Source organism: Castanea sativa, chromosome 4 (assembly GCF_040712315.1).
Source record: "Castanea sativa cultivar Marrone di Chiusa Pesio chromosome 4, ASM4071231v1".
Taxonomy (NCBI): domain Eukaryota; kingdom Viridiplantae; phylum Streptophyta; class Magnoliopsida; order Fagales; family Fagaceae; genus Castanea; species Castanea sativa.
This window is the reverse complement of record NC_134016.1, coordinates 40777848-40849936: the sequence shown is the minus strand read 5'-3', so window position 1 is coordinate 40849936 and position 72089 is coordinate 40777848. Positions and strand designations below refer to the sequence as shown.

At 35.3% G+C, this 72089-nt stretch overlaps 2 protein-coding genes and 3 long non-coding RNA genes across 7 annotated transcripts; 4 read left to right on the top strand and 1 right to left on the bottom strand.

The window, feature by feature from the left end:
• The first annotated feature begins 16635 nt into the window (after positions 1-16635).
• On the top strand, positions 16636-37421 carry LOC142631116 (uncharacterized). Of its 2 annotated transcripts, none has more exons than XR_012843518.1 (2): positions 16636-17221; positions 37044-37421. It is a non-coding gene; the product is annotated as an uncharacterized LOC142631116 (long non-coding RNA). The 2 variants fall into 2 exon arrangements; XR_012843519.1 differs by lacking the exon at positions 37044-37421 and adding an exon at positions 17680-18618.
• Positions 37422-46743: 9322 nt separating this feature from the next.
• Positions 46744-48727, top strand: LOC142630475 (uncharacterized). Its single transcript, XR_012843322.1, has 2 exons — positions 46744-47376; positions 48425-48727. It is a non-coding gene; the product is annotated as an uncharacterized LOC142630475 (long non-coding RNA).
• An 8270-nt stretch (positions 48728-56997) lies between these two features.
• LOC142631798 (uncharacterized) lies at positions 56998-58666 on the top strand. The gene is made up of 2 exons (XR_012843663.1): positions 56998-57064; positions 57182-58666. It is a non-coding gene; the product is annotated as an uncharacterized LOC142631798 (long non-coding RNA).
• Positions 58667-60837: 2171 nt separating this feature from the next.
• On the bottom strand, positions 60838-64243 carry LOC142630769 (uncharacterized protein At5g50100, chloroplastic). 2 transcript variants are annotated; one of them, XM_075804813.1, is made up of 8 exons: positions 63943-64243; positions 63423-63562; positions 63190-63297; positions 62774-62830; positions 62021-62086; positions 61824-61884; positions 61345-61388; positions 60838-61258 (listed from the first exon to the last, which is right to left on the bottom strand). In XM_075804813.1, the coding sequence occupies exons 1-8, from the start codon at positions 64100-64102 to the stop codon at positions 61220-61222; spliced, it is 675 nt and encodes a 224-aa protein (XP_075660928.1). In that variant the 5' UTR covers positions 64103-64243; the 3' UTR covers positions 60838-61219. The 2 variants fall into 2 exon arrangements, with proteins under 2 accessions (XP_075660928.1, XP_075660929.1); XM_075804814.1 differs by lacking the exon at positions 61345-61388 and having other exon boundaries at positions 61134-61258; positions 63943-64150.
• Positions 64244-67748: 3505 nt separating this feature from the next.
• Positions 67749-71279, top strand: LOC142632151 (succinate dehydrogenase subunit 7A, mitochondrial-like). Its single transcript, XM_075806566.1, has 4 exons — positions 67749-67908; positions 68006-68074; positions 68361-68463; positions 71143-71279. Exons 1-4 carry the CDS (start codon positions 67852-67854, stop codon positions 71223-71225), a joined length of 312 nt encoding a protein of 103 aa, XP_075662681.1. The 5' UTR covers positions 67749-67851; the 3' UTR covers positions 71226-71279.
• Positions 71280-72089: the final 810 nt, after the last annotated feature.

The following is a 72089-nucleotide window of genomic DNA, read 5'->3' as shown; positions in this document are numbered from 1 at the left end:
TATATAATTTATTTTTTATTTTAATGCTATGAAATGTGTGTGTATATATATATATATGTAGTTAATTGAGATTATGAAAAAACCCATTTATAATAATATGTCCGGGTCAAATTCTAAACAAACTTGTATTGAAGTAGATTTTGCAATTGAGTAAATTAAATGAAAAAAATGAATTAAAGTAACATTTTATGTTAGGACATATGTGAATCATATTATGAACACATGTCAATATAGAATTGGCTAATCCTTTGACAAAACGTACTTTACTTGTAATTGGGTAGATCTAGGATGTGTTTAATGCTTCAAGGAACAAGGTTTCAAGTCCAAGTGTTAAACCATGCAAGTCTGTCCAAGAATCAAATGAAGAAGTTCTGGATTTTAAAGCTCGACAGCTAGTATCTATCGAAGTTTAAAAGGCTGTTTAAGCCTGATGCTCAACAGCTGCTCGATAAATAGGATATCTATCGAGATTTAAGAAAATCAATTTTTCAAATCTAATTTCACTCCAATCCGTGTATAGATGTTTGGGCTTTCTTTTTTCACAATCCTATACATATATAAGAATTGTTTTAAGGGCCGTCATAGCTAATGCACTTCAATGCAAAAGTTTTTCACAAGCACATTATGAACCGGAGACATATGCCCTAATTCATCTTTCTCTTGAAGAATTGTTGTGTTTGTACGCCGTAGGGTTTTGTAACCAAGGAGCTTCGTGATGCTCAGTTTAATTAAAAAAAAAAATCATATGTAAATTAAATGCCTTAGATAAAAAAAATCATATATAAATTAAAAAATATATTTTGATGTTAAATTTAGATTATAAAAAATGAAAAATTATTTTAATTAGAATTGAATGTAAAAAAAGGGGGTTTATTTATGAAATACTCTACTAATTAAGTAGTGAGAAACTTGAGACTCTAAATTAATTATCCTAATACATAATATACATAGTGTGTTTGAATAAAATATATTGTACATCATTAGGTAACTACCACAACATGTGTGTATTTGTCTATATATATATATATATATATATATATATATATATATATATATATATAACATATTATAAACTCAAATAAATATATATAATTGTCTTTTTTTTAGAAGAGTATATAAAATTGTCTAATTTGCTATATATATGTAACAAAATATAAAAGAAAGAATTTAGCATCTCTCGTCAAACTTATGCTCGACGTGATTCTTCAAATAACAAAATTTATCTATTATCATTTCCACATGGAACTTCTTAGCAATTTCATCTTTCAAATCTTTGAAGAAAAATGTACAATAAATCCATTGAAACCAAGGAAGTCAATATCGTACCGGAGGCCATACCGGTTTGGCCACCGGTACGATATATTTCGGATACCGGTCAATACCGGTGTACCGTTTCGGGTTTACCGCAATTATATATATATATATATATATATATATATATATATATATATATATATATATATATATACACACACACCAAAATCTCTAGAACCAAGTTTATAAGCATATAATATTTCACTTATATTATAGTAAATATAAAAGTTTATCATAAAACATTACCTCAATTCAGAACAAATTATTCATAGTTTTAGACTTTAGTATCAATTAAAAGGAAAAAAAAAAAAAAAAACACAATATAAAAAATAGGCCGGTACGCCCGATATTTTTTCCAGTACAAAATAGAAGTGTACCTGTACTGGTACACTAGCTAGTACTAGTACGGTATCGACCACCCTGATTGAAACCCAATCTTTCTTTCTTAAAACAAATCAAATTCTCTTCCCAAAAAAAAAACTGACAGTGATCAAATTTAGAAAAATATGTAACTTTGAGGGGAAATTTGGGATGTTGAGAAAAATATCAATTTTTTTATAAAAAAATAATTGTAAAAATAGAAGAGAGAAATAAAGAAATAAAGTTTGAAGATTAAGATCACGAAACTACAAAAAGGAACTCAATAGTTTTTGGATAATTATACAATGGACTTTCAAAATTTAACACACACAGACACAATGCACTTTTGTTTTCTTAGAAAAATTAAAAAAGAAGGGAACTTGACAGCTTTGGATTTATTAGCCTTTCCTAAATCTTTTTTTGTTTTGTTTTTTTGTTTTGGGCACTCTTGAGAAACTGATATATTGGAATCGTAAAGCTAGCGTGAGATTTCAAAGGGAAGAGGCATAAAAACTAATAAGAATTGGGCATGTAAAATCTTTTTTTCTTTTTTTGGGGGGGGGGAATCATTATATCTACGTGAGCTCAACTTATTTTTATATAACATATATGTATACACGTACCAAAGACATGCACTCATAGAAAATAACATTTATATATTTACCTAAAGGCTCTATTCATTATTATCATTGAATTTGTTGCTCCTTACTTATGAATTAGAATACAACTTTGTGAAAAAAAAAAAAAAAAAAAAGGAAAAGGAAAAGAAAAGAAAAGAAATACATACCTGTGTAGCTAGAGGAAGAGACATTTCCTTGGGGATTTGGGAATTCACAATCTGGTGTGATTTTTATTCCAAGAAGAAGAAGATATATTATAGAAGAGGCGGATATACTATAGAAGGAGAAGATAAGGATAAAAAAAATAAAAAAAATAAAAAACCTATTACATATAAAACACTATATATGTAATTACATTTTTTTTTTCCTGACAAAATTATATTTGTGGTAGTAGTGCTACTTCATTATCTCTAAAAAAATTTCAAATCCACAATTAAGCTTTTTTTTTTTTATCTAAAAAATTAATAAAATAATAGAGAAAAAGTTGATAAGAATAACTATATATATATATACATTTTTTTTTAGAAAGTTGATAGGAATAATTAGGTTGTGTTGTTTCTTGTTTCTGTCTAAAAAAATTACTACAATTTTTTAGTTGATAGAATTTAACTTAAACTCAAACTTATGTCTTCCCTCTCATGTATGTTGCACGTTTAATTTTCAAAAAAATTTTAATGTAGTTTTTTTAGGGGTTTCTTTTAATGTAGTTTAGGTCCTTTAGGATAGTTAAAAAGCTATCCCATTACAAATGAACTATATATATACACACACACACACACACACACACACGTGAAAAGAGGGGAAAAAATTTATATTTAGAATTTGGATTGTAATCAAATTAAGATTTTTATCAACTTAGAAATTATAGGTGAAGAAAAATTATATATATACTTTAAAAAAAATCTAAAAATCTAAAAAAATTTCTGCAATTTAGTGAAGCTACTTGGCACAACCACAGCTTCTAAGCCCAACTTTTATTATATAGTATATTTTTTTTATATACTATATAATAAACGTTGGGCTTAAACACTGTGGTTGTGTCAAGTGGCTTCACCAAATTGTAGAATTTTTTTTTTATAGATTTAAAAAATATATATATATATATATAATTTTTAGTGTATGATTATGTATGACAATGACTTTGGCATATAGTCGTTTATTTATTTTGTTATTAGTATCAATTAATGTTCTTTTTATATATATGTGTGTGTGTGTGTGTGTGTGTGTGTGTGTGTGTGTGTGTATACACACACACACATATATAGGAGAAGACAGATGAGATAAGAGAATACATTCACATGTGTGTGTGTTTCTCAAAAAAATAAATAAATAATATTTCTTTAGATTAATTTGTTTGGTCGAGGAACAACTAGATATGTTCTGTTCATTCAGCATATAAGTTCTTACTTTACCCGACACAAGCTGGGAGCCATGTTTCAAAGTGGATGTGGATTTGGAAAGTCCCGTGTCCTAAGAAAATTCTGTTTTTCTTATGGAAAGCACAACATGACCTGTTGCCTGCTCGTAAGTTTCTATCATTGCACCAAAATGGAATTAGTCCCAACTGTCCTAGATGCAATCAAACTGTGACATATATGCATATTCTTCGTGATTGTCACTGGGCAAATCAAGTCTAGTGTTAGTGTATAGCTTAGACTAGTTTAGCCCATTGGGCTTAGCCCAGTATATTGTACTTGTAGTTCACTCATATTACTTGTACTGCACACATACCTAGCCTATATAAGGCTCTCTATTGTACATTGTTATACACACATCTATATACAGACTATTCAATCTTTTTCTGTCACTTTATATTATTAACATGGTATCAGAGCCATTCTTCTGACTTTCTGGTTCTTGTGGACATCTCCGACGTTCTTCCGCTGCCCTCGCCTTCATCCAGTGGTCACTGTTAGAAGCGAGTCATCGCTGTCACGCCCAAAGCCCCTAGAACACTCGGTTTTCATCGGTTTTGTTGATCAAACTGCCAAATTCAAGGCATAGATTGACAGATCTTCTGATCCCGAGCAAAACCCAACAAAGTGTCGCCAGAAACCACCTCCCACACGCGCTGGCTAAAGTTTCCGCCTCACGAGCACGCGCTCCACGCGCCGCCACGCTCCATCATCTCTCTCATGAGCCTCACGCGCCAAGACAGTGCCGTCACGAGCCGCACACGCCTGCTCCGTTTCACGAACTGCCACGTTAGCCCTAGGGTGATGTCACACTGCCACGTCAGCACACGTCTGTTGACTTTGACCAGACCGTCGACCATTGACTTTGACCAAAGTCAAAAAATTTCAACCAGACCTATCTTGCTTAGTTTTTCGCGTAGATTCTAATTTTGGGCTCCGTTTTTGCATTTGAGGTCTCTAAATCCCATTTTTTGGCCATTTTCCTCATTATGGCTCAACAAAATGATCGAGATATCATACGTCCTATCACTATTATGTTGGATGGTCCCACTAGCTATCATGCATGGTCTCAGAATATAACTGTCTTCCTCAAGGGTCGTAAACTGTGGAGATATGTGACTGGTTCAATCCCTAAGCCAGTACCAAACCCTAAGTCCAAAGCCATAGCTGCTGAAGATGCCTCCAAGACTGCTGTTGCAACGGATGATTATGAAGAACGCCTAGAGGAATGGGAGAGTATTTAGAGTAAGATCTTGTCTTGGTTTATCAATACCTCTATTCCCTCCATTCATAATCTTCTTCCTCATCTTGAGACTGTTGATTTTGCTTGGAAATTTTTGGCCGATCGCTATAATTGTACTAATGATTCAAGCTTGGAGTTCTACATTGAATCAAAGCTTTATCAAATGTGCCAAGAGATAGGTCAGTCTATTTCTGATTATTATTCTCAGACTTCTACTATGTGGGAACAACTTTCTGCTGTAGATCCTCCACTAGTGTGTTCTAAGGACATTGAGCTCTTTGTCAAATATCGGGATCGCCGTAAATTTATGCACTTCATGATGGGATTACGTGAGGATTTTGAGCCTACTAGGGCTTCTTTGCTTAGCCGGTCTCCTACTCCTTCTCTTGATGCTGCAGTCAAGGAGCTCATTTCTGAGGAGAACCGTCGGCCTACTCATCACATGTCATCATCTGATCATGTATTGGCTACACCATCTCCACAACCTCCCATTGCTACATTCACTGCTCCTCCACGAATAAACTCCGGGTATCTCACCTCTTAGTCTTCCAAAGGTACTCGCTGCGAGTTTTGCCGTGTCAAAGGCCATGACATCTCAGTTTGTCGCAAACTATAGAAATTTGTGCAAGAGCAGAATAAAGCTTATCTTCCTCGGGCAGCTGATGTATGTCCTTCAGATCCATTAGTTCCTACAGGTCCATCTTTAGCTTCCTCACTTACTACGATTGATATTGAGGCAGTTGTTCAACAGGTTTTATCCTGCACTTCCACTGCTCTTTCTGTCACCTCAGGTAAATAACCTTGGTTTTTTTATACTGCATGTTGTAACCATATGACTCTTGATGAATCCCAATTTTCTGATAAGACGCCCTTAGCACATCCAATCACCATTTACACTACTGATGGAACTCCTATGCCTATTAGTCATAAAGGAACAATCTCTTCTCCCTATTTATCCCTTAATGACACTTTTCATATCCCAAAGTTATCCCTCAATTTACTTTCTGTTGGTCAAATTTGTGAATTAGGCGTAGATCTTCTATTTACTAATCATGGTGTGGATGTGCAAGATCCCCGAACGGGTCAAGTACTTGGGACAGGCCGTAAGGTTGGTCGCATGGTTGAGGTTCATGACTTGAAGATTCCTTCACAAGTTGTTTCTGCGGCTGCTACCACTGCCACCCTCTCACCTGATCTATGGCATGCTCGTCTTGGTCATCCATCCTTATCTCGTCTTCAGTTGTTAGCTTCTCAAGGTCATTTAGGTTCAGTTCAGTTTCAAAAATTTAATTGTACTTCTTGTCATTTTGGCAAACAAACAAAATTGCCCTTTAATAATAGTGACTCCTTTTCTTCTGCACCTTTTGATCTTATCCATTCTGATATTTGCGGTCCTGCACCTATTCCCACTAAGGGGGGATCAAAATATTTTGTCATATCTGTGAATGATTTTTCTCGATATACTTGGATTTATCTGCTTCACCATAGGTCTGAACTTGTGTCTATTTACCAAACATTTCATAAAATGATTGAAACACATTTCAATCACACCGTCAAAGTCTTTCGATCAGATAATGCTCAAGAATATCATGCTAAATCTTTCCTATCCTTTTTAGACAGTCATGGTACCCTTCATCAACAATCTTGTCCTTACACCTCTCAACAAAATGGTCGTGCAGAATGAAAACATTGTCACATTCTTGATGTTGTCTGCACCCTTCTCATTTCTGCCTCTCTTCCTGAGCGCTTTTGGGCTGAGGCCGCACTCACTACTGTGTACACCATTAATCGTATTCCTTCACCAACTACACACAACAAATCATCATTCGAGCTTCTCTATGGTCAAACTCCTGACTACTCCTCTCTTCGGGTTTTTAGTTGTGCTTGCTTTGTCTCTCTTCCTCCTCATGAACGAACAAAGCTCCAACCTCGTGCTCGTCTCTGTTGTTTCCTTGGTTATGGTGTATCTCAAAAGGGGTTTCGCTGCTATGATCCTATTTCTCATCACCTTCGTGTCTCCTGTCATGTTGAGTTTTGGGAACATCGTCCTTTCACGAGTCTTCAGCAGTTTCTTGTATCCTCTTCCTCAAAGTCTCCCATTTTTACCGATCTTTTCCTCTCTCTCTATCCTGAACTTGTGGAGGATTCTTTGACATCGGCTACCTCTCCAGACTACTCAGCTCCGGTTCTGTCCCCGGCATATGACCTGCCTGTCTTGGATCCTGTGGCACCACCCTCTCCTGAGTCTCCTGTTGGTCCTGAACTTCGTCGTTCCACCCGAGTAAGCATTCCTCCTCCTTATCTCACTGATTATCACTACTCTTTTGCTCTTTCCACTCTCTATGAATCTCACACCTATCGTGAGGCCCATACTGACCCTCTTTGGCAGCAAGCTATGAACGAAGAACTAGATGCCCTTCGTAAGAATCACACTTGGGTTATGGTTGATTTGCCTCCTGGCCAGTTTGTAGTAGGTTGTAGGTGGGTTTACAAGATCAAGACCAAGGCTGATGGATCTGTTGAATGATACAAGGCTTGCCTCGTTGCCAAGGGCTTTACTCAGGAGTATGGCATTGACTATGAGAAAACATTTGCTCCTGTTGCTCACCTTACATCTGTCAGATGTCTTATTGTTGTGGCTGCTGTTCGTCGTTGGCCTTTTTTTCAAATGGATGTGAAGAATGCTTTCCTCAATGGAGACCTCCAAGAAGAAGTGTACTTGCAACCACTCCCTGGCTATCCACACTCAGGCAGTCAAGTTTGTCGCCTTCGCCGTGCTCTTTATGGCCTCAAGCAAGCTCCTCGAGCTTGGTTTGAAAATTTTAGCTCAATTGTTGCTCAGCAGGGTTTCACTTCGAGTCCTCATGACACTGCTCTCTTTGTCCGAAAATCCTCTGCTGGTATCACTCTTATTCTTTTTTATGTTGATGATATGATTATTACTGGAGATGATTCTGCAGGTATCCGCTCTCTTCAGCACTTCCTTAGTCAGCATTTTGAGATGAAAGACCTAGGCACTCTCAGTTATTTCCTTGGGCTTGAGGTTACCTCCTCCTCTGATGGATACTATCTTTCCCAAGCTAAATATGCTTCTGATCTGCTCTCCAAAGCCGATATCATTGACAACAAGACTGTTTCCACTCCCTTGGAATACAATGCAAAGCTCACACCCTTGGATGGTGAACCTATATCTGATGCTACTCGCTATCGTCAGTTGGTTGGTAGTCTGATCTATCTCACTGTTACTCGTTCGGATATCTCACATGCCGTGGGTATGGTTAGTAAGTTCATGGATGCCCCTCGTTTTGTCCACTATGCTGCAGTTCTTCAGATTCTCCGATATGTCAAGGGCACAATTTATTATGGTCTCCACTACTCCTCTCGGTCTTCTCTAGAGCTTCATGCTTATTCAGATGCCAACTGGACAGGTGATCCGACTGATCGATGCTCTATCACAGGTTTCTATTTCTTGTTAGGTACTTCTCTTGTCTCGTGGCGTAGCAAGAAGTAGGATGTGGTTTCCCGTTCCTGTACTGAGGTTGAGTACCGTGCCCTTGCTGACACCACCTGTGAGCTTGTCTGGCTTCGCTAGATTTTGGCTGACATGGATGCACCACGACCCACTGCCACTCCTCTTTATTGTGACAATCGTAGTGCTATCTACATTGATCATAATGATGTCTTCCATGAACGCACCAAGCACATTGAGATCTATTGCCACATCACTCGCCAGCATCTCAAGAAAGGAAATCTCAAGTTGTTCTCCATCTCCTCTACTGACCAGCCTACTGATATCTTCACCAAGACTCATCTGCCAAGTCGTCTTCGAGATCTTATATCCAAACTCCAGTTGGCTTCCTCCTTGCCACCTCGAGTTTGAGGGGGGTGTTAGTGTATAACTTAGACTAGTTTAGCCCATTGGGCTTAGCCCAGTATACTGTACTTGTAGTTCACTCATATTACTTGTACTGCACACATACCTAGCCTATATAAGACTCTCTCTTGTACATTGTTATACACACATCTATATACAAACTATTCAATCTTTTTCTCTCACTTTATATTATTAACATCTAGAACCAATTACCAGGTTTACTACCATTGAACTTCTTCCAAGATCTTCTCCAAATATGGTTAATTATCAAATAATTCCACTTCAAAGAATTTTGTAGTTGAACTTAATTTAGTTTAGCATCTTCTTTTTGTTATGGCTCTTTGGCAAATTTGGTTAGCTAGAAATGAAAGAATTTTTAAAACATCATCAATTACACAATCTCAACTCATTCACAAATCTATGCACCTAGCTTTTGAATTTTACTGCACCGCATACCCTACTACATCTGCGAGTAATAAAATAACAAAAACTATTATATGGAATCCTCTGATAGATCCTTTTGTATCTTTAAACATAGATGGTAGTTCTTTTGGCAATCCTGGCAGGGCTGGAGCCTGGAGGTGGGGGTTTATCCGTTCCCACACTCACTAATGGATAAAAGGTTTCTTTTTAAATCTAGGTATTACAACAAATAATGTAGTTGAGTTGGAAGCAATTAGATATGGTTTAATGTTACCCTGGAATTTGAGCTTTAATTTTTTTTTTTTGAATCTTGATTCTACTTTAGTTATACAATGGCTAACAAAAGATGGTCAATATACACCAAATTTGGTTCTTTTAATTGATGATTGCAAGAACCTTTTTGTACAATAGATTTAACCCTAAATCTACTGCTACATCAAGTAGTATTTATTGGCATAACTACACGTAGCTCTGAATCCACAGACTCTTCTATTTTGGACTGCTGCAAACAAATCTCCTGTTTGTGACTTTGAGATCTCCACTCAAAGGTTTTAGATCAGCAACTGTAGTTAACTGATCTCACACAAATTTACCTGTTTGTGACTCTAACATATCCATTTGAAGATTTTGACCCGCAATTGTAGTAGACTGGAATGCTCTATGGCTTCATACAAATCTACACTATGGCAGCAGCAGCACAATGTCGATCTTTCTCTATGTGCTCTTGAAATCTCATGGGTTGAAATCCACATACTCTTCTATTTTGGACTGCTGCAAACAAATCTCCTGTTTGTGACTTTGAGATCTCCACTCAAAGGTTTTAGATCAACAACTGTAGTTAATTATCTCACACAAATTTACCTGTTTGTGACTCTAACATATCCATTTGAAGATTTTGGCCCACAACTGTAGTAGACTGGAATGCTCTATGGCTTCATACAGATCTACACTATGGCAGCAGCAGCACAATGTCGATCTTTCTCTATGTGCTCTTGAAATCTCACGGGTTGAATAGATGGAGGCTCAAATCTACTTTGAAAGTCTCTAGTATAGTGAGATGGGAAAATTTTGGTTATACAAACCCTAATCGCACATACAGTGATTTCTCTCTCTAAAAATCCTCTCTAGGGATAGCTTATGATATCCTTTAAATAGCATAACAAACGGATCATGAATCAGGCTTGAAACGAGCAAGTTATGGGCTTTTTCACGTTTCAAATTTTTGCTGATCTGCAACTCTTGATCGGTCAAGCCAGGCGTTGAGCTAGTGTTGAAGTGACAAAACTGTTGTTTTCTTGCTCTAAACTTGATTCTTTCTTAATTTGAACTTGGGTCTTGGTCTTGGACTATAAAATACACCTTTAGCACACTCAAGACTCACCAAAAAGACTATAAATAGATTACATTTGATCACAATTTGCCAACCTAAAATATAGACTCTATTATATTATCCACCTCAACAAGGTACTATCATATAAATTTATCATATTATCCACCTCAAAAATTTGATGAGAAGCACAGAGTTGGAGTTGCAGACCATTGCCAATTTTGAGGTTGATCATGAAAGGTTAGTCTACTCATTTCAGTTTCTTCTCTTCTTTTTTTTTTTTTTTTTTTGGGTAAACAAAAAATGGGTAGAAGAGGGGGACCAATGTGGCTTCCCTATTTAGGCGTGACCATAGTAGCACTTTACCTGCTTCCGAGCAAGATCCCATACTCCTGATCTATTTGAGGAACTCGCTTATTTTTTAAGTTGACTGTTTGGGATGGAAATGAGATATAAGGAGCACTAGCATATAGTTAGTTACTTGAGGCTTGAACCCAAGTCCTGAGACTTATTAGCCCGGTATCTTACCAACCGAGCCAACAAGAAGATGAAATGAGTAGACTATTATCTATTAATTGTTGGATGCTGAATATGCTTATAACAGTGGGCAGGTTGCCTCGCCTTTTGTCTGAATTGTTTTTTTTTATAAATAATTTAGCTTTATGTTTTTTTAAATATAATAAATCAACTTGTAATTTTTGTGCATTAAAATAAATTTTTTGTTAAATGCTGCTTTGAAGATTGAAAAACTATATATATATAAATATATATATATATATATATATTAATTATTATCTATTAATTGTTGGATGCTAAATATGCTTTAGAATAATGGATAGATTGCCTCACCTTTTTGAAAATTTCTTTTATATTAATATAATAAAAGATATTTTGTGTGCTTTCAGCAAAAGATAATTTTCTTTTTTTTGCATTTTACTATTTGTCTAGATTTTTTTTATATATAAATAATTTAGCTATAAGATTTTTTTATAATAAATCAAATTTTAATTTTATTTTGCATTAAAATAAATGTTTTGTTAAATGCTGGCAAAAATGGGCTTTTATCCTTTTCTCCCAAAAGATGTAGAAAAATGCCCATGTTCTGAAACCATTTAATAAAATGCCCCTGTTTTGAAACTCAATTTTTAGAAAATTGAGTTTCAATGAAAAACTCGATTTGGCGAAAATCAAGTTACTTGAAAAAAAATTACATGGAACTCGAGTTCCATGTAGTTTTTTTTTTTTTTTTGAAGTTTGATTGCCTATAACTCGATTTTCTAAAAATCGAGCTTTTCATTGAAACTCGATTTTTAGAAAATCGAGTTTAAAACAGGGACATTTTCCCAAATAGTTTCAGAACAGGGGTATTTTGCTACATGTTTTGCGCAAAAGGGGTATATCCTTATTTTGGTCGCTAAATGCTGCTTTGAAGATTGAATAACCATTGAAGACATAAGAATTTGAGCAAATGTTGAAGATCTATGAAGAAGGAACCTTTGTATACACGGGACCGCTTGTCAAACATAAGTGCAGGAATATGGTGATCAAAATGTCACTCAGGTATTGGTCCATTGGAAGATTTCCCTTGATGAAGATGATAACTGCTTGTGGGCAAGGTGTTTTGAAGTGGAGGGAAATGATAGGAACCTCAAATTATGTCATATGCCTTGTAATCTCTTCATAGTTGTTGTAATCCCTTTAGTTAGTTAGTTAATTAGTTGAGATTAGAATTAGTTAGTTGAGATTTAAGCACATGTAGCTCATTTAATGCATGGCTTAATTCATAGAGCGCATGTTGAATTAACTAATCAATTATCTTAAGCCATGTGGGTCGATGAGATTAGAGCTAGTCTTCTATAAATACATAATTGTAATTTAATATTATATATCATTGAAGAATAAATCAATTGCTTAGCGCATTAGTGCATCTCTTTCTTAGGGCCAATTTGGATTGAGGGAGAAAGTAAGGGGAGTAGAGTGTTGACTAAAAATAGGCTAATTTTATACTAAGTCTACTCTACTTTACTCCCCCTTCCTCCTCCTTAATCCAAACGAACCATAAATCTGTCTCTTTCTCTACGAAGGATGACTAACTTGAATTAAATCAATTCCCCTACAATTTCTACTCATCCCCATTAGGAACCATCGAGTTCCTAACATATTGTGAGAAGGAGAAGTAATCTTGGAGTCCCACATTGCCTAGGGAAGTACATAAAAATGTGCTTATAAGGAGTAATCTCCTTCAATGTGCAGAGACATGGGAAAAAGAGTAAAAATGTAAAATTAATTATCACCTAAATAAAGGTAAATATTAGTTGAAATAATACAGTTGAACCCATGAATAGTATTGCATTTTAAAACTTTCACAATGGCAAAATAGTATGAGAGCGAGTATGACCTTTTTTTTTTTTTTTTAATACCATTCAAAGGGAGATAGTGAACATAGAGTCACAAAAAGGCTGGATTGTACCAGCAGTGGTCCATTGTCATTTGAGTTGTCAATTTAGCTACAGACCATACGGGTTTTACAATCAAGTGGGGCACTAAAAACAGATTGCAGATAAGACCCTAAAAAAAGCACAAAAACCCCCCTTACAAAATTTTGTAAGCCGGGAATATTAAATTTGTTAGCCTCTTATAAATCCGTATAAAAATGACAGTCAAAGTCATAAGAGTTCTGACAGCAAAGCCCTAAAATCCTCTTACAAAAATTTTTAAATATTAAATTTGTAAGCCTATTATAAAAATCTCTGATAAATCCTCTTACAAAAATTTTGTAAGCTAGGAATATTAAATTTGTAAGCCTCTTATAAAAATCTCTAATAAATCCTCTTACAAAAATGACAGTCAAAGTCACTTATAAAAATTTGTAAGCCTCTTATAAATCCTCTGATAAAAATCACCTAGCCTCTTATAAAAATCTCTTATAAATCCTCTTATGCCTCTTATTCACCTAGTTCTCGGTATAAAAGCTAATCAGATTGTAAGCATTCACAATGGGTCAGGGATATGCCAAATGTAACCAAAATTTAGCATTCAGGCCCAATTTGTCTCAACAGCCGAAAGGCTAAACATGGGAAAATGTAAATTTTTTTGGCATAGTGCTACAATACCATCGTAAATGCATGATGGTACTGTAGCACTATGCCAAAACAAAATAATAATATTACAATCACCTGAAGCTCTCACTAACACACTTCTCTCTCTGTCTTGTACTCATTCCTCTCTCTTCTTCATCTTCTCTATTTTCTCTCCCTTTCTCCCTCTTCTATTTTCTCTCTGTCCTTCTATGTCTATTGGGCCAAAATGGGCTTTTACCCCTTTCTCACAAACTTTCCAACAAAATGCCCTCCGTCTGAAACTATTTAGGGAAATGCCCTTGTTTTGAAACTCAATTTTCCAAAAATCGAGTTCCAAATGTAAAACTCAATTTTTGGACAATTGAGTTATAGCGAAGTTAGACTTAGAACAAAAAAATTTCTGGAACTTGAGTTCCACAAAAAAAAATTTAAGGAACTCGAGTTCCATGAATTCGAGTTCCAGAAAAATATATATATATATATATTTTTTTTTTTTTTAATTTTCAGTTATGTATAACAAGATTGTCCAAAAATCGAGTTTCAAAATAGGAGCATTTTCTTAATAGTTTCAAACATGGGACATTTTGCTGGAAAGTTTTGGCAAAAGGGGCAAATGCTCATTTTGGCCATGTCTGTTGACGTGGCGTGGTAAATCTTGCCGGCTATAAAGTCCAAGATTTACTGGTGTGGTGGCATGGGTTTGCTTGTCGGTGTGGTGGCATGGTTGTTGTCGAGATCGGCGTCATGGGTTTATTGCCATGGGTAATGGGTTTATTGATTGGTGTGGTGGCGTGGTTGTCAGCGAGATCAGAGTGATGGGTTTTTAGATCGGCGTGGTGGCATGGTGTTGGCGAGATTGGTGGTGGTTATTTTTTTGTGGTTCTTGCGGTGGGTTTCTCTTGGTGGTTGTTGGCGTGGGTTTCTCTTCTTGATTCTTGCAGTGGTTGCTTTTTTGTAGTTTTTTTTTTTTTTGGGGAAACTTTTGTGGTTGTTGGTAGTGGGTTTGGTGGGTTTTTTAATGGGTTTTGGTGGTTGGAATGGTGGTGGGTACTGTGATTATGGTGGTGGTTGCTAGCCGATGCCATGGTGGGTTTGTGTGGTGGTGGTTGGGTTTTTTCGCTTGGTGCTGTGGCTAGGTTTGCTTGGTGCCGTGGCTGGGTTTGCTTGGTGATGGTGGTAGCTGGGCAAGGTTTGCTTGGTGATGGTGATAGCTGAGTTTTCCTGTGGTGGCCTAATTTTTTTTAATTATTTTTTTTAAGAGGATGAGAGATAGAGAGGAAAAGAGGAAAAGAGAGAAATAGGTGGTGAAATTAAAAAAATGGGATGTTGGGTGTATTGTAAAATGGTATAGTATAATTGATAAATTAGCTTTTTGAGATGGTAACATAAAATAGGATAGCATTTCCCATTGTGAATACTGTAAGCGGGGAGTTGTATTGTGAGATTGTAAATAGTTTCTCATTGATTCCCTAGAAAGGTTCCCTCAAAGAACACCAATGGATGGGAAACCAAAGTTGGAGTCGCACACCATAAGAATGGATGGTAGCACAGAAAGGTTAGTCTACTGAAGTTTGCCTAGAAGTTAGAACAGTGGCCTATGTGGCCTTACCTTTTGAATTATTATTATTATTAATATATGAAAAGATATTTCGTGTGCTTTTAGCAAAAGATAAATGTTTTTTTTTTCATTTTACTATTTGTTTAATTTTTTTATATATAAATAATTTAGCTTTAGTATGCATTTAGAATGAGCTAAATTTTTAAGCTTATTTACACTTTCATCTTATTTTTGCTACTATTTATAAATCTCACTGCACTTTTTGGTACTATTCATAAGTCTCACTGTACTATGTAGCTAACTTTTACTTCTATCTACAGTACTTTCAACAAAAAAGTTTTCAATTTGAGCTAAATAAGCTGTCCCCAAACGGACACTTAAGTTTTTATTTTTTTAATAATAAATCAACTTTATTTTTTTGTCCATTAAAATAATTTTTTCATATACAAAATAAAAATTCTACTTTAACCTAATTTCAGTATATATGTATGTAAAATTTCTCTCTAAAAACTTAAACATCAACCCTCTCTCTCACACTATAAGGGTCCGTTTGGTTGTAGGAGTGGAAAAGTGGGAGGATAGAAAAAATTTCATTTTCTCTCATTTTTGTTTGGTTGAGAGTGGAAAAGTAGAATTATGTAAAAAATGAGTTTGAATAAATTTACTCATATACCCTTGTTAAAGAATGATGCTTAATTAAGACAAAAAAGTGACAAATAACCATACCAAAAAAAAGAGCAATCATCCAAATTTATAAAAAAGTAAAAACAATATCCCAAAAAGAGAAAAGGCAATGTTACTGCCAAGAAAAAAAAATGAGGCACCAGGCCCTTGAAAATCAAAAGAATAGAAAAAAAAAAAAAAAAGAGAGAGAGAGAGGCAACATTCCAAAAAAGAAAAAAGAAAAAAAGGCAATGGTATTGAAAATCAAAAGAAACAAAAATAGTAGGAAAAAAAAAAAAGGGCAATGTACTGCCCAGTAGAAAAGAAAAAAAAAATAAAGGCAACTTGAAGAATGTGCACAGGGCATTTTTGTCAATTAAGAAAAAATTCATTTCAATTCAGTTTTCTCTCCATTTTAGGGAGAAAACTTTTTGGTGAGCCAAAAGAGAAAACTCTTGGGCTTCATCGTTTATTTTCCTTCCTCCCCACCCAACCAAACACACTCAAAAAAGTTTTCCTTCCTATTTTCTCTCCAAAGTTTTCCATCCACCCTATTTCACCTCCAAATAAACGCACCCTAAAAGTGCCTCTATATCACATGGTAACACTAGGAGCACGGTGATCTAATTCTTAAATAGTAAATATGCATGTTTTTATCATATTTATAATTTAATTTTAATTTTTTTATTCAATGGATAAGGTTTTTTCCAACTCTCAATCTCAGCCGTCCATCTTACCATGCGAGCTCTATCACTGCACTTATCATCACATTTGCCCTTTCTAAAAATAATAGCTTCGGACGGGGACAGAAAGCGTTGTGAGCTTTGATGGCAGTGGCAATGGCAATTTGTCGTTGTTGATCTGTGTTAAGAAACGTGGATTTCAGAGGTTGGGATCCAAACTGAAACCCCCAATTTGGGCATTAGAATCCCAAAATTCATTGATATCAAACAACAGAATGTGTCGAGCTGCAGAGGTTAGGAATTTCAGAAATTACCGCTTGAACAACGCCTTTCCTATAAAAAACTTAACCCTAAGTCCCTAACCATGACTATATCTATGCCATTTTCAAGTCCTCTCTTTCTTTGTTTAAATTTGATTGCTACTTGGATCTATTTTTATTTAGTAGTGGATTGTTAACGATCAGATTGAAAGCTTTAATTTAATATCTCTATTCTTTTGCTTTTCAATTTTGATTGTTACTTCGATAGTTGGATCAATTTTTTGTTTATTAATTGATTTTTTGCCTTTTGTTTCTACAAGATTCAGCATATTTGTTGCTGTGCTTTTAGCGATCTGTTTGAGGATTTCAATTTGGGCAACTCTTGGTTGCACATTGGACAGGTTAGGCTTTTGGGCTTTTATCTCTCTATTCCTTCGTTTTTCTATTTTCAAATTTGATAGTAAACCTTATAAGAGAAACCAAAGAAGTTTGATTTTGATTGGCCTCATAATATGTGTTACATAAATTGTTGAGGCCTTACAATTTCACACATTATTTATATTAATAGTCCATTAGTATCTTTAGAGTAGGCAGTAGGCTTATATGTGTTAATAGCATCTCACAAACTCATCTCCCTGTTATTTTAACCTAATTGGAATTTGTTACACAAATTCTTCTTTTACATATTATTTTAACCTGTTTTACACCTTTAACTTAAATCATAATACTTTTCAAATCAATGCATATAACAAGATCGTCTTAGAAATATTTGAAGCTAAAATAATTTCCTTTTTTTGGGGGGGGGGGGGAGTTAAGTGGATTTTGAAGCTAATGGATTTTTTGTTTGTGAATGTGCTAGTGATAAGGCACTCGTTTTCTTTGAAGAACTTCATGCGCTTCTTGTCTTCTTCGATACAATTCTGGGTGCCATAATTGGTATACACTTTTGTAAGGTTGAATTTATTCAATCATGTGCTAGCTTTATTCCGTGCCAAATTTGCTTGTAATTTAGCAATTAGATACCCTATATTTAGGTGAGATTTATATAATGGTAGTGTGTGAGAGAGTATGAAGAAAACTCAAGATGTGTGCACTCAAAGGAGTCTCGCGGCTGGCAAGTCGCCAAAGTGGCACACATGTGAAGCATGCAGGGGAGCTGAAGGGTCACAACAGCTGGAGTACTACAAGACAAAAATTCCAGTCTGGCCAGACAATTAGCTCGCAACTCAGACTCGTGACTCGTTCCAGTGGCGAGGTTGAGTCACCAGAATGCCCTGTTTGGATGTAAACTGACTTTTTGCATTCCTCATACACTCTACTATAAATATACTTATACCCAGGAAATGTAGAGAGCTTCCAGAGAGAATTTTGAGAGAGAAACCCTAGAGAAAAACAAGATTGACTCATCAACAATCTTCATCACTTGATTCTCCAAATTCCTCTACTCTCACCCTCTCCATTGACATATCCTTGAGAGGTACATGTGTCAAATCCTTATCTCACCATACCCATATCAGTGAGGAGGTGTTTTGGTGCTTGGGAAGCAGTTCAGAGAGGACCAATTCGTTTGGTTGATGCAATGGACTTATTACGGGATCCGGTAAGCTAGAGAAGACAATGTTCGACGTAACCCTATTGGAGCAAGAAGCTTGAAGGGCTTAGATGCACTGGGTAGATTAGGCTTGGAGGGTCTTCTGCTATTCATGTATCCCAACTTCATTCTCTAGTGGATTATTGACCGTTTGGAGGACGGCGGAGAGGTTTTTCGCCGAGTACTTCGGTTTCCTCTTCGATAACACATCGCCTTGTTATCTTTGTGTTTGCATTTCTCTTTCCTTTCTCTTTACCTTATAGCTGCTCCTGTGTTAGTTATTAATTATGGTTTAGAGTGTGTTACCAATTTGGATATAGCTTATATTTCATATTCCGCACATATACTGTTTGATTATAAGCTTCATTGGTATTTGGTATTTTTGTATTTGGGGGTCTAAACGTTCATTGATGTTTTACACGCTATTTGAACTTTCAATTGGTATCAGAGCAAATGCACTTGTTGTGGTTTCATTACCTGAGTACGATCCTATACCCCTTTTGAGATGGATCGATCTTAATCATTTAATGCTCTTCCATACTTTGATGGGAGCAACTATGCATTTTGGAAAGTCCGTATGAGGACATTTTTATGTTCCATTGATGAAAGTGTTTGGGATGCTGTAGATATAGGATGGACTAGGCCGGAGGCCACCAAATCCGAATGGGATAAGGCAGCCTTTGTGGCAGCTAACACTAATAGCAAGGCTTTAAATGCTATTTTCTATGGTGTTTCTCCTGATGAGTTTCACAGGATTTCTCATGTTACAATTGCCAAGGGGGAGTGTAATTTTTATCAGAGGTACATTTCTTATCCACCAATTATCAAATTAGGCTGGAGACCTTGATGCATACTGAGAATGCACAAAAAGAAATCGAATTTAATAGGTACAACTCTTCCTTATTAAATTACTATGATTCTCCAATAGGACACAAGAAGCTGTTTTTTACTATGATTCTACACCCTTGATGTAATAATCACTAAAATAAGGCCAATATTTTTTTTTTCTCTTTTGGCCAAGACAAAATAATACTAAGTCAATCAACTCAATTGTGATACTCTCTAACAGAGGTTACAGAACAAGAAATCGAAGCAGCTCTCTGTGTAGTCAAAACAGCAAGAACAACTGCAACCCAAACAAAATTAACAATGACTTAAGAAACTAATATTACAAAGTAAAAAAATCAACTTTTTCTTCTTCTTCTTCTAAGAATTTAAGTTTTAAGCACAAAAAATAAATAAATATTACCACTCATCCACGACCTTGTCTTGTTCATCCTGTCCTGCCTGGAAGTCCTTGCTTGAAGTCTCAATGGCTTGTGGTGGAGGAGGTTCCATCTCTCTCTCCCTCTCTCTCTCTCTCTCTCTCTTTGAGGGTCCGTCCGTTTGGATGGAAAATATGGAGGATGGAAAATAGAGGATGGAAAATAGGGAGGAAGAAAAATAGGAATGAGAGAAAACCGGGGAGAAAGTTTTCTCTTTGGGCCCACTATTTTTTTTTCCTTCCAAATCGGAAGGAAAATCTAGAGAGAAAAGTATTATAGTAGCACTTTTACAAAAATACCCTCTTCTCACCTATTTTTTTTCAACATTCTCTTCTCTCTCTCTCTCTCTCTCTCTCTCTCTCTCTCTCTCTCTCTCTCTCTCTCTCTCTCTCTCTCTCTCTCTCTCTCTCTCTCTCTCTCAACGTTACCTAAACGTTCTCTCTTTTTTTCTTTTTCTTTTCAACGTTACCTAAACGTTCTTTTTTTTTTTTCAACATGACATAATCTAATTTTTACATTATAGTAATAAAAATAAAAATAAAAATTTATATATATGATATGATAAATTTTATATTATGTAATGAGTACAAATAAATTTATTTCTTACGTATTATGTAATAAGGGTATAATAGTCAATTTATATAAATTACATTTTTCATTCTTCTATTTTTCTCTCCAACCGAACAAAAGAGTTTTCTACCCTCTCATTTTTCCACCGCTCCAACCGTACATACAAGAGGAAAAACTAAATATTTTTCATCCTCTTACTTTTCTATCCTCTCACAAATTTTCATCTTTTACTTTTTCACTCTTCCAATCGTACTATCCTAAGACTGACTTTCTCTAGGTTTGTCTGGACAGGCTCTGAAACATGAATGGAGAAAGATATAATGGTGGGTAATCAAATCACGTGGCAGCACTTGGGTCGGCTATTAAAGATAGGTTGAAGCCAAAAAGATTTCACCTTTTCAATTTTCCAAAGAAATTATTCTTTCTTCGTTTTTGATTCATTTAATTATAGACAAAGAATCGTGTGCATTAGGAATTTGGTTTGACTAAAGAATGATGATGCCACTCACAATTCACGATGACTACATAAGATAAACGTAAAAGGAGAGAGAGGCAGAAATTACGTACTACGGTGGTCCCATTTAGATTGTAGCCGTTGGATAGCCATTTAACATTAGCTCAGAAGGACATCTAACGGTTACATATGAAAAAGAAAAACAAATAAGGAACAAAAGGACTCCATACTTGTTAATTCCTATCCCATATTCCCATTCAATCTTTTTCATTTTTTGGGGCTAAATCCTATCTCATTCAATCCGGATGAACGAAATTATGCATAAATGCACAAAAGCTATAATAACGGTGCATATATGCACGGTTACTGTAGCTCTTCTATATATTATTTTAATAATTTCTAATTTCGCTCCTTTTTTTTCTCTCTCTCTTCTCCGTCTGCAAAACCAACGCTCTCATCATTTGCTTATTCCTCTGATACACACACTCCCACAGACATAAAATAAAAAATCAACCACAAAAATAAAAAATCAACCACAAAATCAACAACAATATCAACCATAGACACCACAAAACCAAACACACCCACACACTGACACACCAACAGAGACAAAGAGAGTGGATTGGCGCTTGTAGATCAACACTTGTGGCGGATCGACGCTAGTGACGGATCGGTGCTTGTGGTGGATTGGCACTTGTGGATCGGCAAGTATCAATGCTTGGATCGGAGTTTCAGAGAGAAGAGTTTCTTGCCGTGCTTGGATTGACGTTCTTCTTGATGTGCTTGGATCGGAGTTCTATTGGAGTTCTTCTTGCCGTGCTTGGATTGGAGTTTTAGAGAGGAGTTTGGAATAGAGAGAGTTTTAGAAAGGAGTTTCAAAGAGAGTTTGGAATAGAGGAGTTTCAGAGAGAGTTTGGAATAAAGGAGTCTCGTGAGTGGAGAGAGAGAGAGAGTTTGAGATAAAATAATAAAAAAAGTAAGAAAAATGATTATTTAAATAAAATAGATAGTAAAATAGACAAACTGATATGGGTATTTTGTAAAAATAGATGTGTAAAATAGAAAAAAATAGGCTTTTAGTGTAAAATAGAAGATTAGTTTTACACAAACTGATGCGGTTGCTCTAATGCTCTAAGGAGTGATCTTTTTTTAATATGCAGAGGCCTTTTTCTCCATTGTTGTGGGAGGAAAAACAAAATCGTGAGGGGCATCAGTCTCAAAGTGGACAATATCTCTACACCTTTGATAAAACAAGAGAACAATAACTTAAGGGAAATAGTCTTAATCAAAAATTTTAAAATTTATCAGTCCTTGTGTAGTCTTTTTTTATTTTATAATCATGTGCCTGAAAAATGTGTTGGGGTGGCTCCAAGATGTTTCGAACCCAAGATCTTATGGATATTATGAGGCCTTAGAAACCACTAAGCCAACCCCTTGGTGTGAATGTATTAAAGAAAAGTTTACCAATGAATTATTATTGTGGGGGGTAAAAATGCTTAAATAAACGTTTGGACTTTGGGCCTGGTTAGTTGGTACAAGTCTGTCCAAGCAAAGGCCTCTAAGCCCACAGGTCAGTCCGCACTATAATGGTCTGAAGAGTTGTCCGAGGAGGAGTATCTCCTCGGACAGGCCCAGTAAAGGCCATGAGACTTGCTAAACGGTTTAGAGACAGAATTCTGAAAGATCTGTTGGGTAAAGGTGTGATCCAAGCCCCATTAGAAGTAGGAACAAGTTAGAAATATCTAAGAAAAAAGCTGCTACCACCGCATTAAAGGCCCTGCATCTACCTCCCTAGCCGCATTAATGGAGAAATGACCTCTGAACAGTAGTATTCAGCCTTCTAGCTATTGTTTGAAGACTTTAAGAAGGTGGTGGATGGGACAAGTATCTGAGGAAAAGATCTGTGTTACACGTGGATGAAACAGGGAAAAAGAAGAAGGATATGAAAAGACAAGAGAGGAAAGAAAAGGGGGGTCTTCTTTTTTGGAAGCTAAAAAGTTGTAATATTTTGCTTAGAGAAAGAAAGGCTATACAAATTGTTCTCGGCTTACGTCCGAAGAGAGTTTTTGTTACATTCATCTATTACTTGCATAGACTGCGGCATTCTAGCCTGTTTATCAAATTTTCTAATACCCATAATCTAGGTTTCAAACCCATACTCTACAAATTTCATTGTATATGGCTCTTTGGGCCTGAGCCCATCACTCGTTTGGGTCCGGGTACAAATTGTGCACTTACAATTGGCGTCGTCTGTGGGAATCTAGTGTTGAAGGAATTAGAACATCATGGCAGGCTTAGGTTCGCATCATTCAGAATCTCAGGGGTCCCAGCGCGAAGATCTTTTTGAGCGTCTTGAGCATCGAAGGGATCGAGAGGGAAGCGTGCATACCGTATACCCTGATGCAAGCCATTCGCGTGGTGGAAGCAGTGCCACCCATGAGGATGATGCCAAGGCCATGCAGAGGGAGATTGACCACCTCAAGAAAAAGCTACGCCGTGTCAGACGAAGGCGGGCCTCACCCCCATCCAATCCTTCCTCAGGGGAGTCCCGGGGAAGCAGTTACAGTCCAAGGTCTAGGTTTCTCCCTAGCGAAACCTTCTCTTACGAAAAGGATGACCTACCTAGTCGTAAGCATAAGAAGTTTCTCTCTAGGGGCTTGGGGAACGATGCTATGAGCCGAGCGTTGCACCAACTCTCCAAGTCACCCTTCTCACGCAAGATCGAGAAGGGAAGGCTCCCTAGACGGTTCACTCAGCCCACCTTCACCATCTATAATGGTAGGACAGACCCAATCGAACACGTGAGCCATTTTAATCAGAGGACAGCGGTACATTCTCAGAACGAAACCTTGATGTGCAAAGTCTTTCCTTCTAACCTAGGACCTGTTGCTATAAGATGGTTTAATGGACTAAAGTCGGGGTCTGTCGATTCTTTCATGGAACTTACCAGGGCATTCACGTCTCAATTCATTACATGCACCAGAGTCCCTCGACCTTTGGACTCATTATTGTCTATGGACATGAGGAAGGGTGAGACTTTGAAAGCATACTCCGACAGGTACTGGGAGATGTTTAATGAGATCGATGGAGATTTTGATGAAGTGGTGATTAAAACTTTCAAAGTGGGCCTCCCAACTGATCATAATTTAAGGAAATCCTTGACCAAAAAGCCCATACGGAGTGTACGTCACCTCATGGATCGCATAGACGAGTACAAAAGGGTTGTGGAAGATCAACAACAAGGTAAGGGTAAGGCGAAGGTTATCCTGCAGGAGAGATGGGATTTCAAGTCGGACAGGTACCATAACAATAAGCTGAGGAGAGATTTCTCTGGGAAATCTGGTTCAGCCACACCTCAAGTAGTTAATACTGTATTCCAAGAACCAGTGCACCAATTGCTGGAGAAAGTCTGTAAGGAACCCTACTTCAAGTGGCCCAGTAAGATGGCGGGGGACCCTACGAAACGAAATCAGAACCTCTTTTGCCAATATCATCAGGATGTGGGTCATACCACCGAGAATTGTTGGACCCTTTGGAACCATTTAGAGCAGCTTGTTAGCGAGGAAAAATTGAAGCAGCACTTGTATCCAACGGACAAGGAAATCGTTCAGGTTCAAATAATCAGAAGAACAATTCATCTCGGCCGCCCTTGGGAATGATTAATGTCATCTTCGCTGCACCGAGCAGGACCGGTTCCTGTCCCATGAGGGTGATGGCGGTGACACATTCCCAGGCCGAGGAGTCTGGCTCGAGGCTGAAGAGGATCAAGGGGAGTACGCCTATTTTGGGATTCTCTGATGAAGATAAAGTTGGGACTATTCAACCACACGACGATGCCCTGGTGGTCACATTGAGGATAGGGAATTATGACGTCAGGAGGGTGATGGTCAATCAAGGTAGCGGTGCGGATATTATGTACCCTGACTTATTCAAAAGGCTTAAGTTAGGACTGGAGGATCTCGCCCCCTATGACTCGCCGTTGATAAGTTTTGAAGGGAAGGCTGTTATACCAAAGTGATAGATTCGATTGCCCGCACAGTCTGGCTCAGAAACGATCGATGTGGATTTCATTGTGGTTGACGCATATTCTCCATACACGGCCATCCTTACCAGGCCTTGGCTGCATGCTTTGGGCGCTGTCTCCTCGACTTTACATGTTAAAGTAAAATTTCCTTCGGGTGGATTCATTGAAGAAATTCTTGGTAGCCAATCAATAGTAAGGCAATGCATATCGACCGCAGTACTGCATCAAGCCAAATCAGAGTCCTCGGCCTCAGCTGTGGAAGACTTATAGCAATTAACAACTCTGGATGCGCCCGGTGCGGTGACAACAGAAGAGGCCATATGTGAAGATTTGGAAAGATTTCTCATAACTGATGACCCCGAAAGGTTCTTTTAATTTGGGATACGGTTACCACACTAAGAGAAGATGGAATTGGTGATTTTTTGAAAAACAATATCGATGTTTTTGCCTGGGATCCCTATAAGGCTCCGGGGGTTGACCCAAGCTTCATTTGCCATCATTTGAACGTCAACCCTGCTGTTGTTCCCAGGAGGCAACCACCTCGACGTTCTTCGAAAGAGCATTCCGAGGCCGTCAAGGAAAAGGTACTCAAGCTCAAAAGGGCTGGAGCTATTAAAGAGGTTTTCTACCCAGAGTGGTTGGCGCACACAGTCGTAGTGAAAAAGAAGAGCGGAAAGTAGAGAGTATGCATGGACTTTACAAACCTGAACAAAGCCTGCCCAAAAGACTCGTTCCCGATGCCTCACATCGATCAGCTAGTGGATGCTACGGTCGGGCATCCTCGGATGAGTTTTTTAGATGCCTTCCAGGGTTATCACCAAATACCATTGATGTTGGGTGATCAGGAGAAGACAGCCTTCATCACTCTTATGGGGAATTATCACTATAAAGTGATGTCATTCGGTTTGAAAAATGCAGGGGCTACTTACCAAAGGATGATGACCAGGATGTTCGAATCACAACTTGGAAAGACCATTGAGGTATATGTGGATGATATGGTAGTGAAGAGTAAGACAGTACCTATGCATGTGAAAGATTTGGACGACACCTTTCAAACACTTAGGAAGTACAAGCTGCACCTTAATGCCTTAAAGTGTTCTTTTGGGGTCGGCTCCAAAAAGTTCCTAGGTTACATGGTGACTCATAGAGGAATAGAGGTGAATCCGGCACAAGTCAAAGCCATTTAGGGCTTGTAACCACCTCGGAATCCAAAGGAAGTTCAGAAATTGACCGGGATGATTGCTGCTCTCAGCAGATTTATCTTTCGGTCCGCTGACAGGTGTAGACCTTTTTTCCAACTGTTAAATAAATGGAAATGATTCCAATGGTCCGAGGAGTGCACTTTAACTTTTCAGCAACTCAAGGAATATCTTTCCCGGCCACCCATCATGTCTCGGCCGGAGGTCAATGAAATCTTGTTTGCATACCTAACTGTAGCTATCCATGCAGTCAGATTGGTTCTGATAAGGGATGACAGTGGGGTACAAAGACCGGTTTATTATGTCAGCAAATCTTTGAATGAAGCTGAAGTGCGTTATTTGCCTTTGAAGAAGGCAATTCTGGCTGTAGTCCATGCCACACGAAAGCTTCCTCACTATTTCCAGTCCCACACCGTCGTGGTTTTAACTCAACTGCCTCTCAAGTTAGTATTACGAAGTGCTGACTACTCGGGGAGGGTAGCCAAGTGGGGAACTATTATGGGAGCTTTCGACATCAAATATATGTCACGCACCTCGGTGAAGGGCCAGGTTCTCGCTGATTCGGTGGCAGAATTCACTAAACCATCGTTAGAAGAAACTGCGAAGGAATCGCACATGAATGAAAAATCAATTGGCATGATCATGGGCAAAGGACCTCCGATTTGGAAAGCGTATGTTGATGGGGCAGCAAACCAGAGGGGATCTGGCGTTGGACTTGTTTTGGTATCCGCTGAGGGAATTACCTTTGAGAAATTATTGAGATTAGCGTTCTCAACCACTAATAACGAGGCTGAGTACGAAGCTGTCTTGGTCGGTATGAATATGGTATGGAGAATGAGGGGAAAGGCAGTTAATATATCTTTGGATTCTCAATTAGTTGTGGGCCAAGTGGCGAGGACCATGGAGGCTAGGGATCCAAGAATGCAAGAGTACCTGACCCAGGTCAAATGTTTACAATTTGAGTTTGATTCTTTCATCCTTTCGCATGTTTCTAGAAGTGGAAACACGCATGCGGACTCGTTGGCCACTTTGGCGACGTCCTCGCTCAGTGTTTGCCTAAGATTATCCTCATCGAAGACTTGTTGAAACCAACTTTAACCACCACAGATGCCGTCCATATCCATCTGATAAGGCCAGGACCTAGCTGAATTGACCCCGTGGTTTCTTATCTAAAAAGCGATGTTCTGCCCGAGGAGAAGTCTAAAGCAGATAAAATTCGTCGAAAGGTGCCTCGGTTCTGGTTGTCCGAGGATCAAAAGTTGTATAAACGCTCCTTTTTCGGACCATACCTGCTGTGTGTACATCCTGAAGCGATGGAGGCACTTTTGGAAGAATTGCACGAGGGAATTTGTGGAAGCCATACTGGGGGGGAGATCCTTAGCGCATAGGGCTTTGACTCAGGGATATTGGTGGCCCAATATGCAGAGAGAAGCTCAAGACTACGCAAGAAAATGTGACCAATGCCAAAGGTTTGCTCCCAATATTCATCAGCCTGGTGGAGTCCTTAATCCTTTGTCTAGTCCTTGCCTATTCGCTCAATGGGGACTGGATATAGTTGGGCCTTTTTCGAGGGCTGTGGGAAACAAAAGGTGGCTGCTCGTGGGAACTGACTACTTCACCAAGTGGGTCGAAGCTGAGCCTTTATCAAATATTAGGGATGTGGACTCCAAGAAATTTATCTGGAAGAACATTATCACTAGATTTGAGGTACCTCACACACTTATTTCAAATAATGGCGTGCAATTTGATAGTAAAGCTTTCAGGAAATATTGTACTGACTTGGGCATCACAAATAGATACTCCACTCCAGCTTATCCTTAGGGAAATGGGCAGGCCGAGGCCGTTAACAAAGTTATAGTCAGTGGACTTAAGAAGTGCCTAGATGACACAAAGGGTAGATGGGTAGAGGAATTGCCACACGTTTTGTGGACATATCGGACTACGCCGCGAAGATCCACCGAAGAAACACCCTTCTCCATGACTTACGGGACCAAGATGGTGATACCTTTAGAATCTGGGTTTCCCACATTAAGGACGAGTTCTTTTAGCCTGGGAAATAACGATGGCCTTCTGGGAAAATGTCTGGATCTGGTTAAGGAACGGCGAGAGGCCGTCATGGTCCAAATGGCTTATTATCAGCAGAAACTTAAACGAGGATATGATGCTCATGTGAAGCTAAGGTCGCTAGCGCCTGGGGATTTGGTGTTGAGGAAAGTCGTGGGTACTGCCAAAAATCCATCATGGGGAAAGCTAGCACCAAATTGGGAAGTGCCATATCAGATCATCTCTGTAGCTGGCATAGGGTCATATCACTTAGCTGATCTAGATGAAAAAATTGTACAACGCCCATGGAATGTAAACAACCTACGAAGGTATTATTATTAATAAAAAGTATTTTTTTCGTTCGTTGTTCAAATTATCATTTTACAATTTGATTTATTTATTGCTACTCATAAGTATCAAATAGAAACTTGGTCATGCATGGTCCTCGGACCACATACCTCGTGGAAATTGATACCCTATTGTTTGTTAAACAGAACCTTAGTTATGTCGGGTCTTTAGACCTTCTACTTTGGGGAAATTAACATTTCAATTCACTGCTTCTAAGTATCAAACAGAAACTTGGTCATGCATGGTCCGAGGACCACATACCTCGTGGAAATTGATACCCTGTTGTTTGTTAAACAGAACCTTAGTTATGTCGGGTCCTCAGACCTTCTACTTTGGGAAAATTAACATTTCAATTCACTACTTCTAAATATCGAAGAAAAACTTGGTCATGCATGGTCCTCGGACCACATACCTTGTGGAAATTGATATCTTGTTGTTTGTTAAACAGAACCTTAGTTATGTCGGGTCCTCAGACCTTCTACTTTGGGGAAGTTAACATTTCAATTCACTATTTCTAAGTGTCAAACAGAAACTTGGTCATGCATGGTCCTCGGACCACACACCTTGAGAAATTGATATCATATTGTTTGTTAAACCGAACCTTAGTTATGTCAGGTCCTTAGACCTTCTACTTTAGAAAAATTAACATTTCAGTTCGCTATTGCTAAGTGTCAAACAGAAACTTGGTCATGGATGGTCCTCGGACCACATACCTCGTGGAAATTGATATCTTGTTGATTGTCAAACAAAAACTTGGTCATGAATGGTCCTCGGACCACATACCTCGTGGAAATTGATATTTTGTTGATTGTTAAACAGAACCTTAGTTATGTCGAGTCCTCAGACCCTCTACTTTGGAAAAATTAGCAGAAACCATACCACATTAGTGTTTATGTGTTGATGAGCCACAGTAAGTTTGATGGATTGCTTTATGCCCAAACAGAATCCTAAATTAAATTTTTGATTATGTATTGCTATATTACATATATTATGGTCTTGAGGCATGATTTACAAGTATACGCTAAGTGTATGTACTTTTGTTTAAAAGTTACGGCTAATTGAAATGTTGTAAATACTTTACTATGTATTTGGAGGTGGAGTGAATTGTTCCATTCATTCATTTTTGCGCTAAAAAGAAGCGAATTAGTATTTTTGTACTAAAGGTTGGAAGTCAGATGAAGATCAAACTAGCCAAAGTTTCTCATTAATTTCTTTTAAGATGTACATTCGAAGCAAAAGCCTTAATACAAAAATTGCTACATAAGAAAAGGGGAAGGAGTCCTAACTAGCCTAAGCCTTAAGCCTTAGAAGGGGGGTCCTACTCGGAAGTGCTGGCAGCCTCTTTTGGTTTGCGGTCCTCCTCTGTTCGTTCAGTTCTGCTTCAAATGAGGTCTGGACTTGTTTCCCTTTATCTCTTGCCACTAGTGGAGGGACGTTGGGCTCGGCATTTTGGCTCATAGGCTTGTCGGCTCCATTACCTTGTTCCTTCTCTTTGTCAGAACCCTCAGGTTCTTTAGGAGTTGGAATGGGCTTTGGAATCATGGATGGGTGCGTTAAAGGCGCCGTCTCGGGGGTAGGTGCGACAGGAGGAAGTTCTTCGAGCACCTGGATGTCCTAGGGAAGCCAAATGTTTTTAGGCTTCCTCAACTCGGAGGTTGTGGGAATCCCTGCCACATTTAGAGCTTCCGCCCACACTTGTTGGCAGTACTCCCGGCACAGCTCAGCGAACTCCTCTGTCAGTTGGTTTTCTGTCGCCTCCACCCTTCCTTTTAAGCAACCTTCTTCGCGAACTCCATGGTGTCCTTGAAGGTACGAGCCTCTTCCCTCATCTTGGCAAGCTTCTTCTTTAGGTCTGAGTTTTCTTGCTGGGCTTTGGACAAGTCCTCGTCCTTCTGACACAGAAGCTTGCGTTGTCCCTCCACTAGGTTTTCATCGTCTTGAGGCTGGCCTCGACACCGTCCCTCTCCTTTTTCTGCTCTGCCAGCTGCGTGGTTAGGTTCTCGTTCTGGGTAAGAGCTTGGCCTAGGGATTTCTCGGTCTCCTGCCTGACCTTAAGTTCAGCTGCAGCTTTCTTCCGAGAGTCCTCCACCCACTTCTCGGCAGCGAAGACTTCTTGAATGGCCTATGTTAAAATATTAAAATAGATGCATTATTAGTAAAGCAAATTCAAAGTACGTGATAACAGTTTTTTCGTTAAAGTGTAGTGAAAGCAGTAAAGTGGGGGTAGAAGAGATGCGGTTGGGTCATCTTGTCCAGGGCGTCCATATCCTTGGGCAGAAGAAGGGGTCGTTCCAAAGCCTCGGCCAAGTGGTGAGCGTGACCTTGATGGAACGCCCTGATGCTGGATTGGCAAGAGATTAGTGCCCCATCCAGCTTCAGCTTGGAAGACCAGTTGGCTGGTGTATGGCATACCTCGGCCAGGTCACAGTTCTCCCCACTTTCCACTGAAAGGCCACGTCCCTTACCTTTGCTAGTTTTCTGTTGTTGTTGTTGTTGTTGTTTTAGCTTCTTCTGCCTCTCCGCATCTACCTCCTCGGCCTCATTTTTCCTCTTCTTCTTAGGCTCTAGAATAGGAAGCTTAGGATCGGAGGGAGGAGGGGGTGGTGGCAAGGATGGAGGGACCTGGGACCCACCTGCGTCCTTGTTAGAGGCTTTCGAGCCCCTCTTCGTCATCAGCTTCCTTAGAGTGGACATGTCGTCTTCTTCGGAGCTAGAGTCGGGCTGTGCAATTATTAATCCTTGTATGCCCAAAGTTTCGGCAGGCACGTGCTCTTTTTCTGAGAGGATGACGAGTTAATCCTTTCTAGGTCTCTCAGTTTCCTCAAGGAGAAACTGGTCAATCTCCTCGTCCAACAATTGTTGCAAGAACGCTGGCTCTTCTCGGACGGCGGTTGTCTGGGAATGTGCCGAGAGAGGAATCGCTGCGATGGTACGAGAATATAGGATGATGGAGGGATCGTCTGGGAGTTCGTGGTTAGAAAGGAAGCCTCGTCGTGAAACGTCTATCCTTCTACGTCGTTTGTCTCCCGCGGTGATTGCATTGTCAATCTCCTGGAAGTCCTTTGATAAAGGACCGTATCCTAATATCAGGTGGGCTGCTCTCACTTGTAGGTCTTCGCTAACAAAGACTTCGGAGCGAAGAACGCAGTTGAGATTTGCAACGTTGCAAAGGCTAAGACGCGGACGTACGTGTTGTTTATCTGCGAAAAACATTCGAGGAGATGAGCACGATCAGATAAGCGATAAATATCAAAAGCAAGTGCAATAATGCGCAATGTAATAAAAAATGGTAAAGATAATGGGATTAAGTCATGGGTTAGGGAATCTAACTCCTATGGAATCACACCTGGGTCTCCCCATTCGACGGGGCAGTGAGGGCCATCAGACCAGTTTCCCGAGGCGATGAGATAGTCGTCTTTCATGCCTTTGTTGGACTTAGGAAGACAGGATATGAGTCTAACAATGCTAGACCTAGATTTAAGGTAGTATCCTACACTTTTAAGTTTATGGCACTTGTACATATAAACAACGTCGTGCCATGTGAGGTTCAGACCCATCTGCTCGTTTAAAGCAATAACACAACCTAAGACCCTAAATACATTTGGCGTGCATTGATCTGGGTATAACCTATAGTTGCGTAGGTATTCGCTGGTTACGTTTTTCATGGGGAGGGTCATCCCACCTTCTAAGAAGGCGATGATGGGAATGATAACTTCTCCCTCTCTCCTAGCGTTACCTATGGCTTCTACTGGGCAATATCTTAAGCCTACGTCTTGGGGGATCTGATATTTGGCCCAAAAACCCTCCATACCAGCGTCGGTATCCACTAAACACTTAAACCTACCCATTTGGTGGGAATGCAAATGAAGGTTTAGAGAAGGGAAGGGGTCTAGATGATGGCCGATGACAAAAGCCGAGAAGAAATGAGTAAAGGAAGTTGAAAACTTACGGGAAATAATTAGGCGATTCTTCACGAGCTTCTTGAGAGGAAAGATAATGATTAACTCCTAGATGTGATTGATTTCTGAAAGAATGGAGGGAGATACGGATTCCTAGGCGTTTTGACGTGTGGGAGGCAACCTCGAATCAGAATTATCCCGCCCAATTTTTTAAGACAAACCTGGACCGTTCGATGTGTATCTCACCGTTGAACGTGGGGGACAAGACGTAACTTGCGGTCATAAATGCGAGTGTTTCAGGTTTCAAAGCGTCAGAAGCAGTTCTGAAGGAACGAAAGGACCCCAACACATGTGGCGGTTTGTAAAGTGTGTGGCGGTTTGTAAAGTGTGTGAAGGTTTGTAAAGTGTGTGAAGGATGCACTGTTGGTTCAAAACTCCATTTTTCTCCTTGGATGGGAGGGAAAAATGAAGTTTTGAAGGGCTATTGTGGGGGGTAAAAATGCTTGAATAAACGTTTGGGCTTTAGGCTTGGTTAGTTGGTACAAGTCTGTCCAATCAGAGTCCTCTAGGCCCACAGGTCAGTCCGCACTATAATGGTCCGAGAAGTTGTCCGAGGAGGAGTATCTCCTCGGACAGGCCTAGTAAAGGCCATGGGACTTGCTAAACGGTTTAGAGACAAAATTCTGAAAGATTTGTTGGGTAAAGGTGTGATCCAAGCCCCGTTAGAATAGGAACGAGTGAGAAATATCTAAGGAAAAAGCTGCTACCACTGCATTAAAGGCCTTGCATCTACCTCCCTGGCCGCATTAATGGAGAAATGACCTCTGAACAGTAATATTCAGCCTTCCAGCTATTGTCTGAAGACTTTAAGAAGGTGGTGGATGGGACAAGTATCTGAGGAAAAGATCTGTGTTACACGTGGATGAAACAGGGAAGAAGAAGAAGGATATAAGAAGACGAGAGAGGAAAGAAAAGGGGGGGTCTTCTTTTTTGGAAGCTAAAAAGTTGTAATTTTTTGCTTAGAGAAAGAAAGGCTATACAAATTGTCCTCGGATTACATCCGAGGAGGGTTTTTTGTTACATTCATCTATTACTTGCATAGACTGCGACATTCTAGCCTGTTTATCAAATTTTCCAATACCCCTAATCTAAGTTTCAAAGCCCATACTCTATAAATTTCATTGTATAAGGCTCTTTGAGCCTGAGCCCATCACTCGTTTAGGTCCGGGTACAAATTGTGCACTTACAATTATCATGTGGTATTTAACTATTTATTAACAAGTGGTTATGTTTGGTAAAAGTTCTTGTTTTCTATTTTCAAAAACTTGGTTTTAGGAATAAAAAAAAAAAACAATTTTCTTGTATTTTTGAAATAAAAAACATTAGTTGAAATTGAAAAAAAAAATTTTTGAAGAAAAAAATAGAAAATATTAAAATATGTTGTTACTAGGATTTGAATTTTAATATTAACTCATTAAATGAGATAGATTCATTAAATCAAATGTGTATTTTCATTAACTTTTGAAAATTAGAAACTGAAAACAGCCTTTTGCGTGTTTTCGGTTTCTTTCACAAATTGAGTTTTAAGAACAGTTTTTGTTTTCTGTCCATTTTGGGTTATCAAACAAGTTTTTTTGTCTCAAAAATAGAAAATTATTTTTGAAAACAGAAAATAAAGAGAAAAAACAGTTACCAAACATACCCTAAAGTTTTTATTTTTATTACAAATTTTTGATGAGTTGATGTGATGAATGATTATGAGGAAGTAAAAAAGTAATGTTAGTTCAAAAAAAAAAAAGTGACATGTTAGTAGTGGGCTAGACAAACTAGAAATTTTTTTATTAAAAAATAAATTTTGTTTTTGTAAATCTCAAAAACAGTTGAGTAATAAATATTATATTGTATTGAGATTGAAGCATTGTCATTATTATGGTTCACCAAAATTAAGAAAGTTTAATTGGACACTTAGCATAAAATTAAACTCCAATTGAAATCCAATTAGATTTTAATTAGATTTTTGTCTAAGTTTTGGCTTTAAATGTATCATTGTCTTGTTAATTAAGTCATCCATATCTTGGTGCAAAATTCCAAATTGACATAGAGCTTATAGAAAAATGGAATGCATGACATAAGCATAAGCTCTTTGAAGTTTTGATCCTTATCCAAAAGATAAGGATAAGGAATGCATGACATAAGCATAAGCTCTTTAAATTGACATAGTTCTTTTTGAAAATTTCTAATTCAAACACGTCAAGATATAGATGATGACACTTGTCAGAACAGAAGAGCCAATTCAAGCTTGTGGTCTATTGTCTTGAACTTTCTTTGTGCTTGACTGACTATAATTCTACGAATCGTTCATTAAGATTTGTACCCTTTTTCCTGTTTAAACTTTAAAGAAAAATCATTTTATGGGGTGTATAAAATGTATCATTGTCTTGTTAATTAAGTCATCCATATCTCGGTGCAAAATTCCAAATTGACATAGAGCTTAAAGAAAAATGGAATGCATGACATAAGCATAAGTTCTTTGAAGTTTTGATCCTTATCCAAAAGAAAGTAAAAATGGGAGAAAAAAAAATGCATACACAAGTCTCTCTACGCTTTTGAGCTGGAGTCTATATAGTATTATGACAAATTTATTAAAAATGAAAATAATTTTTGTAAAGATAAATAATATTTAAATAAAAAACACATGATTAACTTCATATGAAAATAAAAATTATTATAAAATAAATGTATGACCATATTCATTACCTTCATATGGTTTTTGGTGGCTGAATTTGTAGCTCTTTGTCACCGTTCATTCATAATGGATCTTTGTCTTAATCTTGAACATCTTGTTATTTCAATGTTGTTTAACTTCTTATAAAAAAAAATTTAAAAAAAACGTTTTTTAATTATTTAAAGCAAAGTAAAAAGTTTAATGTTGCAAACAAAGACTTTATTATTCAATAATTTTAGAGCAGAAAAAAAAAAAAAAAAAAAAAGACTTCCTTAGAATGTATATGTAAAAAATTCATAATCCATTCTCCACTTAGAATGTTTCTAAGTGGAGAATGTGTGTGTATATATATATACATTCCCCCCTTATTTTACTATTAAAAATGGCTGTTAATCACATCATTTACTTTCTAAAAGTCTTTATCGTGTTCAAAATCAATCTGAGGAATTAGCGTAATCATAGTTTGTTGTCATCAACTTAAACTTAATTACCAAAAAAAAATCATTAATTCAACTTGATTTTCAACTTGACGTACATATACCTCATTTGAAATCCATTCTTCAACCATTTTTATTTTTTTCCATTTAATTATTCATTTATTTGTTAGATAAAATATTCTCCTTTTATAAATAAGCATACCTAGATGCAGACACTTCCCTACAAAAATTAGATTATGCATTGCTTACTCTCTGCCATCATATATTTAACAACTGAATCCAAGTTCTAGTAAGAGATAACAATACTTTACACACTACTTTTTCAGTCTCTATAAAGATCAAAATTTCCAATAGTGTTCTTTTCATCTTAGAGATCTCATTAGGGTCAAGGATTGAACATGATAGTTGCAATGACTCAATCTTCTTCTCTTTCTCATCAAGGCTGAATTCAATTTCTTCAAGACTATATTGAAATTCAACATATTAAAAATGTCTATTGGTATCATAAAATAATAATTTAAGAAATTATAAAATTGAACTAAAATAAATAAGTAATTTTAAAATTGTACTAACCTTTTTCTTAACTCTATGACCTCTGGAATATCTAAATTCACATACAACTTTGAAGAGTTTGTAGAAGACAATGATAATTTCCCTACCATCATTCATACATCATACATAAGTAGTTTAAATTATGATGTTTAAACACATATCATGTATATCAAAAGAAAGAATTGCTTACTCATATATGTCTTAACAGTGGTTGATATGATAATTATAATAGGCCGCACAGAATTATCAAAACATATATCTTCATTAATTGCCTTTGCAAATTTATCCCAAAATGTGATTCTAATTTTTCCCCCTTCCATAAACATTTTTGTTAGACAATTAAAAATTTATCTCTTGACAAAATGGACAAATCTAAGTAATATATTCATCAATATCTAACTAACCTGTTATCTTGAAGTTTGTCGGGGGCAGTTTTTTGCACATAGCCACGTGTTTTTTGTTGGAGGTGTGACCTTGCTAAGCCCGGATTTGTTTTAGGGAGTTCAACCCGAAACTCGACATTGGGCCGCATTGACCAATGGCTTCCGGCGTATTTTTAAGCCTACAAAATAGATGAAGTCCAAAGTCTTAGAATCATGATAACGGTTGAAATAAATAAATGATATGCTTAACATGATAGCTTTGATTAAATGATTAGTTGAACATCATTATTATGTTTATTAAGTGACGTCCAATATTAGAAAGTAATTAATTAGGTGTCATATGTCCAGTAATGGGATGAGTCCAATAGTCCATGTCTAATTACGGTTCATGGTTTATGTTCAACATAATAAGGTATGTCTAGCAATGGTCCATGTCCAAGTAATACACATCCAACAATGATTTATGTCCAATTAATATATGTCCATTGGTGGTATATGTTCGAATAACATGTGTTCATTAGTGGTATATGTCCAAATAATATACATCCAACGGTGGTAGATCAATTTATTTATATGTATGTTTATTAATGAAGTATTTGTGAGATCATGTTCATTAAATAGTGAGATGATATTACAATAGCTTGCATCTGACGGTAAAGTGATAATGAATAAAATATATTTAATAATATAAATTTGAAGATAACATGTAATGACTTATCTTCCTATTTTGCAGCTCCAGCCATAACATCAGTGGACTTAGTCATTTCAGCAACCTTCAGACTTTGTAGCTCCAGCTGTGCAACACCAGTGGGCTTAACATTTCAGCAGCATGGCGGAGTGAATCCTTTCATGGTGACTTCATGTTTGAAAGGGAAAAATGGGTGCAACTGGAGGGGGAGAGAGAGAGCATGTCTAGCTGTATGTATAGGTTGGTTAAGTTTATCCCCTTTCATCACACATTTAAATGACTTTCCTCATGTAATACTCCTTTAGTTTTTTAGTCAAATATGAGTGATATTGCCTCCCATAAGAAGGGCTTTTGATTTTATAAGTTTTTGCCTTTCATAACAAAGGGCTTTTAGCATTATAAATATATGACTTCCATAAGAAAGAGCTTTTAGCAAAGAATGAGATAGAGATGTGTTTTTGGGTAGCAAAAAATGATGAAGTTTCAGAACCATGGAGTGTGGGAAAGATGGGTAATGGATAATGGTGTATTGTAATATGTGTGTTGTGTTGTTATCTATGAAGAGGGATTTTGCAAGAGAGATGAGGGAGTAGGAAAATGTGTATATGGCAGCAAAAATGAGTGAAGTTTCAGAAACAATAGAGTGGGAGAGGGATGGAACCCCCTTTAGTGTGTAGCTTGGTCCTCTTTAAATAGAGCCAAGTGTGTAACTAGATCAGAACCTAGTTAAAGGGAAAATTAGCATATAGGGGAAAATCTTTGACAAAGTAAGTGGCCTTTTGTTTTTTAACCAAAAAAAGAAAGTTTGAGACTTAAATGGTGCTGACACAGCTGGATGATATCATATGAGTGACATCTTTGGCATTAAATTCATGGTTTGGCTAAAGATGGTAAGTTAATCTTTTATGGGATCCTTCTATTTCAAGTATTACAACTGGAGCTACTGCAGAATGTGCTGGGGCTGTTGCAGCTTGTGCAGAAGCTGTTTGCAGCTTCCGCTGGAGCTGTTATTGGTATTTTCGACTAAGTTTCTTCTCTTGGAAAAATTATATGTTTAGTCCATATATAATTTTGGTAAGTAATAGACTAGTTGGTTGATATTTGATGAAGTTTTAGAGATGTAATTATGTTTTTTTTTTTGTATTTTAACCAAATCTTAGAGAGTAAAGAGAGCATTTAATGCTAGATATAAGATATTAATATATATTTAGCCATGTGCTTGGAATTGATTTATGTGAAAATAATAATATGATATAATTATTTTTTAAAATTTATATTATATGATGGACATTAATTTTTATGTAAAGAGCATGGGGAGTTTTATTATTTTAAGTGTTTTGTGATATGAGAGGCTTACCAAACGTTACCTATTGCACACTGACCCGTCAGAGTTCAAGGAATTGGGGAAGATATGCCAAGCAACATGCTTTCCTTTATCAACTTTGAACCACTGGAGTTTTACTGAACATACTTCTTGGCCCTTCAAACCACGACTCCCAAAATTCCCTCGATGAGACTCATGAGCTTGGATCATGAGCCAAAAATAAGATGATGTGTCATGAGCTTGAACCATGGGTTTTGACACCTTTTTGTGTAAATATGGGCTCTTTTGGGCATTAAAAAAGATTTTTTCCCAAAATCCATGATAGTGTTGACGTGGTACGAGTTGCCAATTAAATGAATCCATGTGGTGTGAAAAATTTGTCCTCAACAAAGTTCAATTAGCCTTTTGTTCAATTTTTTCCCACACACCTCTATCTTTTCCATGGGAGAAATTCCTACGATTTCTCCTATTACATCTACAAATGATAAAGTGCTTAATCAAAATCATGAGTTATGAAAATAATAGTATATAACTATATTTCAAGTATAAATGTATAATCAAAATTACCTATTAGAGTTGTGTTTTTGTCAGCAAGATACTTTAGCTCATCAAATGGAACCAATTCAAATTTTTGTTTTGCAATAAGTTCATCATTTGTTTCTAACAACTTCATAGATGTTGTTGCATAAAATCTTATCTAGTACTGTGATTCACAATCCTATAAGCATCCTTGTTTTCGACAACTCCAAAATATTTTATTCAATAAATTTTACCTTCTTGTATATCTCTAAAATGATTAACAAATGATTTTCTAATACTTGCATGAATAAGATTATCCTGAAAAAATGAGAATAAGCTTATCAAGAAAATATAATTCAATTGTATTTGAAGAGCTAAAAGTAATTTTATTATTTTATTTCAAAACTTACCTTCTCATCAAGTAGCACCAAATCAACACTCATAAGTTCATTATTTGTTTTAATATTAAGAACTTCCCACATTCTTGTGACTCTAACTCTAATATTCCAATCATCTTTTTTAGTGTCGATTTCATCCAAGAGATTATATCTTTGATTTTGTCTATCCATTCTAATAAAATAATATAAAAAAATAATTAGCATTTACCTAAAAACAAAAGAAATATGAATTTTAAACACTAAAAATTTGGGCTATGCTTGCAATTGGCATATCATACAACCATGTTAGTCAAGAACAAAATAACTAAAATTAAACTCCTCCTCAAAAATAAATAAATAAACTCAATATAAAAAAATCACCATACTCGGGTATATATTTTTGGATAATTTATATCATTGCATATCATATATATTTTGGTGCCGGTGGTTATACATTCGGCCAAGTTATATTTAGGATCTTAAAGTAACAATTGAAACAAATAATTATGGGAACAACTTTTTTTGTCCGCTTTCAGTTATGCTATATAGATGCGCTACCTTGTGAAAGAAAACGTCATATGTAAGTAGCATCTAGAATCGAATCCAAAGCAGCTAAGAACAAAAAATCGAGTAGCAATTAAAAAAAAAAGTATATTAAAAAAACATAAATATAAATATAAGCAATTAAAAACGTTCAACATCTATACCCACAAAACAATTCAACTTAACAATCCATAACAATTCTCTAAATTGGATTAAACTTAGGAAAATCAACCTAAACAAATACACAAAATATATTCAATTTGATGAAAAAAAAGTAGTGTAAACAAATACGTACTTGTAATGTTGTAGGTAAAAAAGGAGAATAATAGAGATTGTAAGTAGAAGAAAAGAAGCATAGCGCAAAAGAACCGTATGATGAGTATTAATTATGAATTATTTTATATATATATATATATACACTCCACATTGAAGAATTTTATATGAACAAAAAGTTTAAACCTAGTTAAACTACCAAGTGATATGCCCATTGGTGGGTCTTTTAATATTTATCAAATATTTAATTTTGTTTTGATTTGGTTTAATGTTTAGAAGCACGTTACCCAACTACTGCTGGGTCTTTTAGATTAACATAACCATTGGCTTTTTGTTGGCTTTTAATTGTTATGATTTTTGTTTTTATCCGCTTACAATACTGCTGGATCTTTCTAGATTTTTATCCACTTAGGAATTATAGTTGAAGAAAAATTAAATCCACTTAGAAAGTTTAGTTGAAGAAAACTTATATATATTTTTTCTTAAAATCTAAAAATCTAAGAAATTTTTTACAAGTTGGTGCTGCCACTTGGCGTAACCACGGTGTCTAAGCCCAACTTTTATTATATATAATATAATATGACATAATTTCATAAATTTTTTTGATGTGTTTCAATTTATTGTAGTTATCTCGGGTTGCTTTGCCTGGTGTGAATTTTTAAAAAACATAGTAATTTACTAAATTGCAAATTGCCCCATCTATAACATGTGGTCATTTTGATTTTTTTCCGTAATGTATAAAAATTTGGATTTTTACCCTTAACGTTATGTAGTTTTTGAAATAAATTCTTCCGCTAATTTCAATTTATGAGGTGACATTTATGTGTTAGTTTGTCCAATAAATTCATAAAATGTTATTTTAATTATGTCACATCAATTAAATAAATTGATGATAATTGGTATTTGGTAGTTGATTTCATGCTTTGAATTTCTAATTTGTTAAAGCCCTTTTTTTTTTTTAAATGTTTAGTTTTGTCTTTTCTTTTCTTTTCTTTTTTTTTCTTTTTTTTGTAAATCTTGATGAGTTTTTGTAATTGAAACCCTCATTGGAAAATGTTATTCATGTTGTTCATTTTGTTTTCTTTTTAAGGAAGAGAGATGCAAATAAGATGCTTAGTGAAGTGCAAAACAAGAATTCTAGGAAGACCTTCATGGACAGTGAGCATATGTGGAATAGATGAGGCCCTATCACTGTTGGTGGGGCATCACACCATCACTAAAAATAAATATATATATATATATATATATATATATATATATATATATATAAAGGGCATTTGTAAATTTAGTTATTGTTTAAATACTTTGAACCAAATTCTCATGTCGTAGTTGCTTTATGGTTAGAATTATTAGATACATATGTTTGATTGTTAGATATTCCTTTTTTTGTTGATTAGTCATAAATTTAGTTAAGCTATTTGTATGTTAGTGAGAAGAACATATATTTTCATGTTCTATGGTTCCATTACATGCTTTGTACTTTGGAGATATGTTTGCATACGAAAGAGGGCGTTACTTTACCATTCCACCAAATTACTCTTGGTCTGCAAAAGGTTTTGTCTTCCTCACTCATTTTTAAGGGTTTTTTTACCCCGTGCATCGCACGGGTTAGCGACTAGTATATCATATATTAGAAGAATCGTGTAAGCCTATTATAAAAATCTCTAATAAATCCTCTTACAAAAATTTTGTAAGCTGGGAATATTAAATTTGTAAGCTTCTTATAAAAATCTCTGATAAATCCTCTTACAAAAATGACAGTCAAAGTAACTTATGAAAATTTGTAAGCCTCTTATAAATCCTCTGATAAAAATCACCTAGCCTCTTATTAAAATCTCTTATAAATCCTCTTATGCCTCTTATTCACCTAGTTCTCGGTATAAAAGCTGATCAGATTGTAAGCATTCACAATGGGTCAGGGATAGGCCAAATGTAACCAAAATTTAGCATTCAAGCCCAATTTGTCTCAACAGTCGGAAGGCTAAACATGGGAAAATGTAAATTTTATTGGCATAGTGCTACAATACCATCGTAAATGTATGATGGTACTGTAGCACTAGGCCAAAACAAAATAATAATATTTTAATCAGTTGAAGCTCTCGCTGACACACTTCTCTCTCTGTCTTGTACTCATTCCTCTCTCTTCTTCATCTTCTCTATTTTCTCTCCCTTTCTCCCTCTTCTATTTTCTCTCCGTTCCTCTATGTCTATTGGGCCAAAATGGGCTTTTACCCCTTTCTCACAAACTTTCCAACAAAATGCCCTCTATCTGAAACTATTTAGGGAAATGTCATTGTTGTTTTGAAACTCAATTTTCTAAAAACGAGTTCCAAATGTAAAACTCAATTCTTGGACAATCGAGTTCCAAATGTAAAACTCAATTTTTGGACAATCGAGTTATAGCGAACTTAGACTTAAAACAAAAAAAAATTCTGGAACTTGAGTTCCACAAAAAAAATTTCAAGGAACTCAAGTTCCAGAATTTTTATCTTAAATTTTTAGTTCTGTATAACTCGATTGTCCAAAAATCGAGTTTTAAATTGAAACTCAATTTTTAGAAAATTGAGTTTTAAAAGAGGGGCATTTCCCTAAATAATTTCAGACATGAGATATTGTGTTGAAAAGTTTTGGCGAAAGGAGCAAATGCCCATTTTGGCCATGTCTATTGGCGTGGCGTGGTAAATCTTGCCGGCTATAAAGTCCAAGATTTACCGGTGTGGTGGCATGGGTTTGCTTGTCGATGTGGTGGCATGGTTGTTGTCAAGATCGGCGTGATGGGTTTGCTGCCATGGGTAATGGGTTTATTGATTGGTGTGGTGGCGTGCTTGTCAGCGAGATCGGAGTGATGGGTTTTTAGATTGGTGTGGTGGCATAGTTGTTGGCGAGATTGGTGGTGGTTTTTTTTGTGGTTCTTGCGGTGGGTTTCTCCTGGTGGTGGTCGGCATGGGTTTCTTTTGTTGATTCTTGCGGTGGTTGCTTTTTTGTAGAGTTTTGTTTTTTTTTTTGTTTTTTTTTTTTTAGAAACTTTTGTGGTTGTTGGTAGTGGGTTTGGCGGTTTTTTTTAATGGGTTTTGGTGGTTGGAATGGTGGTGGGTACTATGATTATGGTGGTGGTTGCTAGCCGGTGCCATGGTGGGTTTGTGTGGTGGTGGGTAGGTTTTTTCGCTTGGTGCTGTGGCTGGGTTTGCTTGGTGATGGTGGTAGCTGAGTTTTCCTGTGGTGGCTTAATTTTTTTAATTATTTTTTTTGAAGAGGTGGAGAGACAGAGAGAAAGAGGAGAGAGGAGAGGAAAAGAGGGAAATAGGTGGTGAAATTAATATTTTAATAAATAGATGAGATAAATAAAAAATGGGATGTTGGATGTATTGTAAAATGGTATGATATAATTGATAAAGTAGCTTTTTGAGATGGTAAAATAAAATAGGATAGCATTTCCCATTGTGAATGCTCTAACCGGGGAATTGTATTGTGAGATTGTAAATAGTTTCTCATTAATTCCCTATAAAGGTTCCCTCAAAGAACACCAATGGATGGGAACACAGAGTTGTAGTCGCACACCATAAGAATGGATGGTAGCACAGAGAGGTTAGTCTACTGAAGTATGCCTAGAAGTTAGAACAGTGGCCTATGTGGCCTCACCTTTTGAATTTTTTATTATTATTAATATATGAAAAGATATTTCGTGTGCTTTTAGCAAAAGATAAATGTTTATTTTTTCATTTTACTATTTGTTTAATTTTTTTATATAAATAATTTAGCTTTAGTGTGCATTTAGAATGAGCTGAATTTTTGAGCTTATTTACATTTTCATCTTATTTTTGCTACTATTTATAAATCTCACTGTACTTTTTGGTACTATTCATAAGTCTCACTGTGCTATATAGCTAACTTTTATTTTTATCTACAATACTTTCAACAAAGAGTTTTCAATTTCAGCTAAATAAGCTCTCCCTAAACGGACACTTAAGTTTTTTTTTTTTTTATAATAATAAATCAACTTTAATTTTTTTGTGCATTAAAATAATTTTTTTATATAAAAAATAAAAATTTTACTTTAACGTAATTTCAGTATATATGTATGTAAAATTTCTCTCTAAAAACTTAAATTTCAACCCTCTCTCTCACACTATAAGGGTCTGTTTGGTTGGAGGAGTGGAAAAGTGGGAGGATAAAAAGGTGGGAGGATGGAAAAGTGAGAGGATAGAAAAGATTTTATTTTCTTTCCTTTTTGTTTGGTTGAGAGTGAAAAAGTGGAAGGATGGAAAAAAAAAAGTTTGAATAAATTTACTCATATACCCTTGTTAAAGAATGTGCTTAATTAAGACAAAAAAGTGACAAATAACCATACAAAAAAAAGAGCAATCATCCAAATTTATAAAAAAGTAAAAATAATATCCCAAAAAAAGAAAATGCAATGTTACTGCCAAGAAAAAAAAAATGAGGCACCAGGCCCTTGAAAATCAAAAGAAACAAAAATAATAGAAAAAAAAAAAGGGCAATGGTACTAAAAATCAAAAGCAACAAAAAGAGTAGAACAAAAAAAAAAAAAAAAAGGAGTCACGTACTACCCAGTAGAAAAGAAAAGAAAAAATAAAGGCAACTTGAAGAATGTGCAAAGAGCATTTTTGTCAATTAAGAAAAAATTCATTTTAATTCAATTTTCTCTCCATTTTGGGGAGAAAACTTTTTGCTGAGCCAGAAGAGAAAATACCTGGGCCACATCATTTATTTTCCTTCCTCCCCACCCAACCAAACACACTCAAAAAAGTTTTCCTTCCTATTTTCTCTCCAAAGTTTTCCATCCACCATATTTCACCTCCAAACAAACACACCCTAAAAGTGTCTATATATCACATGGTAACACTAGGAGCACGGTGATCTAATTCTTAAATAGTAAATACGCTTGTTTTTATCATATTTATAATTTAATTTTAATTTTTTTATTCAATGGATAAGGTTTTTTCCAACTCTCAATCTCAGCCGTCCATCTTACCATGCGAGCTCTATCACTGTACTTACCATCACATTTGCCCTTTCTAAAAATAATAGCTTCGAACGGGGACAGAAAGCGTTGTGAGCTTTGATGGCAGTGGCAATGGCAATTTGTCGTTGCCAGTCTGTGTTAAGAAACGTGGATTTCAAAGGTTGGGATCCAAACCAAAACCCCCAATTTGGGCATCAGAATCCCAAAATTCATTGATATCAATTTGGGCAACTCTTGGTCGCACATTGGACAAGTCTGGCTTTTGGGCTTTTATCTCTCTATTCCTTCTTTTTTCTATTTTCAAATTTGATTGTAAACCTTATAAGAGAAACCAAAGAAGTTTGATTTTGATTGGCCTCATAATATGTGTTACATAAATTGTTGAGGCCTTACAATTTTACACATCATTATTCTAATACTCCATTAGCATCTTTAAAGTAGGCAGTAGGCTTATATGTGTTAATAGCATCTCACAAACTCATCTCCCTGTTATTTTAACCTAACTAGAATTTGTTACACAAATCCTTCTTTTACATATTATTTTAACCTGTTTTACACCTTCAACTTAAATCATAATACTTTTCAAATCAATGCATATAACAAGATCGTCTTAGAAATATTTGAAGCTAAAATAATTTCCTTTTTTTGGGGGGGGGGGGAGTTAAGTGGATTTTGAAGCTAATGGATTTTTTGTTTGTGAATATGCTAGTGATAAGGCACTCGTTTTCTTTGAAGAATTTCATGCACTTCTTGTCTTCTTCAATACAATTCTGGGTGCCATAATTGGTATACACTTTTGTAAGGTTGAATTTATTCAATCATGTGCTAACTTTATTCCGTGCCAAATTTGCTTATAATTTAGCAATTAGATACCCTGTATTTAGGTGAGATTTATATAAAGGTAATGTGTGAGAGAGTATAAAGAAAACTCAAGATGTGTGCACTCAAAGGAGTCTCGTAACTGGCAAGTTGCCAAAGTAGCACACGTGTGAAGCATGCAGATGAGCTGAAGGGTCACGACAGCTGGAGCACTACAGGTCAAAAATTTCAGTCTGACCAGGCAGTTAGCTCGCGACTCGTTCCAGTCACGAGGTTGAATCGCCAGAATGCCCTGTTTGGATGTAAACTAACTTTTCGCATTCCTCATACACTTTACAATAAATACCCTTATACCCACGAAATGTAGAGAGCTTCTAGAGAGAATTTTGAGAGAGAAATCCTAGAGAAAAACAAAATTGACTCATCCACAATCTTCATCACTTGATTCTTCAAATTCCTCTACTCTCACCCTCTCCATTGACATATCCTTGAGAGGTACATTTGCCAAATCCTTATCTCACTATACCCATATCAGTGAGAAGGTGTTTTGGTGCTTGGGAAGCAATTCAGAGAGGACCAATTCGTTTAGTTGATGCAATGGGCTTATTGCGAGATTCGGTAAGCTAGAGAAGACAAGGTTCGACGTAACCCTATCGGAGCAAGAAGCTTGGAGAGCTTAGGTGCACTGGGTAGATTAGGCTTTGAGGGTCTTCTGTTATTCATGTATCTCAACTTCATTCTCTAATGGATTTATTGACTGCTTGGAGGGCGGCGGAGAGGTTTTTCGCTGAGTACTTCAATTTCCTCTTCAATAACACATCGTCGTGTTATCTTTGTGTTTGCATCTCTCTTTCCTTTCTCTTTACCTTATAACTGCTGCTTTATTGGTTATTAATTATGGTTTAGAGTGTGTTACCAATTTGGATATAGCTTTATTTCATATTCCGCACATATATTGTTTGATTATAAGCTTGTATTGGTATTTGGTATTTTTGTATTTGGGGGTCTAAACGTTCATTGGTGTTTTACACACTATTTGAACTTTCAATTTTCAAGCCTTGAAAGTCTTGCCACTTGAAAAACATCTGAGTATCATCTTGCTTTTCATAATGGCTACAATTGTCTATATCATTGCATATTTGGAGATAAAATTACAACGGCAAGATGCTGCCTACCTTTTTATATTCAGGCTCATTTGTCTGGTTTTTGGAATTCTTTCTGTTGAGCTACTTGTCAAATTAATCATTTCTCCCGTCTGGTTGTTCATGGTTAACTTTTGTCCAATCCTGATCATTGGGGTACTGCGTCATTGGTATCAAGAATTTACGAGAGTCTCTATGACACAGATGATATGGTACTCAAGGCAGTACATATCTTATATAACAAGATTTATGGATTACTTTATTGGATGTTTGGGCGGCTCCTACAGATATCCCAATTAGGAACTTCTAATGCAATTTCTTCAAAGGAAGGAGACATTGAGATGCAGCTGGCATTAATTGCGAGTTAAGTGGCCTGATATTCTCAACTACCTACAAAGTAAGCAAAATTTTCACTTACGCAATTTTCCCTATGGAAGTTTGAATTATTTTTACTTTGTTCAAAGTAAGGTTAATTATATTAACTTAAACAAATGTTTTTATACTTTACTAATGATCTCACATCCAACTGCTTAGATAATAAAATTTGCAATGCAATTTTTAAAATGTTCAGCAACTAGATTAAAGGTTAAAAGGTATAGGGAAAGCTAGATTTCCATTCTTTTTAAACTAGACGGAAGCCAGAACATTAGGACACCGCATCTGACCCAACCACGACAGCCATAATAGAATACTACAAATAGGCAACATAGTTGCCCTAGCTTAGAACAAAAAACATGCATATATAGTCATGGTGCTACTTTAGTCAAATTGATTATGTCTGTCAAGATCTGGGAATGGACCCTTATAACTGATGTTTACAAACTTTGTGGTTACTAAATAGGATCACGATGCTTATGGTTCCTAACCTGTGTAGTAGTCATAGCTGGTCTAAGAGTTAAAAATGATTGCAGTATCCTTTTTGTGTTGCATTCCCAAGAGTGGCTATTGCTTTATCTGTGTTTGCACACATAAGCAGTAGCCCTCGATTTGGTTCTTTTGGATCCTACTCTATGTAGTGTCAAAGTGACTTGCCACTACAGCACTAACCAAATTCTGGGTCCTTTATCTGCTAACACCAGCATTGCATTGGGACTGTATATCCTCATCACATTTATCATGGTGCTCCAGTATTTCTGATAAAATAACATCTGAAATCTATCTAGATTATTGGCCTTTAAAACACTCATTTGAGAGGGCGTTGTGTACTTCTGCTATTTATCACTGTCTAAGAAACTGCATGTCTGTTGTTTGAAGTTGACTCATAATATGTTCTACAGAGAACTGATATGTGACAAAAAACACTAAAATGATCCAATAAGGCTTGTTCCATGTCTTGTACCAAATTGATGCATTGCTTGTCTTAGTTTTCTACCATTTTGAGCCTTAAGATTTTGTTATTCACTCTTCTTATGTTGATACATGCTCATGTTTATGCTATGTTCCAGGGACACGTTGGATTAAGTGTTGCAGCTGCAGATAATGACTAGAAGAAGATGGTTGCTGAGAAGATAATGCCTTAATTAGGATTGTTGTTTTTTGGATTATATATTAGGATCGTTGCTAATAGGGTTGTTGTTATCAATAAGTAACCACTTGATGATATGACTTCCCCTGTTATCTTGGGATAGGATTAGTCGATAAGTAGGTTGTTGGAGTTATCCTTGTAATTTGAATTTAATTTGAATTTTACAGATTATGTATTTAAGGAGATTGAAAATTCAATATATAAATTATGGTATACAGAAAAATATAGAAATAGAAATGGGTACCGATAATTATAGATAAATGTCTTAAAGAAAAAGTGGTTGAGGTTGGGAGGATAGGGGTGGAATGTTGATAATGACACCTGTTTTAGGAGAAGAGACAATTGACATGGTCTTGAACACTCCTCAAACTATAGTTAAAAGAATCAATTAGACAAATTTTGGGAGGACACAAATCATGAATAAATTGATTTATGGGGTACCAAACAGGGAAATGCTTTTTATTGAAAGGGGCCTGAATGGTTATAAATATAGTGGGAGTTTTGAAAGAGTTAATGGGGGCCAAGGTTATGGAGTAAAAAATGAATTAAGAGATGTTATTATAGACTTTACAACATAGGATTTGACATTAATGAACACTTAGTTTAATGAGCACTAAGAAGAGTGTTTCCCACATTTAATTTAATTGATAGTAGATAAATTTCATCCTTATTTGAAAAGTTAATAGTAGAAGTTTTAAAGGTTGTAAGATGATGTTAGGAGAGAATGTAACCACTCAATATAGGTTTGTGGTACTAGATATGTGCATTAGATAGTTAAATAAAAATAAAAATTAAATTAAATTAAAGGATAAAAAAGAGAGATATTAGAGAGTGATGGGGTTTGAAGGAGGAGAAACAAGTTGTGTTCAAAGATAAATTGATTAACCACCTCACATCCTTGGTGCGGTTGTTACTCCACAAGTATAAGTACTTGTGGGATGTGAGGGGCAAGGGCCGAGATTTAAGTCTCTAAAAAGGAGCATCACACATATATACTTAAATTATGCTATAGTAGAATTTCTATCTTGTATAAAAAAAAATAAAGAAAATTAAAAAAGATAAATTGATTAAAAAAGACAAGTGATGCCTAGGCAAAGATGATGATTAGATGTGGAATGAATTGACTAGTTGTATTAAAAGAGTAGTAAATGATGTATTTGGAGAATTTAAAGGATGTGGCAAAGCGCTTGTTGCCAATAGTTAGGTGACATTATTCATTTATGAAGTTTAGATGTACAGTACAACTAAACCATAGTTAAGTGTAAAAAATCCTAATAATTGGTCAAATGTGAGGATGGTTGTTTCCTTGAACACAGAGATCTATTTGATTTAAATAATTAAGTCTCTGCATCCATAAAAATAAAAATAAAAAATAAAAAAAGGTGGAGTTTTTGCAAAGTTACAAGCAAAGTTCTCCGGTCTCTTTAAGATCCAATGGTGAATCACAAATGCTTTAGATAGCAATGGAATTAACATGTGCAGCATCCTTTACAATTCCTTTCTCTCATATAATAAAGTAGCTAAAAAAAAATAGAACTTGAAAATGTTTACGTTAGAAAATAAATGTGTATCTAGGCATTTTAGGTAGTTGGATTTCTAGAAGTAAGAGTTTCCTCGTAAAGTTTCACATCTATCAAAATCAAAGAGACTGCAAAAATTAAATGTTCTACTAATATTTTATAATATAAAAGACTGTTGTATAATTATTCAGTAACTACATATTGTAGGACCCCATAGTTAGTTTAGGCCTAGGACTGATATCCAACTATAATGTTCTTGTCAAGAGCATTGTAGTTCAATTGGAGAACACCTTCTGATGTTTCCAATGAAGATATTAGGGTTCAAATTCCCCTCTCCTTCAACTAAAAAAAAAAATCTATGATGTTCTTTGGAGATACAGAATTAGCAGTTGCATGAGGCACCCAAAAAAACCTTGAACTTTCAATCTTTATTCAAGATTTTTTTTTTTCCTTTTTTGGGTTCATGTCTCAATGGTTGCAAGAAACGAAGCAGGGGTATAGGACAAAAGAAAGGGAGTTAAGAAGGAAGAATCTCAATTGAGGTATTCATCCACAAAAAGAAATACAATTAACAGGTATATGAAGTCAATTTTGGCGCTAATATTTATCGCAAAACTGAGAAATAACCAAAATTGGAGCATGAAACCAAGACATACCTCTTTGAGAAACTCTCTAATGAAGTTTGAGAACCAATCAGATTGTCAAACCTTATATACAAACAGATACTAACTGCCATGAACATCTAGACCTCTCTAGACTCATCTTCTTATAATAAACCATTTCAAGTATTGGAAGTCCAAAGAAAAAAGTGGCTTCAAATGATAAACAAAAGCCCTAATTTAATAATTCTAAAGTAAGGTTTCTTGATTATCACCTTTTCTTGTCCAACAAAAGTGAATTATATCATCATTATGCATTATAAGAGCATTGACTCACTAGATTATTTAATGATTAAAATTAATTGAAAATTGAATGTAAGTTAAAATTTACACTTGCTGTACGAGCAACATAGCAGGGAGATTGAAAAAATGTTATAGATGTATATTCTTTCTTGAGGCAAATAGACAGATTATTTAAAGAGAACTGCCACACCTCTTTATCTTGTTCACAAGTTCTGGCTATGAGCTCAGATAAAACTCATTTTTGAAGATCAACTATGGAAGCAAATGAAGAGCGAGCTTGGAAAGCTCTGACTTCTGGAAATTATTGAGCAAGTTCACATCTTACATGAATTTCTGTCATTACACACTTCTTCTTGCAATGAAAACAGCACGTCTAACAGGAATTAGCACTCAAATATGGTAATACCTGAAGAGTAGTATTAGTATAAAAACCTTGTTCTTCTTTTGTGATCCCTAAATTTCTTCTAAAGGTGGTCGGCCTGGACAAAAACAGATAAGTTTGCTGAAATATTAATAAGTTAATAATTTTTGATTGAGCAGAGAAGAATTATATTAGTCATTAAGATGGTCAGTTTTCAAAGTAAGTTTCATGAGTTTTCTGTGAACTATGTTGCAGGCTAGAAGTTTGACTTAAAAATTATGCATTAAAAAAGAGAAACTAAAAAAGCGCAAAGAGAATTTTTTATGGTGCAACTAAATCCAAATGATAGGTTTTTCTGTTAATGGACAATTTAAAGGCTATTAAAAGAACTAATTGCTTATCACAACAATTTAAAGTCATTGATTTGGGTGTGTGGATCATAAGGCTAGTGCTACTCCGTGATTATGTAAATCCAGGGAAAAAAAATCTTAGCTATAGCATCATGTTTTGGTCACTGAAGCAAAAAAGGCATGACTGCATGAGAACTTTGAAGGAGTTAATAACACAAAATTGTTTACGCAATATGAATTTACTTGTGATTTGAAGACAATATTTAGCCCAAACAACATATATGGCATCAGTTATTGTTGCAATCTGTTAAATGCATATTGTTATAGTTAGTACGCATAATGACAAAAGACTAGTGAGCATTAGCCAAAACCCTATGTCTGCAAGATGGTAGCATTTTGATTGAACTACGGGTTAAACTAAAATTAGAAAGAACAAAGAAACTTACAGGTTGATATTTGGTAATGGCATAAACCCATCCAAGACCAACTCGTTCATATAGTCTTCTAAATGCTTGCAAAAGATGTCAATTGGTTCATTTTTCTTGTTTAAAATGAATCTCAGATAATAAAAAAGTGACAACTTAATGTTAAGTTTTATTAGAGCTCTTTAGCCAGCTTCTTCAAACAGATTATATATCTAAAGAATTCCAAATGTGTCCACCACCATTGATATTAACTACTGAAAAAATTGTTTAATCACAGCAAAGGTGACTGATATGGAAATTGGCTTAGAAAGAATCATTCCCCATGTGCCTATAAGAGGTCCTCAGTAAATTTCCCATGTAAGCATTAATAGAATATGATAGAATCATGTTGGTGATTATTCGTAATTCACAGTTCTGTATCCTTTTGCTGCACTTAGGCCTCATTCAGAGTTTAGATATATAATCTGTGATTACATGCACACGTGATGATAAATAGAAGATAGTGAAGTTAGACTTGATGGAAATTTGGAAAGAAAGTAAAACACATAATGAGAAGAGCGAGCACAGTTAATATACAATTACAAGGAAAAAGGGTAGGAAATGGGACATAATTCAACATCAGTGATTATAGTTCCATCAGAGAGGATTGCGTGAATTCTTCCCACAACCTAAACAACAAATAGAGATTCATCACTATTTTGTAATAAATCTGATGAACAAATGCTCTAAAATTGATGTATGCATACCACAAAGTTAATTTAGATTAGGAATTGTGCAAAATTAAACAATTCATTCAAGATCAAGCAATTGAGACCATTATTAATAAAGTGTTATGTGAATGACCAAAAGGAGAAGTAATCCTAGAGTCCCACCTGGGAAGCACATGGAAATGTGCTTATAAGGAGTGATCTTTTTTTAATGTGCAAAGGCCTTTTTTAAAGTGGCATGAATCTCAAAGTGGACAATATCTCTACACCTTTGATAAAACAGGAGAACAACATCTTGAGGGAAACAGTCTTGATCAAAAATTTTAAAACATTTATCAGTCCTTGTGTAGTTTTTTTTTTTTTTAAATCATGTGCCTAAACAGTGTGTTGGGGTGGCTCCAAAATGTTTCAAACCCAAGATCTTCTGGATATCATGAGGCCTTAAAAACCACTAAGCCAATCCCTTGGTGAAAATGTATTAAAGAAAAGTTTACCAATGAATTATTATCATGCGGTATTTAACTATTTATTAACAAGTGATTATGTTTGGTAGAAGTTCTTTTCTATTTTCAAAAACTTTTTTTTGGGAATATAAAGAAAAAACAATTTTCTTGTATTTTTTAAATAAAAAACATTAGTTGAAATTTAAAATAAAATAAAAAAGTTTTTTGTAGAAAAAAAATAGAAATGCTAAAATATGTTGTTACTAGAATTTGGACTTTAATGCTAACTTATTAAATGAGATAAATTCATTAAATTAAATGCTTGTTTTCATTGACTTTTAAAAACTAGAAACTAGAAACAACATTTTGCATGTTTTCAGTTTCCTTCACAAATTGAGTTTTGAGAACAGTTTTTGTTTTCTGTCAATTTTAGGTTGCCAAACAAGTTTTTTAGACTCAAAAAGAGAAAATTATTTTTGGAAACAAAAAATAAGAGAAAAAAACAGTTACCAAATATACTCTAAAGTTTTTATTTTTATTATTTATTTATTTTTATTACAAATTTTTGATGAGTTGCTGTGATGAATGATTATGAGGAAGTAAAAAAGTAATGTTAGTTCACAAAAAAGTGACATGTTAGTAGTGGGCTAGACAAACCATAAATTTTTTTATCAAAAAATAAATTTTGTTTTTATAAATCTCAAAAATAGTTGAGTAATAAATATTATATTGTATTGAGATTAAAGCAGTGTCATTATTGTGGTTCACCAAAATTAAGAAAGTTCAATCGGACACTTGGCATAAAATTAGACTCCAATTGAAATCCAATTGGATTCTAATTAAATTTTTTCTAAGTTTTGGCTTATATATATCAAAAAAGATATAAATCGTCATAGTTCTTTTTGAAAATTTCTAATTCAAAAACATCAATATGAAATAAGACCTGTCACAATTTAGTATACAAAAAGAAGATCATAAGATTAGAAAATCTAAAATAAAGTGTATCACAATTCTTTTTGAAATTTACTAATTCAAAATACATTCATATGAAATAAATCTTGACGCAATTCAAAATACAAGAAGATGATTCTCTACACCTCAATTAAAATATGGCTAAACTACATATATGGTCCTTAACATTTACACTATATTTCAATTTAGTCCCTAATCTTTCAATTGTGTTAATTTTGTCCCTAACTTTTCAATGTTGTGTCACTTTAGTCTATGCCGTTATATCTTAGATGAAAATTGCTGACATGACAAATGGCCAAAATAAAATTTAAATTTATTGTCATATCAACAAAAGCTAATTTTTTATTTTGGCCATTAGACACATTATCAATTTTTATCCAAAAGATAACGACAGAGGCTAAATTGACACGGTACTGAAAGGTTAGGAACAAACTAACACAATTAAAATATTAGGGATCAAATTAAAATATAGTGTATAAAATATGGACTAAATACATAGTTTATACTTCAAATATTTTATAACCAATAAAGTGTTTGCATTTAATACACTCTCTCCAAACAACACTTGTTTTTAGTACAACTTAATGATTTTACAAGATGTTGCAACAATCGTGATACCAAAAATAAGTATGACACAAAATTCTATTAAAAAAAATAAAAAAGTTTAGGACTTTGGTTCTGTTGTTCCAAAATCTAGGCTCCATAGATTGGATCAAATAAGGTGTATAATTGTTGCAACATAATTAATTCGATCAAGGGTTCTAGATGAAATTTCAATCAACCAGCCTTAGAAAAATGACAATAGCAACATATCCTCAAACTATATATATATATATATATATATATATATATCAAACAATTCAACAATTCATTTGAGATCAAGCAATGGTTAATACCCTTATCAGTAAAGTATTGCGTGTAGGTCCAAAGAGAGAAGCAATTCTATAGTCCCACGTCATCTAGAAAAGCACATAAAGATGAAATTATTAGTAGTAAATAAAAATCAACGTAACTTCACAGTGCAAACCCAAAAAGTGTCAGCCAATTGCACAGTGCAAGCCCAAAAAGTGAAGTGCAAACCCAAAAAGTGTCAGCTCTGGGAAAATATTCTCTTATTCGCTCCTTCCGAGCTCTTTCTTTTTTTGGTCAAAGAGGGCTTATATTCTCTCTCTATATAAGAACAGATGTACCTTCCCATTCTGAGCTTGCAAACACTTTAAGGTTCCCCCACATACCTCAAGCATCCTTTAAGGTTCCCACAGTTAATGGACTTTGAGAGAAGTAATAGGTACTATTTTCATTTTCTTCTTCAATATTTTCTTATCAGCTAATTAGTTATTTCCCACGGCCTGATGATCTAGTGTGTTTTTGGATTGAAATGAAAAATTAAAATTATTTCATTATTCAGCTTATTTTTACTACTATTCATGGGTCTCATTGTACTTTTTGACACTATTTATGAGCTCCACTGTACTATTTTAACTAATTTTTACCTTTATCTACAATACTTTCAACAATAATTTTTCAGTTTCAGCAAAATAACCAGTATCTAAACACAGCTCTAATCATAGTTGGCTTTTTTTTTGTTAGTGGTCCTATTTTGTAGGAAAAAAATTGTGTTTTTTATTTATATATATAATTTTTATTTTGAAAATCTAATTTATAAGTAAATAAATCAATTTGAAAATTAAGAGGAGAGTGATCCTATTTTTTAGGTAATGTTTTAGTAGGGGTTAGAGTTGCATTTTTACCAGATTGTCTTTTAATTTTGTCTCTACTTAAACATAGTGATATAGGAGCATTTTTTAACTAAAAAATAGGAATCCAAACAAGATAAGTCCCTTAAATAAAGAGAGGTGCTACATCCACAATATTTTTACAACATTTTCACAATAAATCATAGGCGGTTAGTTGTTACTGGTTCAAATTTGAACCTAACACTAAGATTACTTTTTTACCCCAACAATAACAACCACTAACAACCTGCCACTTATGATTTATTATAAAAATATTGTAAAAATATTATAAATATATCATTTCTCTTAAATAATAGTATAGATTAGTCAAACCAGTAAACAGGTCATAGTTGGTTTTTTTTTTTTTTTTTTAATTGCTGCTGTCAGGACAGCAATTAAAAAAAAAAAAAACACGTGAGTTTTAAGAGAAAACGGTTGCTAACCGTTAAGGTTAATGATTTGTTGCCGTTAACGTTAACGGCAACAAATCACACTCTCTCTCTCTCTCTCTCTCGTCAAAACCCCTTCAACGCTTCTCTCTCATCAATAATAATATTGATGGGTATGGCATCCGCATCGATCGGCGGCGGACAGAAGCATTGTGAGCTTCAATGCAAGTTTGTGATTGCAGGTCTAGGCCTGTTAAGATACGTGGATTTCACTGAGGTTGGACTTGGATCCAAACCCAAACCTCTGTGTTTGGGCATAAATAGCTCGCATTGATACTGATTTTCTTTATTTTTGTTTTCCAATTTACAAATTTTATTGTTACTTGCATTTTTTTTTTTTTGGTTTAATAATTTTTTGAGATAAACCGATAGAATTTTATTGATTGATAGAATAAATCATGTATACAAAAAGAGAGTAGGGAACACACAAACTAAAAACTTCTTCCCCACAATATGCCATAACCTCAAAAGAAGCTCCCCTGTTTTCCCATAATACAAACAGAGGTTGGCACGGTCAGGCCGAACCTTGTGTATCAGACCACATCTTGAGTAGCAGATAGTCTTTGGTAATTCTCTAATATCGCTAGCGCTCAACTAACAGATAGCCTTTTGTTTAATAATTGATTGAAAGCTGTGAGCTCAACTAACAGATTGAAAGCTTTTATTTCGATAACTTTTTATGGCCTATTGAAGCGGTTTGGTTCTTGGTTTTATAACTCTATTCCTTTGTTTTTCATTTTTTTTTTCAAGATGATTGGATCAATTTTTGTTGAATAATTGATTTTTTAACTTTTGTTTTCTACGAGTTTCAGCTTAAAAACTGCTGCGATCGAAGTGGTGAAACTAATTTCTGATGCACTTGTTTACGTACTGAACAGGTTTGTTTTTTTTTTTGAAAACACTGAACAGGTTTGTTTATCCTTCGTTTTTCAATTTTTCAAATTTGATTGTTATTTTCCTTTTAGTTTTCTACAAGTTTCAACTTAAATTCGGCAGTTAATTTATGAAAGGTTTCAATTTTGGAAGCTTTTTATCACCTATTGAACAGATTTGAGTTCTTGTATAAATATGTTCTTCATGTATGTACTTATATGTGCTTGTATAGCTCATTGAACTTAGGGGCTAGCTTCTGGATATGCATAATTTGGGATTATTTAGATGGGTTAGATGAGGTATATTGTTATGTCTATTATATTTATTAATATGTAATTGTTAAAATTATTAGTTGAAGTTGGAAGGAAAGTTTATTGTTAACTATCTGTTTCATGGCTGTATAATTGATTTTTTTTTTTTTTGGTATGTTTCTAAATTATTGCTCAATTCATGGTATGTTTTAGTTATAGAGTTAATTTTTTTTTTTTTGGTTAATTTGATTTAGTTGTTGAAGATTAATTTGTTACTACTTCAAAATTCTTCTAAGGATCTGGGTGTGAAATTCAATTAAAGTAAAAATCAGTTGTTTTTGAAGGTTTAGTTATATGTGTTCCTAGGTTAAAACGGTTTTTAATATGGGTTTTTATTTAACAAGTTATTGGTCAATTTTGTATGTAAAGGCAAAATTAACTAGAACTTACAAAACACAAAACTGACCAGAACTTACTAAATAAAATCCCATAATAATAAAATAAAACTATTTTAACCAAAAGACACAATTGGACCTTTAAAATCACATGAATTTTACTTCAACTGGACTTTAAGCATGGCCCCACAAAATAAATCTTGAATATGCGAATTTGTAAATTAGTAACATTTTAATGCTCCATAGCTGCATCAGATTGGAAGAAAAAGTAATATTAAAGCTGAAGGATTTCTCGTTTGTGTATCTTCTAGTGATGGAGGACTCTCTTTCATTGAAGAATTTCACAAGCTTCTTGATAACCTCAACATAATTCCAATTGCCTTAGTTGGTTTACACTTTCAAGCCTTGGCCGTCTCACCACTTCTTACTCATTCTAATATCATCTTGCCTTTCATAGCAGCTACAATCGTCTATCACATTACATATATGGTGATAAAACTACAAACTCAAGACGCTGGTCCCATATTGAGGTTCATTTGTCTGGCTTCTGGAATTATTTCTATTGAGCTACTCTTCACAATATTCCTGTCTCCCTTTCAACTAATCAAGGTTCATTTATACCTAATAAGCCTAATGCTAGGGGGGCATTGCCTTTTTTACACAGCAAATTTAGTACTCAATTGTATATATTCAGACGGAAGAAGTTGAAGTAAGCTATTATTGTTAATTAGACATATTGTAAACGAAATTTTCACTTTTCAATTTTCTGTTTGTTGAAGTTTGAATTTATTTATATTATATTCAAAGTGAGATTAATTATACTATATTCAGCATAAGTTTTTAAACTTGATTGAAGATCTCACATCCATGATCCAACTGCTTAGATAATAAAATTTGCAATGCAATTTTGCAAATTTTCAACAACTCAACTTTTTAAGGTAGAAAGGTTTTAAGGAAAGTGAGATTTCTATTTTATTTTATTTTTGTGACAATGCCAAAATTCATTAGTAAGGAAAACAAAACCAAACAAAAGCCAGGAGCTCCACATTTCACCCAACCATGATAGCCATAAGAAAATACTGCAAATTGACAAAGCAGTTGCCAAAGCTTAGACCAAAAAACAAGCACATACATTCATGGTGCCTTCTAACTAAAGTTTGCACACCTTGTGTTTCCTTGATAGGATAATGATGCTTGTGATTCCTTTTCTTAGTAATAGAGTCAGTTGGTGTAAAGAGTTAAACTAATTGCAGTACCTTTTATGTCTCATACCCAATAGTGGCATCCTGGTAGTACTTTATTGCCTGACCTGTATTTGCGCACACATGCAGTTGACATCCATTTGTTTCCTCAGGATCCATTTTTTGCCAACACCAGCATTGCATTTTGATTGCATATCCTCACCACATTTATCATGTTTGTCCAGTATTTCTGATAAAATGATGTTTGAAATCCATTTAATCCAAAGGCCTTTAAAACACTCATTTGAGAGGGCATACAATACTTCTACAATTGAGTAGTGTCTAGGCACGGCATGTTTCTCGATACTGACTTCCCACATATAGCTCAATAGATCATGTTGTTTGTCTTGTGAGAACTGAACTCGATCATAGTCGCACTCACATCCAAAATAATCAACTTGCATATTTTGTTTGGAAAGCAAACAAATATGTTGTACATCTGTCCAAGTTTGCAACAATTACACTAGCACACCACTGAGAAGATAACTGAAAATAATAATGAACATTTTAGACATTTCTAGGAATTGGAAATCGTAGCCTTTTTATAAACTTTAACAAAAATCTCCCTCTAGAATTTCCTCCTGATGACCTAGATTCTATTGTGAATCATAAATGCTCCAAATAACAATTGGTTTTACATGCGCAGCATCCTTTACAATTCCTCTCTCACAAACAATAAAGTAGCCAAAAGCCAAAAAGAAAATTGAAAATGTTTATGTTAAAAAAAAAAAAACAAACATATGTTACCAAGAACCTACTCCTACATAAGTATCCCGGGTTCAAATATGTTATTCCCTAATTATCAAATTATCAAAAAGAAAACAATTGTGTTTCTCTAAGCATTTCATTTAGCTGGATTTTGAGAACCAAGAGTTTCTTCATATAGTCACACATCTATCAATATCTTCACAAACTATAAAAATTAAATGTTCTACTAATATCTTAAGATATGAAAGATCACAGTATAACCTCCACGGGGTACTTGGGTATTGAGCTTATTGGTTTGAGGTGCGAGTAAATTCAGAAGTCTCGTGTTCAACTCATCATACTATCAATCTATTAGGTTTCCGGGTGATATGGGTAGTGAGTGGAATAGTTTGGTCAAAGGCTATGACACTACTTATATATATATATATATATATTAGATACTTCCGAAATACAGTAACATGATGTTCTCTCCTCTCACATTCATGACGAATCTCACTAATTAAATTCATGGTAGGATCTACTATGAATGTGAGAAGAGAAAACAACATATCACCGTACTCTGGGGGTGTTCTTTGGAGATACCGAGATACAATATTAGTAGTAGTTACACGAGGCACCCCAAAAAACCCTAAAATTTTCAAACTTTATTCATTTTTTTTCCTTCTTTTTTTGGAGGTGAAGTTCTTTTCCCCAATTGTTGTAAGCGACCACCAAGCAGGACTATAGGAAAAAAGAAAAGGAATTTTTTTAAAAAAAAAAAGATGACAAATGAGTTATTCTATAAATCAAAAAATCAAGTCATTCATCCAGTAAAACAAATACAATTTTCAGTGATTATGTGAAGTCAAATCTTGGCGCTAATTTTTATTTAAGTAAAATTGAGAAAGAACTAAAATAAGAGCATAAAATTAACTAATTAAGACAAACTTCTTTGACAAACTCTATAATGAAGTTTGAGAATCAATGAGATTGTCAAACCCTATATACAAACGGAAACTAATTGCCATGAACGTCTAGACCTCTCTAGACTCATCTTTTCATAATAATCCATATCAACATTTGGAAGTTCAAAGCGGAAAGTGGCTTGGAATGATAAGGAAAGTCTCTAATTTACTAATTCTAAAGTGGGGATTCTTGGTTATCTCCTTTTCACCATCCAACGGAAGTGAATTATCACATCAGTATGCATGACAAGAGCATCAAATCACTAGACTATTTGATGACTAAAATTATTTGACAAATGTATGTGACTGCCACACCTCTTCATCTTATTACAACTTCTAGCTATGAGCTCACATATAGCTCATTTTTGAAGATCATATATGTAAGCAAATGAAGAGCAAGCCTGGAAAGCTCTGACTTCTTGCAATTATCGAGCAAGTTCACTTCTTACATGAATTTCTGTCATTACATACTTCATCCTGCATTGAAAACAGAACATCTAACATGAATTAGCATCATATACTTCAAATATGCTAATCCCTGGGTTGCAAAGTGATATACAAACCTTGTTCTTTCTTAATTCCAAAATGTCTTCTAAAGGTGGCCGGCCTAGACAAAAACAGATAAGTTTGCATCGAATATTTATAAGTTAATAATTTGATTGAGCAGAGCAAAATCAGATTAGTCATCAATGTGGTTAGTTTTCAAAGCAAGTTTCATGAGCTTCCAGTGAAGCAGGTTGCAGGCTCAGTTTGATTTTGAAAATGTGCATAAAGAGAAGTTAAAAAATCACACAGATATTTTTTCATGGTGCAACTAAATCCAAATGATATGGTTTTCTGTTAGTGGACAATATAATGATTATCAAAAGAAATAATTCCTTGTGGATCACAGGGCTGGTGCTGCTCCATTATAATATGTAATATCCAAGGGGAAAAAATTAGCTATAGCATGACTTTTTTTTAACTGAAGCAAAGAAGGCATGACTGCCTGAGAACTTTGAAGGGGTCATAACATAAAATTATTTATGCAATACGAATTTACCTGTGATTTGAAGACGATATTTAGCCCAAACACCATATACAGCATCAGTTATTGTTGCAATCTGTTAAATGCATATAGCTATATTTAGCACAAATAATGATGAGAGGACAAGGGAGCATTATCCACAACCTTATGCATCTAGAGAATGGTAGCATTTCGATTAAACTACAAGTAAAATTAGGAACAAAGAAACTTACAGGTTCATATTTGGTAATGGCATAAACCCAACCAAGACCAACTTGTTCATATAGTCTTCTAAATGCCTGTAAAGTTGTCATATGTAGGAATGAGAATGTCAGAAAAAGAAAGCAGTGGCAGCTTAAAGTTCTTAACAGAGTTCTTTAGCCATCATCTTCAAACAGATTGTGTATCTAAAGAATTCCAAATGTGTCCCAGACCATTGACATTTACTATTGAATTGCAAAGGAGACTACGAAGGAAATTGGCGTAGAAAGAATCATTGTCCATGTGCCTACCTAGGACCCAATAAACTTTCCATGCAAGCGTTGGAAAAATGATAGAATCATGGAGGTGATCACAGTTCCACATCCTAGGCTACGCTTTGGCCTCCTTTAGAGTTTAGATATTTGAACAGTTAGTGATTGTCTAGAAAACTTATTAGATTCAAAGTTTTACTACCTTGAACTTGTACTAATTGATTCTAGTCATTGAATAGCCTTAGTTAAAGTTTCCAAACCTATTGATCGATGGTGTTTTATATCCCCCATTATTCTTATATATTCCATAGGTTGGACCACTAACAAAAGTATACACATTCACATAGATGACATGCACACATGCATGCTTACTCACATACACAGATAAATACAAGATAGTGAATTTATATTTGGTGGAAATCTGGAAATAAAAGTAAAACACGTAATGAGAAGAGTGGACACTGCAAAAATACAATTATAGGAAAAATGAAAAGGGTAGGAAATGCAGCGTACTTCAACATCAGTGACTACAGTTCCATCAGAGAGGATGGCATGAATCCTTCCCATTACCTAAACAGAAAAAGAGAACTTCATCACTGTATTGCAATAAATCTGACACAGAGATGCTCTAAAAATTTTATTGTAGCATACCATTTAGTATTTTACAAAGTTATCATTTACTTTCCTATGGCCAAAGCACAGAGCCACATGATTTCACATGGATTTTTCAGGAAATTTCTAATGATCCATAACAGCCACCAAAAAAAAAGAGTAAATTAGTCTGTGAAGTCATATTGGATATGATTAACAGGTAGTGTTACAGTCACTTGTATAATTCATTTTCTACTTCTTATCTTACAGGTCCTAGCAAGCCCTCTTCGACCTACAAGCCGTGTATACTACAAATTTCAGCATTGTTTGGAACATACAGTTTTGTAGTCTAGGCCTTGATTCTCCTCTGGAGAGTATTCATCAGAACTTATATCAACAAATTTGATCGTACCATAGTCCTTATTCCTCTCCCTGAGCATGTTGACCTGACATATAATGAACTTAAACACATCAAATATTTAAAATGACCAAATTCACAAATTAACACATTTTACACACAAATCAGGTGTGTTCTTGAAGAAATGCAAAAAACAAGTCCTTGAAGACAGACCTCACGCATGCAAAGCGGGCAGTCCCCATCATATAACATTTTAATTGTCCAATTCTGAGGTGATTGTTCTTCATCTTCTTTCTTGGGTATTAAGGGATCCACAGTAGCCTCGCTTATTGCGCGGAATGGATATTTAAGTCCTGCATAAATTTAAATAGCACAACAACCAACAAAACTTGCTTCAATTCTTAGTGTCACTGATCAAAATTGTTAAATTAGTTTCCACCTAAAATTGGTTCTATTCTATCAAATAATGAAGGAAAAACATTTACAACAACAATAACAACAAAGTGGGAACTGGCTATCCTACAAACCCTCAACAAACTAATAAGGGTCGGACACGTAAGTTCTTTTTTGCCATTCTATCATGTCCAAAGTCATATTCTCTTTAAGAAAAACATTAAAACACCATAAAAAATGAAACCCTTCAATGAGAATTGCTTTTTATTGTTTCTATCCAAACCGAAAGAACCAAGTAAAGTTTGAAAGATGAAAATAGAGAACAGAGATAGAGACTCACCACCGGGTTGGTATATAGGAAAAGCTGTGAATCTATGGAGAGCATGTGAAGGAGGGTAATGGAATTTGAGTTTAAGATAGTGAGGAACTGATAGGAGAGATGGGTTTCTGTGTCTTCCTCCAACGTTACAAGCTGTGGCAACAGCTCCTCTCAATGCCATTGCTCCTTTTCTTAGAAATCAGCTCTTGAATTTTTAAGGATTCGGTGTTTGTTTCGTTTCCTTAAATCCAACGTTGGTGATGTTCATAACTGCTTTTTCATACACGTGGCAATGCGGGCTTCACTCAAAGAATACTTGCCTATTTGGCCTCCAATCGTCCACTCAATAAGTTCGGAAAGTAGAACCATTTTTTTTTTTTTTAATTAAAAATTTTAGATATATGATAAAATTTTGATTTTCGAATTACAACATTTGTTTTACCCCCTATTATTAGGATAAAACATCTGAATACTGAATTCTCTTGGCTAATCCAGAATGCCAGTAGTATTTATTATTTTGATCAAAATTGATAATCTTATCAGAGAAATGCCATATCGGCAATATTTTTACAATATTTTCAAAATTAATTATAAGCAGTTAGTTGTTATTAAATATTATGGAGGGGTAAAAAATAATTTAAGTTGTAAATTTAAATTAGAACTAATAATAACTTACCAATTATGATTTATTGTGAAAATATTGTAGACGTATCACTTTTTATTTTATTAAGATAAGTAATAATCTATAATAATGTCAAAGTAAATAACCCAAAGTTCAAACTATGTTCCACTTTATTTTCAGTTTAAAATTTCAAGAAATTTTATGTGTTTTGTGTTTGATCTCACTTATTACTGGGAAGTTTAAGCCCACACATAATTAGTTTTTTTTTTTTTTTTTTGAGTTTGTGAAGAGAAGTGTTAAAATAATAATTAAATGATTAAATTCATGCTAATTTATAAAGAGAGTTGAGAGGAGCAAAAGGTGGAATCAAACTAAGTAGTATTGGCTATTAGTCAAGATTCTTTAAGGGAATAACTTATTCCGTTGAGACTAGTTTGTGTAAGAATAAATTGTCTCATTTGATAATGTATCCATTTGATAACTTCATGTGGAGCCTGAGGACCGAAGATTGGTAGCACCGCTATAGCCTTTAGTTGTTCCTGATGAAGGAGTATCTGTGGCTAGAGGAGTGAGGTGGTCCGAGGAGAGAGTGGGAAGTGACAGAGCGTCCTTGGGGGGTGTAAGAGGTGAATGTAGGCGCTTTAAGGGATAAGCAAGATATTTGTGGGAGGTTTCTTGTATGGTCTCCCCACTCCTCCTCATTAAATGGTTGGCAACAGTTTTATCAGCTGCATTAATGAGGAAGTGACCTAAACAGTAGATCCACAGTTCAACAGTTCCTTCCACCACCTTCACCAGAAGTCTAATGGGACAAGTGTCCTAAGGAGATTTAGAAGGATTAAAGATTGAGAGCTAGGATGCAATAGGTCATGGAGCATATAAAGGAAAGGGGCTCTCAAATAGTAGGGGGTCATAAAGAATCAAGAAAAAGAGGTCAGAGCTAGAACAATAACTGAGAGAAAGAAAGTGAACAATGTACGTATTAACCAAAAACATTGTCCCCTGACAAACTTGTAAAGATCCATCTATACATCTAAATCTTAGACTTCTGATTCCTCCTATTTTATCTGTGTCATCAAGCGAAGCCCAAACTTATTTATCTCACTCTCTTTACAAATATTTATTGATTTGGGCCGGGCTTGAGAACATCAATCTCACTATTCTAAGTGGGTTTGGGTCCGTCAGATTTCGTGCTCTTACACTTCATATATGTTATGGTTTAATAAGAAGTTACATGTCTTTAAAACATTGGTTAACGGAGAAGTAAGTTTCCTAAGTAACTCCAACTTTGATGGACAAGTGGAAGTTATAGATATAAGGAATTTGGTCCTCTCTCTACCTATAAAAGAAACATTCAGCTACCCCATCAAATACATTGAATAGTGAAAGAGAAAAGAGGATCAAGATAGAGAAACCAATTCTATAAAAATTTAGTGCCTTTTATACTAAGACTTGATCTTAAGAAAAGTTCAGCAATGAATCAATGTAAGCTTTACAATTAATTTGTGTAATTGTAAAATCATGATAATTCAAGATCTTAGAATTTATATTATGGTTGTTTATAATCTAACAACATAAAGAAAACATTTATAGTTTATGCACAAACAACAAACCCAAAATCCAAGGAAAATATGAACACTTCACGAATGAGGGGTCATATTACAAACAAAAACTAATTGCCATGAACATCTAGAACTATCTAAACTCAACTTTTCATAATAATCCAGATCAAGTATTGGAAGTTCACACTGGATAGTGGCTTCGAATGATTATAACAACCAAATGGCTCTAATTTATAAATTCTAAAGTGAGGTTTCTTCCTCCTTTTTCTTGTCCAACAAAAGAAAATTACCACTTCCTTGTGCATATTATAAGAGCATCAACTCACTAGATTTTTTTATGACTAAAACTAATTGAAGAATATGAAGTTAAAATTTACACGTGTTGCTGTACAAATGATATAGCAGCAAGATTGAAAAAGGGTTACAAAACTATATTCTTTGTTGTGGTAAAGAGGCTAATTATTTAAAGAGAACTGCCACACATCTTTCTCTTGTTACAAGTTCTGGCTATGAGCACAAATCAAGCACATTTTTGAGCATCACATATGGAATCAAATGAAGAACAAGCCTAGCAAGCTCTAACCTCTTTCAATTATGGAGCACAAGTTCACATCTTAAGCATTTATATCATTGCATACTTATCCATTTGGAAATAACTTATTTAGCTTTTTATTGAAAATATTTTGTTGAAAGTGTGCTAGAAGTATATTTGTACTTTGAAAAAGTGAGGAAAAAAAAAGTTGAACTTATAAGCTCCAACCAAATAAACATCTTGTGATCAAAACAGAATCCCTAATATATTTCAGCACCATATTCCTCAATTATGGTAATCCTACAAAATAACACTACCAACTTTTGCTCTTCTTTCGTGATTCCAAAATCTCTTCCAAAGGCAGCCAGCTTGGACAAAAATAGATTATAAGTTTCCATCACATTTTTATAACTAATAATTATATTGAGCAGCAGAAGTATATTAGTTATTAATGTGGTTAGTTTTGAAAGCAAGTCTCATGGGCTTCCTATAAAAATTTTGTGGGCTAGAAGTTTGATTATGAAAATGTGCCAGACTGCCCGTATATAACGACATTTCTAGTGCGCTAGTATATAACATGTACACATTTACAAATAAATATACATAAATATACATAGTTACTATAGTAAACTTATAAATTTACACAAATATACATTTACTAATATGAAGAAATACTATATTCTCAACACTTTCATAACAAGTCCTAATTGACAGGTTGTTATAAGTTATTTTTTCACCAAAAAATAATGATTTCAATAATAGATTCAAATTAGAACTGATAATAACTTATCATTTATGATTTGTTGAAAAAATGCTCTACACATAACATTTATGGGTCCGGTTAAGCCTTCTATTTTTAAAAATATTTTCTTGAAATTGAAATAATTGTCAATACTTTTTCAATTCTCAAAAAAACATTTTCAAAAGTGATTTATTATTGTATGTCCTTACGGCCACACATTAGAAAAATCCAAACTTTATTTATTTTAGGCAAATTTACACATTTTTCGGCTAAATGGATTAAAGAAAGTGACGTGAGATACCATAACCAGGACACATGTTTAACTAGGAGAATGCCACCTAGCAGCTGGTACCTTAGTGGTGAAAGACCAAGAAAGTACAGGGGGCACCAAAGTAAAATAAAAATTCTTCAAATTTTTTATTTTCAATCTCTCTCTCTCTCTCTGAGCTTTGAAGCTTCAGCGCAACCAAAAATGGCGTTCTTGCTTAACAAAACCTCCATCGCTTCGCATTTCCGATCTCACTCCCAGGTACTACGCACTTCCTCTCTTCTCGATCCCCTTTAGTCGTCGTTTCGATCCTCTAATTTCTTTCTCTCTCTCTCTCTCTCTCTCTCTCTCTCTCTAGAACACAGTGGACGCGCTCTCTAACACGCGCCGCGCTTACCACATCGAACTCGGGGCTCGCGAGAAAGCCGTAAGTCTCTCTCTCTTTTGTCTATTGCTCTATCACTGTATCTCTATTGTTTGATATCTGTTAGGGTTTATAAACATGCATATCAAATTCAACTAGATTTGGTCAAGTTAGTAGCTGAAACACTGAATCAAACACCTAAAGATTACTACTTTTGATGCATTTCTGAATTTTAAATTTAAGTATGCTTGTCTTTGTGAATGAATTGGGTCATTTTGTATGGAACCTAGTAATGGGTTTTCCTATTTTGTGTGTGTTGTGTTGGTACTAATTTGCTTAAACTCTGCAGCTCTTGGCAGAAGACCCGGCTCTGAAGCGATTCAAATCCCATAAGAAGAGTGTGAATGCAGTTAAAAGAATGGGAGATGTTCTCACTCTTGTCGTTGTCGCAGGTAACACAGTGTTATCTGTTAATGGTTTATGCAATTGCTCAAAAATTTAAGTTCCTTTGAAGAGTATATGGCTGACTTGAAGAGTAATACAAAATGGACATATTGGAACAAAAGTAATTTGTTCAGGTATCTAAAGAGAATTCATGTTTAGGAATTTTCGTCAATCATGAAATGAATTACAAGGGTGTTTGAAATTATCGATACTCATTTTATATTTTGACAAATCATTATATTCTATGTGCAAGTTATTATAATTGGTACACTGAATTAAAGTGTAGTATAGTGATTTATTTCCAATGTATATGTCATTTGTACTTTTTTAAGTTTTTTTTAAAAATTATTTTAAATGTTCGAATGCCAATGGCCTGCTCCTAACATAATAGGGTAGAGGGTGAAGTGATCTAGATCAACCATATGCATGTGCAACTCACCAATAAAAATAAAAATCGTTTTAGTCCTAGGAAGCTCAGACACTTTATTTGGGATGCTGTAATGGTGTCCTATCTGCTGTTCAAAAATTGCTCGTGTCACAGTAGTGTACCCATACTTGTTCCCATGTCCATGCATCCTAGTTGTAGTCTATTTTAGTTGTCCAAAATTTTCTAATTTGTCAAACACTAGAAGCATAAAGTGGTAGTGGGGGAAGGTAACATGTTCTCCTAAGAACTCCAAACATTTGAAGGATGTAGGAAGTGTACCTTCTAGCTTCCCTATCATATGATTGTTTCTATTCAATAATTGTTCTGTCCATGGTATGATAAGGAACTGAACGTCCCCCTTCTCCTCCTCGGTTTTTTCCCTTATATTGACTGCCAATATGCCCAAGTAATCTGGTAAGATCCAAGTTTGAACTTATTCTTGCATTTGCAATCCTATTCTTTTTCTGTAAGAGCTTACTACATTTGTATAATTACATAGGCAGTCGCACATTACAAGTTATATAAGCTCCGTAGTAAGAAACAGAAAATAGCATTCTCTATTGGTAGCACCATCTAGTATGCTAGATTTCTGCACCTAAGCTAAAAATTTGTGATATTTTGGCCAATTCCAAATTTAATCCAGTATGAAGTACACTAGTTAATTACCAATGTGCTTTAACTCAAATGGTATCTCCTGCTCTTATAAGAGCAAGGGGCAGGGGGAGGTCTTGGGTTCTAGCGTGTCAATTAGCAGTTAAAAAATAAAAATAGGAACGAGAGTTAATCTAGTATGCAATTGATAAAACCTAAATCTGAGACATTGTATTATGAGAATTATTTTTGTTCAGAAAGTCTAGGGACATCTTTCTACAACTTTTTTCACAACTGTTGATATGGCCTATTGTGACTAGTGGATAATAAAAGTGGTACCAGTGGCATATCCAATTGAAAGTGATTTTGCTTTAATCACAGCCTGGCATTTGTACTTTACAAAAATTATTACTCTTATTTGTTTGACTTTAAACTTTTTGCTAATGAGTTGATGGTTTCATGGTTGTTTCTTGTTTGCATTTTTGCCATGATGTGTGTGCGTGTGATGTTTAGAACCTTTAGATTTGACAAACTTTTTTGGCATGCTTTCTGAAGAAGGGATTAAACTGCTAATAAAGCCATATGAATCAACTTTTGTAAACTTGATTTATTATCTTGGGTGGGGAAGCTTGAGAGTTTTTTGGATTATATTTATCATATTGAACAGTAGAGTTAGAGCAAGCAGTTCGAATTTAAATTCAAGACAATAGGAAATGTTCTATTCCTTTCATGTCAAATTTTCAGCAGAAAATTTTATGTTATGGTCTGAGTGACCTTTACTCGAGAAAAAAAAAGGGCCTGAATGACCTTACAAATTATTGTGTGAAGTGGCCAATCTTAAGTGGAAGGCCCTGTTGACTTGCATCATTTTAAAGAAAAATAAAAAATGGTAAAAGAAACGTTTAGCATCTTTTGCATTGGGGAATTTGCTTCTATCACAATTTCATTTGGTGACTAGACTGATAGAGATTCTTCTAGGGCCAGGTGTAATCCCCTGAAGGATAAGTGAAAGGCAGCACTATGTTGGGAACCTGTCCAAGTGGGGTTTTGCTAAAACTTGGGATTTTTTGCTGTGGTTTTCTTAAATATTTGCTCTTCTCTTGTGCAGTTCCTAGTGTCCACACACTCGCATGTGCATGCATACAACACCATCCCTGCCTTTTATTGTGCTGAATGGTTATAGAACCTGTTGTGTGTCAGCTATGGCACAATATCTTGATCTATTATGTCTGTAAATTCGGTCATGACAAATCAACAGCCGACCTTCATCATTGGACAAAATTGATTTTACTTGGTTACTCAAGTCTTTTTTCCTGTTAGCATCAAGCATGGCCATGTTATCTGGCTAGGCTTAGGCTGTCTTCTCTCACTAGTTGTAATGGTCTTTCTTATGGCATTGCCCTTTATAGGTTCTTCAATTTGAACCACATCATTCCCTACCTATGGAATAGGTTGACAGGAGTTACTTATACAATGCTCAATATAAAGGGACTGCCTTTTTATTGTGATTTTGAATCAATTTTGTTTGTTTGAGATAAACTATCAATATGGTTGTTTATATTGGGAATGATAAGAGGGTATCTGCATGTACTAATTGTTATAAGTAATTGTATTCTTGTTACCTGTTTCTAAAGCTTTCATTCTTGTTTGTGATGTATGTATGTTTCAGGTTGCTGCTATGAAATATATGTTAAAGCGGTAATGCGAGAAGAAGCTCGTAAAAAAGCAGGGGCTGCAGGTGGAAGTGCATAATGAAGTGTGTTAACTCCAGGACTTATTTTCCAAGAAAAAAGTAAAAAAAGAAAAGAGAAGAATAAAGAGGGGGGGGGGGGGGGGGGGGTGGGGGTGGTGTGAGTTGGGGAGGGAATGTAAGATTGTTTGGCCATGATGTTAGACCTTTTGTCATTTGTCTTGGTTTTTTTTTTTTTTTTTTGGGTCTGGGTTAAATAAGCAGTGAAAACATTCTATTAAATGTTTGAACCCAACCTTCTGCTCTTTTGGTCTCTTTTTGAATTTTATTTTATTAAATCTGTTATTAATGCAGCTGAGGGCTTTTGAGAGTCAACTTCCTTGGAAGAGACTCAAGTAGGGATGGCCAAATCCAATGGGTAACGGGTACCCGGCCCAATCGGAAACTTCTAGGTATTGCCCGATATGTCAGGGGTAATTAAGGAGAATTGGGCCAGGCCGATTTTGGATAAAAATCCAAAATTTTTGGGTTGGGTACGGGTAATACCCAAATCCGATCTTTATTTAAAATTATTATTAAAAAAAAAAAGTTTTAGACTTGCAGTTGGAACACTGGCAACACTATTATATACCCCACTATCTATTCTTCTACAAGCTCTCCCAAGCTTTCAACAACACCATCACAACAAAGAGAAATTAAATGTAACCCCAAAAAAAAAAACTCCAAATTATATCCATGGTTTTGACGGAAATTGGGATCCGGTATCCATGGGTAAATGTATCGGGTTGGGTATACACGACCCAAACTTTGTCTGTGGCTATTTTCTTCTTAAGCTGCAATAAGCTTACTAACATAATAACATGCTGCTTGTTCGTGAGCGTGAAATCAAAGTCACTGTGGATCTATGCTAATGAAGACCAAATTGA

What these genes read in the sequence shown, in the direction of transcription:
- LOC142632151 (XM_075806566.1), top strand. Translation starts at nt 67,852, where the DNA reads ATGGCGTTCTTGCTTAACAAAACCTCCATCGCTTCGCATTTCCGATCT. An exon ending in TCGGGGCTCGCGAGAAAGCC is followed by an intron (nt 68,075 to 68,360) that starts GTAAGTCTCTCT and finishes TAAACTCTGCAG; the next exon opens with CTCTTGGCAGAAGACCCGGC. An exon ending in CACTCTTGTCGTTGTCGCAG is followed by an intron (nt 68,464 to 71,142) that starts GTAACACAGTGT and finishes TGTATGTTTCAG; the next exon opens with GTTGCTGCTATGAAATATAT.
- LOC142630769 (XM_075804813.1), bottom strand. Translation starts at nt 64,102, where the DNA reads ATGGCATTGAGAGGAGCTGTTGCCACAGCTTGTAACGTTGGAGGAAGA. An exon ending in CCATTACCAAATATGAACCT is followed by an intron (nt 61,885 to 62,020) that starts GTAAGTTTCTTT and finishes TGCATTTAACAG; the next exon opens with ATTGCAACAATAACTGATGC. An exon ending in ATATCGTCTTCAAATCACAG is followed by an intron (nt 61,389 to 61,823) that starts GTAAATTCGTAT and finishes GTTTTTGTCTAG; the next exon opens with GCCGGCCACCTTTAGAAGAC.